Source organism: Oncorhynchus kisutch, linkage group LG17, assembly GCF_002021735.2.
Source record: "Oncorhynchus kisutch isolate 150728-3 linkage group LG17, Okis_V2, whole genome shotgun sequence".
Classification (NCBI taxonomy): domain Eukaryota; kingdom Metazoa; phylum Chordata; class Actinopteri; order Salmoniformes; family Salmonidae; genus Oncorhynchus; species Oncorhynchus kisutch.
In genome coordinates this window covers 88,577,653-88,649,741 of record NC_034190.2, presented here as the reverse complement: position 1 = coordinate 88,649,741, position 72,089 = coordinate 88,577,653, and the positions used below count along the sequence as shown (strand labels likewise).

The window sequence follows — 72,089 nt, the reverse complement described above, 5'->3', positions numbered from 1 at the left end:
AGTGGTGGTTGCGGATAAGGGGCCTCTATACGACTAGGTAGATTCCATAAAAATATATATTTTAAAACAGCCATTTCCAGCTACAATAGTCATTTACAACATGAACAATGTCTACACTGTATTTCTGATCAATTTGATGATATTTCAAATGGAGAAAAAAAGTGATTTTCTTTCAAGAACAAGGACATTTCAAAGTGACCCCAAACTTTTGAACAATAGTGTAGGTCCTGGATGTCAGGAAGCTTGGCCACCATAATCTACTGGGCGGACTACCCTCTGTAGCACCTTATGCCGAGCAGTTGCCATACCAGGCTGTGATACAACCGTTCAGGACGCTCTCGATAGTGCAATTGTATAATTGTTTGTGGATATGAGGACCCATGCCAAATCTTTTCAGTCTCCTGAGGGGGAAAAGGTGTTTTCGTGCCCTCTTCACGACCGTCTTGGTGTGTTTGGACCATGATAGTTTGTTGGTGATGCGGCACCAATGAACTTGAAACTCTCGACCCGCTCCACTTCAGCTCCGTCGATGTTAATGGGGGCCTGTTCGGACGGGGCTGTAGTCCTATAGTCCACGATCAGCTCCTTTGTCTTGATCACATTGAGGGAGAGGTTGTTGTCCTGGCACCACACTGTCAGGTCTCTGACCTACTCCCTATAGGCCGTCTCATCGCTGTCTGATCACTGTTGTGTAATCAGCTAACTTGATGGTGTTGGAGTCGTGCCTAGCTATGCAGTCGTGGGTGAACAGGTAGTACAGAAGGGTACTGAGCACACACCCCTAAGGAGCCCCAGTGATGAAGATCAGCGTGGCAGATGTGTTGATGCCTACCCTCACCACCTGGGGCGGCACATCAGGAAGTCCAGGATCTAGTTGCAGAAGGAGGTGTTTAGTCCCAGGGTCCTTAGCTCAGTGATGGGCTTTGAGGGCACTAAGGTGTTGAACGTTGAGCTATAGTCAATAACTCCCAAGTTGCACAGCGGTCTAAGGCACTGCATCTCCGTGCTATTGGCGTCACTACATACCCCATTTCGATTCCAGGCTGTATCACAACCGGCCATGATTGAGAGTTCCATAGGGCGGCGCACAATTGGCCCAGTGTCGCCCGGGTCAGGCCTGGGTAGGCTGTCAATGTAAATAAGAATTTGTTCTCAACTGACTTGGTTAAATAAAGGTTAAATAAAGGTTAAATAAAGGTTAAATAAAAGTAAAATAACAGCATTCTCACACATCCTTTTGTCCAAGTGGAAAAGGGCTAAACTTGTCGTTGCACATCTCACACATCCTTTTGTCCAAGTGGAAAAGGGCTAAACTTGTCGTTGCACATCTCACACATCCTTTTGTCCAAGTGGAAAAGGGCTAAACTTGTCGTTGCACATCTCACACATCCTTTTGTCCAAGTGGGAAAGGGCTAAACTTGTCGTTGCACATCTCACACATCCTTTTGTCCAAGTGGGAAAGGGCTAAACTTGTCGTTGCACATCTCACACATCCTTTTGTCCAAGTGGGAAAGGGCTAAACTTGTCGTTGCACATCTCACACATCCTTTTGTCCAAGTGGGAAAGGGCTAAACTTGTCGTTGCACATCTCACACATCCTTTTGTCCAAGTGGGAAAGGGCTAAACTTGTCGTTGCACATCTCACACATCCTTTTGTCCAAGTGGGAAAGGGCTAAACTTGTCGTTGCACATCTCACACATCCTTTTGTCCAAGTGGAAAAGGGCTAAACTTGTCGTTGCACATCTCACACATCCTTTTGTCCAAGTGGAAAAGGGCTAAACTTGTCGTTGCACATCTCACACATCCTTTTGTCCAAGTGGAAAAGGGCTAAACTTGTCGTTGCACATCTCACACATCCTTTTGTCCAAGTGGAAAAGGGCTAAACTTGTCGTTGCACATCTCACACATCCTTTTGTCCAAGTGGAAAAGGGCTAAACTTGTCGTTGCACATCTCACACATCCTTTTGTCCAAGTGGGAAAGGGCTAAACTTGTCGTTGCACATCTCACACATCCTTTTGTCCAAGTGGGAAAGGGCTAAACTTGTCGTTGCACATCTCACACATCCTTTTGTCCAAGTGGAAAAGGGCTAAACTTGTCGTTGCACATCTCACACATCCTTTTGTCCAAGTGGGAAAGGGCTAAACTTGTCGTTGCACATCTCACACATCCTTTTGTCCAAGTGGAAAAGGGCTAAACTTGTCGTTGCACATCTCACACATCCTTTTGTCCAAGTGGGAAAGGGCTAAACTTGTCGTTGCACATCTCACACATCCTTTTGTCCAAGTGGAAAAGGGCTAAACTTGTCGTTGCACATCTCACACATCCTTTTGTCCAAGTGGAAAAGGGCTAAACTTGTCGTTGCACATCTCACACATCCTTTTGTCCAAGTGGAAAAGGGCTAAACTTGTCGTTGCACATCTCACACATCCTTTTGTCCAAGTGGAAAAGGGCTAAACTTGTCGTTGCACATCTCACACATCCTTTTGTCCAAGTGGGAAAGGGCTAAACTTGTCGTTGCACATCTCACACATCCTTTTGTCCAAGTGGGAAAGGGCTAAACTTGTCGTTGCACATCTCACACATCCTTTTGTCCAAGTGGAAAAGGGCTAAACTTGTCGTTGCACATCTCACACATCCTTTTGTCCAAGTGGGAAAGGGCTAAACTTGTCGTTGCACATCTCACACATCCTTTTGTCCAAGTGGAAAAGGGCTAAACTTGTCGTTGCACATCTCACACATCCTTTTGTCCAAGTGGGAAAGGACTAAACTTGTCGTTGCACATCTCACACATCCTTTTGTCCAAGTGGGAAAGGGCTAAACTTGTCGTTGCACATCTCACACATCCTTTTGTCCAAGTGGAAAAGGGCTAAACTTGTCGTTGCACATCTCACACATCCTTTTGTCCAAGTGGAAAAGGGCTAAACTTGTCGTTGCACATCTCACACATCCTTTTGTCCAAATGGAAAAGGGCTAAACTTGTCGTTGCACATCTCACACATCCTTTTGTCCAAGTGGAAAAGGGCTAAACTTGTCGTTGCACATCTCACACTACAAGAGCATTGCAGATTGTGCTGATAAAATCTAAAGTTTGGAAATATCTGGACTGCTTAAAGACGAGATCGGTAGCACCCAGATTGCATCTCAGTCCCGCTTACATTAAACAAGCGCCGGAGACGGTTGCGTGCCCCGAGTAAACAGACATTGGGATTTTGTCTCCGATCTCAAACTTGTCTGGGACGGAAACTCTACCAAAATCATATAGTGAAAGTAGATTGTTTTTGTTTTACTACAGAAATGACAGGGTAGCCTACTCAACTGACACTGCCAAACAGATCAATAAAAATGACGTTGTCTGATCCATATAATAGACCTACGAGAAAGGGAGACACAAATAGAAAATGACTTCCATCTAACCTGGAGGAGGAATGTATTGTCCAAAAACAAAAACAAAAAAAATGGCACCGACCCAATGATAAAGACCTTGAATATGCACACCTACTGGGGATATGGCCAATGTTCTCCGCTGGTGCCAATACAACAGGCTACTAGTTTGCTCAATTAAGTTAAGAAATTTGATCACATAAAGACAGATTGGAGTCTTTTCATCATCTCTTTACAGCAAAAGTAATTTGCTTTCCGCCATTGTATTGTAAAGAAACAGCAGGGAGCAGGTCTCGAACCCTCGACCTTCTAGCCCGAGGTCCGGTGCGCTAAAGCATGCTCGTGCGGCAGAGTCGATTTCCGCGAATATAAACCCAGGGTCATTACACTACTCCCCCCTTTCAAAGAGCGCATCCTCGCGCTAGCTTGTGACTCTACGTCTTACAGGAACGCGCTCACCGGCCAAGCACACGCACTGTCGTGGATGGGAGGTCCAATCACTTCTGACACCAATATAATGACCTGACTAGATCATAAAGGAACAATTGTCCAGACAGAGGGTTGAGTTTACGAATTGACGGTTTAGTAACACAGCTATACACAGGCTACTGTTTGGCCGTAGCACAACGTCAAATAAACTAAAGATACCCCACAAGCCAGCCGTGACCTTCTCTTGTGAAACCGAGACGTAAGAGAGAGAACAAAGGCTAAACCTGGTCTTAAAGTTCCAATGCTCCATCCCCCTGCCCAACCCCCTCCACTCCACTCAGCCAACCGCCAGGATGCCCGGCATCAGAACATTCCAGGCATTCCCGTGATTGGCAGATAGCAGGTTTATTGGCATGTCGGACCCCCCGGACACAGGGTACTGGTAAGTACACGGCTCAAAAAAATAAAATGTAACTCCAAGTCAATCACACTTCTGTGAAATCAAACTGTCCACTTAGGAAGCAACACTGATTGACAATAAATTTCACATGATGTTGTGCAAATGGAATAGACAACAGGTGGAAATTATAGGCAATTAGCAAGACACCCCCATTAAAGGAGTGGTTCTGCAGGTGGTGACCACAGACTTCTCAGTTCCTATGCTTTCTGGCTGATGTTTTGGTCACTTTTGAATACTGGCGGTGCTTTCACTCTAGTGGTAGCATGAGACAGAGTCTACAACCCACACAAGTGGCTCAGGTAGTGCAGCTCATCCAGGATGACACATCAATGCGAGCTGTGGCAAGAAGGTTTGCTGTGTCTGTCAGCGTAGTGTCCAGAGCATGGAGGTGCTACCAGGAGGCCAGTACATCAGGAGACGCGGAGGAGGCCGTAGGAGGGCAACAACCCAGCAGCAGGACCGCTACCTCCGCCTTTGTGCAAGGAGGAGCACTGCCAGAGCCCTGCAAAATGACCTCCAGCAGGCCACAAATGTGCCTGTCTGCTCAAACGGTCAGAAACAGACTCCATGAGGGTGGTATGAGGGCCCGACGTCCACAGGTGGGGGTTGTGCTTACAGCCCAACACCGTGCAGGACGTTTGGCATTTGCCAGAGAACACCAAGATTGGCAAATTCGCCACTGGCGCCCTGTGCTCTTCACAGATGAAAGCAGGTTCACACTGAGCACATGTGACAGAGTCTGGAGACGCCGTGGAGAACGTTCTGCTGCCTGCAACATCCTCCAGCATGACCGGTTTGGAGGTGGGTCAGTCATGGTGTGGGGTGGCATTTCTTTGGGGGGCTGCACAGCCGTCCATGTGCTCGCCAGAGGTAGCCTGACTGCCATTAGGTACCGAGATGAGATCCTCAGACCCCTTGTGAGACCATATGCTGGTGCGCTTGGCCCTGGGTTCCTCCTAATGCAAGACAATGCTAGACCTCATGTGGCTGGAGTGTGTCAGCAGTTCCTGCAAGAGGAAGGCATTGATGCTATGGACCACGTTGCACCACAGACTGTCCAGGAGTTGGCGGATGCTTTAGTCCAGGTCTGGGAGGAGATCCCTCAGGAGACCATCCGCCACCTCATCAGGAGCTTGCCCAGGTGTTGTAGGGAGGTCATACAGGCACGTGGAGGCCACACACACTACTGAGCCTCATTTTGACTTGTTTTAAGGACATTACATCAAAGTTGGATCAGCCTGTATGGGTTGATAAATTTGATTTCCATTGATAATTTGTGATTTTGTTGTCAGCACATTCAACTATGTAAAGAAAAAGGATTTAATAAGAATATTTCATTCATTCAGATCTAGGATGTGTTATTTTAGTGTTCCCTTTATTTTTTTGAGCAGTGTACAACACAACCACCTACTAGCCTAACACATAACACACAGCTGTCTGTGTGGGTCGCTACAGTATTTTTAAATATTGCAATATGCTAGGCTGGGTCTCTCTGCTTTTCACTGACAGTCCCAACTCAATTATCTATTTTGGTATTTACTTTCTGGTGTAGTAGCCGATTGAATGATTTTATTTAAGTATAGACTATTTTGGGCAATTTAATTGACTTAATGGACACACCGCCTATGCCTTTTAATGTGGCATAAACACAACCAGTCATCTGCTGGTCAAACAATGCAGCTCCTGTAGACTACCCTCGCACGTTAGTCCACTTACAAAATCATTTCAACATCCAGACCCCAACAGTGCACTATGCACCCGCAATTGGATAAATGGGGGAAAAAACATGATACAAAACACCTACGTGTATTGTAACATTACCCGCCTTGACAAAATGTAAGCGTTCTCCTCAAACCACAACGCAATGTGGGGTTTATACCACCCGGTTTCCAGTCAACTCGCACATTTTTCATGCGGCTGACATGCAGTTGTTAAATAATGGTATGATAGCCTATATATTTTTGTTGTATTAAATTGTGATAGGCTCACGCTTTACCGGAATCGCGTACTCCAACATTTTATTTTTTTGTTGCCGGGACGCCATACCGGACCGCATTACCTCTGTGTCCACTCGGCTTTACTGGCACATCCATTTTAACCGCTAAACCGCTAAACTCATCACCATTCCGACTCCGACAGTGAAAGCTGTCTTGAGTAATTTAATTTTGTATAATTTCTCTGTGTAACGTTAGCCAACTTACTGCGAAGGTAGAGATGAAGACGCTAGCTAAAGCTGATTAGAGAAGCCAAGTTCCTCAAACCTCGATTTCCAATGGGACGAAAGATCTGACAGCAATATGAGATAGATATTCCTACAGGTTCCACTCAGCTACTTTATTCCTACTCCAATCAGGTGGATACATAGAAAATCATTCAGACAGACTTCGGCTCCTCCATTTGTGGATCGGGAATAAGGGGTTAAAAGTAGGCGGACCCTTGTGATAACAATAGCCAATCAAACAGCTAACATTATGTGCCGAAGCCACACACGTGAGATTTTAGAAACTGTCGATTGGTTAGCCGTCTCGGAACATGGATGTTGTCACAAGTCGTCGGCCAATGAAATGTATCACAAACATCACACACGGAAGTGTGACAAGTTACGGTCAACGAATGAATCAAATGAACAAATGAACAAAGCTGATGTGTGAATGTCCTGAAGTACTAAAACCATATTGATAAACTATTTTGCTAAATGCTGTAGTTTCAAAGAATATGATACGGGCGTTTATGAAAAATAAATCTCCAAATCGTGTCAGGGATTATAGAACGGTGGTCTATTCCACAAATTACCACCTGCTAAATCTATTAATTGAAATGCCTATTTACTCTATTCCATCTCACTGCTCAATCCACTGTTTTATCTGCCCAGCTAGAAAAGTTATACACTTCATTTCCACGAAAAAAGCATCTAGACATTGTCTCTTAAAACTATTTCTTTAAGACTCGTAATTGCTTTTCAACAGCGTAATTTTGAATGGTCGTTGCTGTCTGTCTCTCCGACATTTGCAACATTGTTTTAATGTTGAAATTCGATCTCCACCTGCACTATTGTAAGGGATAAATCTATATTTACTGAAGTGTTACCTGGAGGAAAATGGGGGAGGTCATGCTTTTTCAGTTTCTGTCAATTGGAGGTTTTACTATTTTTTTTAAATCTTCTTCCGGGAAAAAAATTGAATAGGCCCTCTCCAAAAAATGCACTATCTTCAGTGTGGACTAGCCTTTAGTACAGCTTATGTTCTGTTCAATTTTAGAAGGAAAGTGCAAAGATAAGAACGAGGACCGTAATGATGGTGCCAGGTTTCCTCCAGACGTGACGCTTGGAATTCAGCCAAAGAGTTCAATATTGGTATCATCAGACCAGAGTATCTTGTTTCGTATGGCCTGAGAGTCATTTTGCTTTGTCATTATGGGGTATTGTGTATAGATTGACATGTAATAATAACAATTTAATCAGTTTTAGAATGAGACTGTAACTTAACAAAATGTGAAAAATGTCAAGGGGTCTGAATACTTTCTGAATGCACTGCATATATATGTTTATATGTGATTTATTTAGAATTCAAGGCACACTTAACCAGCATGGCTCCCACAGCAATCAACAGTGATACGCCATCCGATCTGGTTTGTGCTTAGAGGGACTATCATTTGTTTTTTCAACAGGACAATGACCCAAATCACTTCCAGGCTTTGTAAGGGCTATTTGACCAAGAAGGAGAGTGATGGAGTGCTGCATCAGATGACCTGGCCTCCACAATCACCCAACCTCAACCCAATTGCGATGGTTTGGGATGAGTTGGACCGCAGAGTGAAGGAACAGAAGTGCTCAGCATATGTGCAAACTCCTTCAAGACTGTTGGAAAAGCATTCCAGGTGAAGTTAGTTGAGAGAATGCCAAGAATGTGCAAAGCTGTCATCAAGGCAAAGGGTGGATACTTTGGAGAATCTCAAATATATTTGACTTGTTTAACACTTTATTGGTTACTACATGATTCCATATGTGTTCTTTCATAGTTTTGATGTCTTCATTATTATTCTACAATGTAGAAAATTGAAAAAAAAAAATAAGAAAAACCCTTGATTGAGTTGGTGTGTCCAAACCTTTGACGGGTACTGTTGGACAGAAATTTTTTAACAAACTACCTTTAGATTTTGTGGGGGAACTATCTGTTGTTCAATGTGTATCAAATCAAATTTTATTGGTCACATACACGTGATTAGCAGATGTTATTGCGGGTGTAGCGAAATGCTTGTGCTTCTAGCTCTGACAGTGCAGTAATATCTAACATGTAATATCTAACAAATTACACAACATGTACCCAATACACACACAAATCTAAGAAGGAATGAATTAAGACTATATACATATGGACGAGCGATGTCAGAGCGGAACGGACTAAGATTCAGTAGAATAGTATAGAATACAGTATATACATATGAGATGAGTAATGCGAGATATGTAAACATTATTAAGTGACTAAGATATTGTAGAATAGTATAGAGCGTTTTCAGCTATACCTTTCGTGGCTGTTTATTTACCACCACAGACAGATGTTGGCACTAAGACCGCACTCAGTCAGCTGTATAAGGAAATAAGCAAACAGGAAACCACTCACCCAGAGGCGGCGCTCCTAATGGCCGAGATTTTAATGCAGGGAAACTTAAATCAGTTCTACTAAATTTCCATCAACTCCCTCGCCCTCCATTTGGTAAAACCGACCACAACTCTATCCTCCTGATTCCTGCTTACAAGCAACAATTAAAGCAGGAAGCACCAGTGACTCGGCCTATAAAAAAGTGGTCAGCTGAAGCAGATGCTAAACTACAGGACTGTTTTGCTAGCACAGACTGGAACATGTTCCGGGATTCTTCCAAGCCGTAGTCCACAGCTTTGATGCACATGTACTGACCTCGCCTTCTGGATGATAGCGGGGTGAACAGGCAGTGGCTCGGGTGGTTGATGTCCTTGATGATCTTTTTGGCCTTCCTGTGATGTCGGGTGCTGTCGGTGTCCTGGAGGGCAGATAGTTTGCCCCCGGTAATGCATTGGGCAGACCGCACCACCGTCTGGAGAGCCTTGCGGTTGTGGGCGATACAGTTGCCGTACCAGGCGGTGATACAGCCCGACATGATGCTTTCAATTGTGCATCTGTAAACATTTGGGAGGGTTTTAGGTGACAAACCAAATTTCTTCAGCCTCCTGAGGTTGAAGAGGCACTGCTGCCTCTTCTTCACCACACTGTCTGTGTGGGTGGACCATTTCAGTTTGTTTGTGATGTGTATGCTGAGAAACTTGCTGCTTTCTACCTTCTCCACTGCGGTCCTGTCGATGTGGATAGCGGGGTGCAATATACAGGGACTACCAGTACTGAGTGGATGTGCAGGGGTACGAGATAATTGAGGTAGCTATGTATATATAGGTAGGGGTAAAGTGACTAGGCAACAGCATATATCATAAACAGTAGAAGCAGTGTATGTGGTGAGTGTGAAAGTGTGTGAGTGTGTGTGTGTGTGGCATCAGTATGCATGTGTGCGTGTGTTATGTGTGGGCATGTGTAGTTTGTGTATGTGTACGTTGGGGTTTAAGTATGTGTTAGTGTGTGGGTAGAGTCCAGTGTTTTTGCATAGAGTCAGTGCAAGAGAAGTCCAGGGAGCTTTGCTTAGCCGCAGATTATAAACCATTTCTACTTAGCTAAGGTCTTCTGAGATGAGACAGGTGGAGGACAATGGACCTAAAGACTAGGAGGGTGTGATGTCTCCTGAAGAGAGACAGGTGGAACAACGGACCTAAAGACAAGGAGGGTCTGAAGTCTCCTGAAGAGAGACAGGTGGAGGACAATGGACATAAAGACAAGGAGGGTGTGATGTCTCCTGAAGAGAGACAGGTGGAACAACGGACCTAAAGACAAGGAGGGTCTGAAGTCTCCTGAAGAGAGAAAGGTGGAGGACAACCTCCAGCCGAGCTTCAACGCCATACAACTCTCCTTCCGTGGCCTCCAACTGCTCTTAAACGCAGGGGAAACTCAATGCATGCTATTCAACCGATCACTGCCTGCACCTGCCCGCCCGTCCAGCATCACTACTCTGGACGGTTCTGACTTAGAATATGTGGACAACTACAAATACCTAGGTGTCTGATTAGACTGTAAACTCTCCTTCCAGACTCACATTAAGCATCTCCAATCCAAAATTAAATCTAGAATTGGCTTCCTATATGGCAACAAAGCATCCTTCACTCATGCTGCCAAACATACCCTCGTAAAACTGACCATCCTACCGATCCTCGACTTCGGTGATGTCATCTATAAAATAGCCTCCAACACTCTACTTAACAAATTGGATGCAGTCTATCACAGTGCCATCCGTTATGTCACCAAAGCCCCATACACTACCCACCACTGAGACCCGTACGCTCTCGTTGGTTGGCCCTCGCTTCATACTCGTCGTCAAACCCACTGGCTCCAGGTTATCTACAAGTCTCTGCTAGGTAAAGCCCCGCCTTATCTCAGCTCACTGGTCACCATAGCAGCACCCACTCGTAGCACGCGCTCCAGCAGGTATATCTCACTGGTCACCCCCAAACTCTAGACTATCTGTGCTATGTAAATGTACATTATGGATTTGATTTGTCGTTTCCTGTTTGGACCCCAGGAAGAGTTTCCCCCTAACCCTAAGGCTAGTGCTATGTAATGTACATTATGGATTTGATTTGTCATTTCCTGTTTGGACCCCAGGAAGAGTTTCCCCCTAACCCTAAGGCTAGTGCTATGTAATGTACATTATGGATTTTATTTGTCGTTTCCTGTTTGGACCCCAGGAAGAGTAGCCACTCCCTTGGCAACAGCTATTTGAGGATCCTAATAAACAGGCAATACTGAACCCAATCCCCAGCAGGACCATCTGAAGTAGTTTGGAATCAGACCTTCAAACAGGCCCAGGCCTCATTCTAACAAGGTAGGCTAGTTTTCTCTTTGTCTGTCTGCCAGTCTGCCTGACTGATAGGGTAGATGAAACATTGTAGGGTATCTTTCCTTCTGCTTGCACACACCAGTATGGATGAATGGCTGTAGATGGCTGATCTACAGTCCTGACCACCAGAGAACAGCTGTAGCTCCAGCTGAACAGCAACCAGGACCAGACTGAAAGACAGACTGGCCAGATCATGGTTTAGATCTGATGCAGACTAGACACACTGGCTACATTCTCCAGAAGTGTGCACTCATATTATCCCCCTCATGGATATAAATGAATGGACTGGTGTGAGGAATATGGTGGAAACTCTCTCCAGCCATGCCTGCACCAATCCAATGCTTTTAAATGAATGGACTGGTGAGAAATAAACACACAAGAATGAAGCTATATACAAGAAGTACCAAGTACCAATACCATATCAATATGCAGGGAATGGGGAGATGTGGTAGTTGAGGTAGATACTGTATGTACATGAAGGCAGGGTAAAGTGACTAGGCATCAGGATAGATAATAATAAGGTATTTGAGGTAGATATGTACATGAAGGCAGGGTAAAGTGACTAGGCATCAGGGTAGATAATAATAAGGTATTTGAGGTAGATATGTACATGAAGGCAGGGTAAAGTGACTAGGCATCAGGATAGATAATAATAAATCAAATCAAATGTATTTATATAGCCCTTCGTACATCAGCTGATATCTCAAAGTGCTGTACAGAAACCCAGCCTAAAACACCAAACAGCAAGCAATGCAGGTGTAGAAGCACAGTGGCTAGGAAAAACTCCCTAGAAAGGCCCAAACCTAGGAAGAAACCTAGAGAGGAACCAGGCTATGTGGGGTGGTCAGTCCTCTTCTGGCTGTGCCGGGTGGAGATTACAACAGAACATGGCCAAGATGTTCAAATGTTCATAAATGACCAGCATGGTCGTATAATAATAAGGCAGAACAGTTGAAACTGGAGCAGCAGCACAGTCAGATGGACTGGGGACAGCAAGGAGTCATCGTGTCAGGTAGTCCTGGGGCATGGTCCTAGGGCTCATGTCCTCCGAGAGAGAGAAGAAAAAAAAGAGAGAATTAGAGAGAGCATATGTGGGGTGGCCAGTCCTCTTCTGGCTGTGCCGGGTGGAGATTAAAACAGAACATGGCCAAGATGTTCAAATGTTCATAAATGATCAGCATGTTCGAATAATAAGAAGGCAGAACAGTTGAAACTGGAGCAGCAGCACGGCCAGGTGGACTGGAAGGCAGGGTAAAGTGACAAATATAAGATATTTGAGGTAGATATGCACATGAAGGCAGGGTAAAGTGACTAGGCATCTGGGATAGATAATAATAAGGTATTTGAGGTAGATATGTACATGAAGGCAGGGTAAAGTGACTAGGCATCTGGGATAGATAATAATAAGGTATTTGAGGTAGATGTGTACATGAAGGCAGGGTAAAGTGACTAGGCATCAGGATAGATAATAATAAGGTATTTGGGGTAGATATGTACATGAAGGCAGGGTAAAGTGACTAGGCATCTGGGATAGATAATAATAAGGTATTTGAGGTCGATATGTACATGAAGGCAGGGTAAAGTGACTAGGCATCTGGGATAGATAATAATAAGGTATTTGAGGTAGATGTGTACATGAAGGCCGGGTAAAGTGACTAGGCATCTGGGATAGATCATAATAAGGTATTTGAGGTAGATGTGTACATGAAGGCAGGGTAAAGTGACTAGGCATCTGGGATAGATCATAATAAGGTATTTGAGGTAGATATGTACATGAAGGCAGGGTAAAGTGACTAGGCATCTGGGATAGATCATAATAAGGTATTTGAGGTAGATATGTACATGAAGGCAGGGTAAAGTGACTAGACATCAGGATAGATAATAATAAGGTATTTGGGGTAGATATGTACATGAAGGCAGGGTAAAGTGACTAGGCATCTGGGATAGATCATAATAAGGTATTTGAGGTAGATATGTACATGAAGGCAGGGTAAAGTGACTAGGCATCTGGGATAGATCATAATAAGGTATTTGAGGTAGATATGTACATGAAGGCAGGGTAAAGTGACTAGGCATCTGGGATAGATAATAATAAGGTATTTGAGGTAGATATGTACATGAAGGCAGGGTAAAGTGACTAGGCATCTGGGATAGATAATAATAAGGTATTTGAGGTAGATATGTACATGAAGGCAGGGTAAAGTGACTAGACATCTGGGATAGATCATAATAAGGTATTTGAGGTAGATATGTACATGAAGGCAGGGTAAAGTGACTAGGCATCTGGGATAGATAATAATAAGGTATTTGAGGTAGATGTGTACATGAAGGCAGGGTAAAGTGACTAGGCATCTGGGATAGATCATAATAAGGTATTTGAGGTAGATATGTACATGAAGGCAGGGTGAAGTGACTAGGCATCTGGGATAGATCATAATAAGGTATTTGAGGTAGATATGTACATGAAGGCAGGGTAAAGTGACTAGGCATCTGGGATAGATAATAATAAGGTATTTGAGGTCGATATGTACATGAAGGCAGGGTAAAGTGACTAGACATCTGGGATAGATCATAATAAGGTATTTGAGGTAGATATGTACATGAAGGCAGGGTAAAGTGACTAGGCATCTGGGATAGATCATAATAAGGTATTTGAGGTAGATGTGTACATGAAGGCAGGGTAAAGTGACTAGGCATCAGGATAGATCATAATAAGGTATTTGAGGTAGATATGTACATGAAGGCAGGGTAAAGTGACTAGACATCAGGATAGATCATAAAAGTAAAAAAAGGCAGTGTTTCTGATGTGAAAAGATCTGATTTGATTGGTCATAAAACCAATTAGTGGAATTGGGCTGCCTGTGTATACTAAAAGCAATCAAATTAAAGGAAATTTGACTATAAAATATAGCGTCTACGGTGGGGGAATTATACTGAACGATATATTGAGTTGATCCGGCCGAGCGTTGCCGATAACTGCCGAAGTGTTTCGGAAACGCGTATCTGGTTTACTTCCTGGACCAATGGTGGCCGCCATCCTCTGCTAGCCCGAAAGCCCAGCCTCCTCGAGTAGCTGGTGCAGTTTGATAACACGGACCAGGCAGGACTGGATAGCTACAGGATTTCAGTGTTTGCAGCGATAATAAATACTTTGTTTAATAGCATGATTCGTGTACGAGCATCGTAGCTAGCTGAAACGCGATAGCTCCAAGGCGCTGTTTTGGCAAGTCGCCTGTTTTAACCCATCTATTGTTGCGCGCGTCTGCCAGCGTTTTGATTACAGTGAGTAGGAAGGAAGAAAACGCACACACCCCTCCGCTCTTATGGTAGTGACTAGAGGAAGGCTCGGGAAAAAGAAAGAATAGGTAGAGAGATCTCGATTGTTGTCTTTTGGAAAGTTGAATCTACTTCCGAGGATAAAGGTTGGTCATCCCAATGGCGTCAATTTCGAAGGTGTCCATTCTGGATTACTTCAACATCGTGTTCGAGGGGGAGAACGGCAAGATCGAGTCCAACTGTAAAGCATGCGGCACCAGGATACAGGCGAAGAGGAGCGTCACATCCAACTTCGTCACACATCTCAAGGTACCGTATAGATCTGTTTTAACTAAGCTATAGATCTGTCTGACCGTAGGTGACAGTAGGCTATAGGCAGGGTTGGTCGAGTTATTTTCTAAATGTAATCCGTTACTAGTTACCTGTCAAATTGTAATCAGTAAGGTACTTTTTGGATTATCCAAACCCAGTAATGTAATCTGATTACATGTCGTTTTAAATTACTTTCAACCTTAAGAGGCATTTTGAAGAAGACAAATGTATGTTACCAATTTAATGACTTCTATTGCAGGAGAAGTCCATGTTAAAGATTACATAACTGGCCATATTTGGACGTTACATTTTACTTTATGGGCTGATTATGTAGGCTTCTTCTAACCCATCGCTTTCTACTACATATAATATGATTCAATTGTATCTTTATATTAACAACCAAAGTCCATCAGAATTCCAATCAAACGTATTTATAAAGCCCTTCTTACATCAGCTGTTGTCACAAAGTGCTGTACAGAATTTAAGAGCTGGAGTTACTATACAATTTTACCTTTTATTTAACTAGGCAAGTCAGTTAAGAACAAATTCTTATTTTCAATGACGGCCTGGGAACAGTGGGTTAACTGCCTGTTCAGGGGCAGAACGACAGATTTCTACCTTGTCAGCTCAGGGATTTGAACTTGCAACCTTTTGGTTACTAGTCCAACTCTCTAACCACTAAGCTACCCTGCCCCAATCATTCCAAACATTGTATACCCTGGGATCTTCAAGAACAGGACATGGAAATATGGAAGTATAGATCATCCAAATTGATTTACCTGAGCATAACCCAAAACTATGGATTTATTAGCCAGCCCTACTCTGTTGTTTATGATTTTGTTGTCATAGAGGGCTGATTTGGCTCATTGATTTCAGTTGAAAAATAAATGCTGCGCTCATGGAATGGCTTTGAGCACTACTGAAAAGTGTTATTTACATGTGATAAATGAATGCCATATTCTGCATTTGCTATAGGCCTATTGTTTACCTTTTTCATGGCGACACTTTGATATCTTGGTAATATGCAGCTGTTTAAAGGGCAAATCCACAGAAGCAACAAAGATACAATAACAAAACGGCTTGCCCCGCCTCTGTTTTGGTGAAAAACTGAGGGATGGGCCTGGAGAAATGTAACCACTCTCAGAGTAATAGACAGAGCTGTGGATGTAAGGACTGCCCATCCATGATATCAACACTATTGTTTTAACCATGCGATGAGGCTATACAGTGTTTGTTTACATTTACAGTGTTTACAAACATTGGAGTAAAACAAGCATATATTTTGGGTGCTCATATGGTTTGACAGTTGAACTAAGCTCATGAGGCTAATAATAAGTTATATTCTTCAAGAATCAATGGACATGTATACAGTACCAGTCAAAGGTTTGGACACATCTACTCATTCTAGGATTTTTCTTTAGTTTTAATATTTTCTACATTGTCGAATAATAATGAAGACATCAAAACTATGAAATAACACATGGAATCATGTAGTAACCAAAGATTCACCGTCTTCTAAACGGTGGCTATTCACCGTCTTCTAAACGGGGCTACTTCTTCTAAGTAGCCACCGTTTGCCTTGATGACAGCTTTGCACACTGTTGGCATTCTCTCAACCAGCTTCATGAGGTAGTCACCTGGAATGCATTTCAATTAACAAGTTTGCCTTGTTAATTTGTGGAAATCCTTTCCTTAATGCGTTTGAGCCTTGTGACAAGGTAGGGGTGATATACAGAAGGTAGCCCTATTTAGTCAAATAACAAGTCCATATTATGGCAAGAACAGCTCATATAAACAAAGACAAATGGCAGTCCATCATTACTTTAAAACAGGAAGGTCAGTCCATCATTACTTTAAAACAGGAAGGTCAGTCCATCATTACTTTAAGACAGGAAGGTCAGTCCATCATTACTTTAAGACAGGAAGGTCAGTCCATCATTACTTTAAGACAGGAAGGTCAGTCCATCATTACTTTAAGACAGGAAGGTCAGTCCATCATTACTTTAAGACATGAAGGTCAGTCCATCATTACTTTAAGACAGGAAGGTCAGTCCATCATTACTTTAAGACAGGAAGGTCAGTCCATCATTACTTTAAAACAGGAAGGTCAGTCCATCATTACTTTAAAACAGGAAGGTCAGTCCATCATTACTTTAAGACAGGAAGGTCAGTCCATCATTACTTTAAAACAGGAAGGTCAGTCCATCATTACTTTAAGACAGGAAGGTCAGTCCATCATTACTTTAAGACATGAAGGTCAGTCCATCATTACTTTAAGACAGGAAGGTCAGTCCATCATTACTTTAAGACAGGAAGGTCAGTCCATCATTACTTTAAAACAGGAAGGTCAGTCCATCATTACTTTAAAACAGGAAGGTCAGTCCATCATTACTTTAAGACATGAAGGTCAGTCCATCATTACTTTAAGACAGGAAGGTCAGTCCATCATTACTTTAAGACAGGAAGGTCAGTCCATCATTACTTTAAGACAGGAAGGTCAGTCCATCATTACTTTAAGACATGAAGGTCAGTCCATCATTACTTTAAGACATGAAGGTCAGTCCATCATTACTTTAAGACAGGAAGGTCAGTCCATCATTACTTTAAGACAGGAAGGTCAGTCCATCATTACTTTAAGACATGAAGGTCAGTCCATCATTACTTTAAGACATGAAGGTCAGTTCATCATTACTTTAAGACATGAAGGTCAGTCCATCATTACTTTAAGACAGGAAGGTCAGTCCATCATTACTTTAAGACAGGAAGGTCAGTCCATCATTACTTTAAGACAGGAAGGTCAGTCCATCATTACTTTAAGACATGAAGGTCAGTCCATCATTACTTTAAGACAGGAAGGTCAGTCCATCATTACTTTAAGACAGGAAGGTCAGTCCATCATTACTTTAAGACATGAAGGTCAGTCCATCATTACTTTAAAACAGGAAGGTCAGTCCATCATTACTTTAAGACAGGAAGGTCAGTCCATCATTACTTTAAGACAGGAAGGTCAGTCCATCATTACTTTAAGACAGGAAGGTCAGTCCATCATTACTTTAAGACATGAAGATCAGTCCATCATTACTTTAAGACATGAAGGTCAGTCCATCATTACTTTAAGACAGGAAGGTCAGTCCATCATTACTTTAAAACAGGAAGGTCAGTAAATCATTACTTTAAAACAGGAAGGTCAGTCCATCATTACTTTAAGACAGGAAGGTCAGTCCATCATTACTTTAAGACAGGAAGGTCAGTCCATCATTACTTTAAGACATGAAGGTCAGTCCATCATTACTTTAAGACATGAAGGTCAGTCCATCATTACTTTAAGACATGAAGGTCAGTCCATCATTACTTTAAGACATGAAGATCAGTCCATCATTACTTTAAGACATGAAGGTCAGTCCATCATTACTTTAAGACAGGAAGGTCAGTCCATCATTACTTTAAGACAGGAAGGTCAGTCCATCATTACTTTAAGACAGGAAGGTCAGTCCATCATTACTTTAAGACAGGAAGGTCAGTCCATCATTACTTTAAAACAGGAAGGTCAGTCCATCATTACTTTAAAACAGGAAGGTCAGTCCATCATTACTTTAAGACAGGAAGGTCAGTCCATCATTACTTTAAGACAGGAAGGTCAGTAAATCATTACTTTAAGACAGGAAGGTCAGTCCATCATTACTTTAAGACAGGAAGGTCAGTCCATCATTACTTTAAAACAGGAAGGTCAGTCCATCATTACTTTAAAACAGGAAGGTCAGTCCATCATTACTTTAAGACAGGAAGGTCAGTCCATCATTACTTTAAAACAGGAAGGTCAGTAAATCATTACTTTAAGACAGGAAGGTCAGTCCATCATTACTTTAAGACAGGAAGGTCAGTCCATCATTACTTTAAAACAGGAAGGTCAGTCCATCATTACTTTAAAACAGGAAGGTCAGTCCATCATTACTTTAAGACAGGAAGGTCAGTCCATCATTACTTTAAAACAGGAAGGTCAGTCCATCATTACTTTAAGACAGGAAGGTCAGTCCATCATTACTTTAAAACAGGAAGGTCAGTAAATCTGGAAAATGTCAAGAACTTTGAACATTTCTTCAAGTGCAGTCGCAAAAACCATCAAGCGCAATGATGAAACTGGCTCTCACGAGGACCACCACAGGAATGGAAGACCCAGAATTACCTCTGCTGCAGAGGATACGTTCATTAGAGTTAACTGCATCTCAGATTGCAGCCCAAATAAATGCTTCACAGAATGCAAGTAAGACACATCTCAACATCAACTGTTCAGAGGAGACTGTGTGAATCCCGCTTTCATTGTTGAATTGCTGCAAAGGAACCACTACTAAAGGACATCAATGAGAATAAGAGACTTACTTGGGCCAAGAAACATGAGCAATGGACATTAGACTGGTGGAAGTCTGTCCTTTGGTCTGATGAGTCAAAATTTGAGATTTTGGATTCCAACCACCATGTCTTTGAGACGCAGAGTAGGTAAACGACTGATCTCCGCATGTGTGGTTCCCACTGTGAAGCATGGAGGAGGAGGTGTGATGTTGTGAGAGTGCATTGCTGCCTACACAGTCAGTGATTTTATTTAGAATTCAAGGCACACTTAATCAGCATGCCTACCACAGCATTCTGCAGCGATACTCCATGCCATCTGGTTTGCGCTTAGTGGGACTATCAGTTGTTCTTCTACTGGACAATGACCCAACACACCTCCAGGTTGTGTAAGGACTATTTGACCAAGAAGGAAATATTATGGAGTGCTGCATCAGATGACCTGGCCTCCACAATTATCCCATCTCAACCCAATTGAGATGGTTTGGGATGAGTTGGAACCCAGAGTGAAGGAAAAGCAGCCAACAAGTTCTCAGCATATGTGGGAACTCCTTCAAGACTGTTAAAAAAGCAATCCAGGTGAAGCTGGTTGAGAGAATGCCAAGTGTGCAAAGCTGTCATCAAGCCTAATGGTGGCTACTTTGAAGAATCTAAAATATAAGGCAGATTTTGATTTGTGTAACACCATGGATTACAGGCAACATCCGCATCGAGCTAAAGGCTAGAGCTGCCACTTTCAAGTAGCGGGACACTAATCTGGACGCTGATAAGAAATCCTGCTACACCCTCAGACGAACCATCAAACAGGCAAAGCATGGATACAGGATTAATATTGAATCCTACTACACCGGCTCTGACGCTCGTCGGATGTGGCAGGGCTAGAAGAATATTCCGGACTACAAAGGGAAACCCAGCCGCGAGCTGCTTTGACATGATAATAGATTATATTTATCACATAATGCAAAGGGAGTGAACAGAAAAAAAATCTAAATCAAATCCATATTTGGTGTGACCACCCTTTGCTTTCAAAACAGCATCAATTGTTGTAGGTACACTTGTGCAAAGTCAGGGATTTTGTAGGCATATGTAACAGTATAACTTTAGACCGTCCCCTCGCCCATACCCGGGCGCGAACCAGGGACCCTCTGCACACATCAACAACAGTCACCCACGAAGCATCGTTACCCATCGCTCCACAAAAGCCACAGCCCTTGCAGAGCAAGGGGAACCACTACTTCAAGGTCTCAGAGCAAGTGACGTCATCGATTGAAACACTATTTAGCGCGCACCACCGCTAACTAAGCTAGCCGTTTCACATCCGTTACACATATGGTCAGGTGTATATTTAAACAATTATACCAAACAGGTGCTAATGATCATCAATTCATTATGTAGGTTGAAACAGTCATTAACTGAAACAGCTGTGTAGGAGGAATACACCTGGGTGAGGAACAGCCAAACTCAGCTAACAAGGTGAGGTTGCTGAAGACAGTTTACTGTCAAAGTCAAGACTGAGTACAGCAACAAGACACAGGGTAGTTATACTGCCTCATCAAGGCCTCTCCCAGGCAGACATTAAGGCAGACAGGGGTTTCCAGATGTCAAAGCTCTTTTGAAGAAGCACAAAGAAACGGGCAACGTTGAGGACCGTAGACACAGTGGTCGGCCAAGGAAACGTACTGCAGTAGATGAAAGACACATCATGCTTACTTCCCTTTGCAATCGGAAGATGTCCAGCAGTGCCATCAGCTCAGAATTGGCAGAAAACAGTGAAACTCTGGTACACCCATCTACTGTCCAGAGAAGTCTGGTCAGAAGTGGCCTTCATGGAAGACTTGCGGCCAACGACGGGGCAACAAGGCCAAGCAACTCAACTATGAACCAAAACACAGGAACTGAAAAATGGCAGCAGGTGCTCTGAACTGATGAGTCAACATTTGAAATATTTGTCTGTAGCAGAAGGCAGTTTGTTCGCCGAAGGGCTGGAGAGCGGTACACGAATGAGTGTCTGCAGGCAACAATGAAGCATGGTGGAGGTTCCTTGCATGTTTGGGGCTGCATTTCTGCCAATGGAGTTGGGGATTTGGTCAGAATTAATGGTCTCCTCAATGCTGAGAAGTACAAGCAAATACTTATCCACCATGCAATACCAATAAGGAGGCATCTGATTGGCCCAAAATTTATTCCTGCAGCATGACAACAACCCCAAACACAGTTCTTAATGACTTTCGCTGTATCTTCAGCGTAAAGAAGAACAATGAGTCCTGGATGTGATGGTATGGCCCCCACAGCCGTGACATTGATGAGTCTGTCTGGGATTACATGAGGAGGGAGAAGCACCTGAGGCTGCCTAAATCCACAGAAGAACTGTGGTAGGTTCTCCAAGATGTTTAGGCCAACCTACCAGCCGAGTTCCTTCAAAAACGGTGTGCAAGTGTACCTAGAAGAATTTATGCTGTTTTGAAGGCAAAGGGTGGTCACCCCAAATATTGATTAGATGTAGATTTTTCTTCTGTTCACTCACTTTGCATTTTGTTAATTGAAAAATGTAAACCATTAACATGTCTAGTTTTGAAAGCATTCTTACTTTACAGCATTTTTTTCACTCCTGACTGAAACTTTTACACAATACTGTACATGTTTCAAGCAGACCACCAAAGTCCAAGGAAGCGAAGGTAACCTCCCTAAATGATTACCGTCCTGTAGCACTCACGTCGGTAGCCGTGAAGTGCTTTGAAAGGCTGGTCATGGCTCACATCAACAGCATCATCCTAGATACCCTAGACCCACTCCAATTCGCATACCGCCCTAACAGATCCACAGGTGATGCAATCTCAATTGTACTACACACTGCCATTTTCCACCCCTGAAAAGTGAGACTGCTGTTCATTTACTCAGCGTTCAACACCATTGTCTTGCTCACATTGAAGGAGAGGTTGTTGTCCTGGTACCATACTGCCAGATCTCTCTGACCGCCTCTCTTTAGGCTGTCTCATCGTTGTCGGTGATCAGACCTACTGACGTGGTGTCGTCAGCAAACTTAATAATGGTGTTGGAGTCGTGCCTGGCCGTGCAGTCATGAGTGAACAGGGAGTACAGGAGGGGACTGAGCACGCACCCCTGAGGGGCTTCAGTGTTGATGACCAGCGTGGAAGATGTGTTGCTACCGACCCTCACCACCTGGGGGCGGCCCGTCAGGAAGTCCAGGATCCAGTTGCAGAGGGAGGTGTTGATTCCCAGGGTTCATAGCTTAGTAATGAGCATTTAGAGCACTATGGTGTTGAACGCTGAGCTGTAGTTAATGAATAGCATTGCAGAATTTCTTATAAGCTTCCAGGTTAGAGTCCCGCACCTTGAAAGCGGCAGCTCTACCCTTTAGCTCATTGCGAATGTTGCCTGTAATCCATGGCTTCTATTTGGGGTATGTACGTACGGTCACTGTGGGGACAACGTCCTCGATGCACTTATTGATAAAGCCAGTGACTGATGTGGTGTACTCCTCAATGCCATCAGAATAATCCCGGGAACATATTCCAGTCTGTGATCGCAAAACATTCCTGTAGTTTAGCATCTGCTTCATCTGACCGTTTGTTATAAACCAAGTCACTGGTGCTTCCTGCTTTCATTTTTGTTTGTAAGCAGGAATCAGGAGGATAGAGTTGTGGTCAGTTTTACCACCTGGAGGGTGAGGGAGAGCTTTGTTTCAATGAAACATGAGATATTACAGTTTTTGATGTCCTGTTGGTAGGATATTCGTGATCGTACCTCGTCTAATTTGTTGTTTAATGATTGTACGTTGGCAAGTAATACCGATGGTAAGGGCAGATTTCCCACTCGCCGTCGGCGGATCCTCACAAGGCAACCAGGCCTGTGTCCTCTATACCTCCATCTCTTTCTCCTGCCAATGACGGAGATTTCGGCGTTGTCGGGTGTCTGATGTACGTCCTGCGCATCCTGTTTTGTTGAATAAAAAAAATCTGTCTAATCAGAGTTGAGTGATCTCTGTCCTGATATCCAGAAGCTCTTTGTCTAATTCGAGGTGAGTGATCTCTGTCCTGATATCCAGAAGCTCTTTGTCTAATCCGAGGTGAGTGATCTCTGTCCTGATATCCAGAAGCTCTTTGTCTAATCCGAGGTGAGTGATCGCTGTCCTGATATCCAGAAGCTCTTTGTCTAATCTGAGGTGAGTGATCACTGTCCTGATATCCAGAAGCTCTTTGTCTAATCTGAGGTGAGTGATCACTGTCCTGATATCCAGAAGCTCTTTGTCTAATCTGAGGTGAGTGATCACTGTCCTGATATCCAGAAGCTCTTTGTCTAATCCGAGGTGAGTGATCTCTGTCCTGATATCCAGAAGCTCTTTGTCTAATCCGAGGTGAGTGATCTCTGTCCTGATATCCAGAAGCTCTTTGTCTAATCCGAGGTGAGTGATCTCTGTCCTGATATCCAGAAGCTCTTTGTCTAATCCGAGGTGAGTGATCTCTGTCCTGATATCCAGAAGCTCTTTGTCTAATCCGAGGTGAGTGATCTCTGTCCTGATATCCAGAAGCTCTTTGTCTAATCCGAGGTGAGTGATCTCTGTCCTGATATCCAGAAGCTCTTTGTCTAATCTGAGGTGAGTGATCACTGTCCTGATATCCAGAAGCTATTTTTTGCCGTAAGATACGGTGGCAGAAACATAATGTACAAAATAAATGACAAATAACGCTCAAAACCCCACATAATAGCACCATTGTTTAGACGGACGTGAAACTGCTGCCATTTCTTCCACCACCATCCATTAGGGATGATTTCTTTTATCAGAGTGTAATAGATTGAGCAATAAAAGCTCCACTTTTATTCCATAGGCTGGGATCTGCACTGTGCAGCTGTTATTCCATAGGCTGGGATCTGCACTGTGCAGCTGTTATTCCATCGGCTGGGATCTGCACTGTGCAGCTGTTATTCCATAGGCTGGGATCTGCACTATGCAGCTGTTATTCCATAGGCTGGGATCTGCACTATGCAGCTGTTATTCTATAGGCTGGGATCTGCACTATGCAGCTGTTATTCTATAGGCTGGGATCTGCACTGTGCAGCTGTTATTCCATAGGCTGGGATCTGCACTATGCAGCTGTTATTCCATAGGCTGGGATCTGCACTGTGCAGCTGTTATTCTATAGGCTGGGATCTGCACTATGCAGCTGTTATTCCATAGGCTGGGATCTGCACTATGCAGCTGTTATTCTATAGGCTGGGATCTGCACTGTGCAGCTGTTATTCCATAGGCTGGGATCTGCACTATGCAGCTGTTATTCTATAGGCTGGGATCTGCACTATGCAGCTGTTATTCCATAGGCTGGGATCTGCACTGTGCAGCTGTTATTCTATAGGCTGGGATCTGCACTGTGCAGCTGTTGCAAGAGCGCATTTTTCACTGGCTGTCCACTGGTTTCAAAAACAATGATTGATGGGCATCATAAACGTATTGAATTCAACCATTATTGGGTTCAAATACATATTTGCATTTGTGAACAGCCATCCACAACAACCACAATGCGCAAATAGCTAAATGAGACAGCGCATTGATGTGAATTATACTGCTGCTATGTAGAAATCAATAATAAGTGATATCCGTATTTCCGGTACACCACACTGCTGTCATCCTTTACCTCTAAACGTTTATTAAAGTTGGATAATCTTTGGATGCCAATAGCAGTCGCATCATTGGAAGACATAGCTTGCACTGTAGCCTTCAAAAGCCTTCTTACCCCACCATCCATCAAACAAAAAGTAATCCTCAAAGTAATCAAGTTTTGGAAAAGTATCTTAACTAAGGTATAGCTGGGTGTCTGACAGTAGGAGACAACAGGTACAGCAGGTTATAGGTCTGTCTTAACTAAGGTATACATCTGTCTGTCTGGGTGGCTGACAGAAGTTGACAACAGGTACAGTAGGCTACTGGCTGTGATAGATACAGTATTGTCTGTGTATGAAACTGATTGCAAAGTTAAGAATGCACATTGTATTCCATAGGGATAGGTAGAAGCAGGCTGCGGCTGAATTATACAGTTCTTGTTTGTCTCTGTGTGAAATTCGATTTTATTAATCAATATCAAATGTAAAAACATTGCAATAGGTAGTCTGTCTGACATTTGATCATCAGAAATACACACTCTCTCTCGTTTCTACAGAGGAAGCACCAGGCGATGTATGATGAGTTTGTAAAGAAGAAGGATATGAAGCGAGAAGCCTACTCCTCATCTTCCTCCTCCCTCCATCCCTACTCCTCATCCTCCCTTCACAGCCTGGCCAACGGAGGAGGCCATCGCTGCAATCACTCCATCACCGCTGGAGGGGTGGGAGTAGGGGGAGGGGGAGGAAGAGAGGGAGCAGGAGAAGGGGTGACGAAGTTCCACAGACACGACCCTCGCCAGGTGTGTGTGTGTGTGTGCGTCCATGGTAACGGAATTACATTTTGACTCATTTTTTTACTTAAACAGTTTTGCCAAACAAAAACTATTGATATAAAAGTTTAACAAATTAAAGTCTATGAACAAGGACTACTTTTAACAATTTCCACTGATAAATTAGTTTTAGTAAATTTTAGTGTCAGAACTGTGCAAACTTATAGTAAAATCAGTTTTTTTGTGCAACCACATTTTCCAAAAAAGTATCTGCTCTGAATTAATATTCAAAGATGTCTAAAGAAATAATGGGGTGTCAGCTATTACATGGCAACGTGAGTTTTCTCTTTTGGTTATTGAACTACAATTAGTGAAGTGGATCGACACCCGCTAACAGAATGACGTCATGGGTCCCTGATCTGTACAATACAGAAATGCATCATTATGGCTTCAATGTTGTTCTCCTCATGTTCCATAAGTTTGGACATCACAGTTTTGGTCAGTACAGTAGGGTAGAGGTCAGTAGAGTTCAGTACGGCAGGCTAGGATTCAGTTCAGTACGGTAGAGTTCAGTATGGTAGGCTAGGATTCAGTACGGTAGGCTAGGATTCAGTACAGTAGGCTAGGATTCAGTACAATAGGGTAGTGTTCAGTACGGTGGAGTTCGGTAGAGTTCAGTACGGTAGTGTAGAGTTTAGTACAGTAGACTAAGATTCAGTACGGTAGGGTAGAGGTCAGTACGGTAGGGTAGAGGTCAGTACTAGGGTTCAGTACGGTAGGCTAGGATTCGGTAGGGTAGAGTTTAGTACAGTAGACTAGGATTCAGTACGGTAGGGTAGAGTTTAGTACAGTAGACTAGGATTCCGTTCAGTAGAGTTTAGTACAGTAGACTAGGATTCAGTATGGTAGGGTTCAGTACAGTAGGGTAGGGTTCAGTGCGGTAGGGTAGAGTTTAGTAGAGTAGACTAGGATTCAGTACGGTAGGGTTCAGTATGGTAGGGTTCAGTACGGTAGGGTAGAGTTCAGTACGGTAGGGTAGAGTTCAGTACGGTAGGGTAGGGTTCAGTAGGGTAGAGTTCAGTACGAGGGTTCAGGATGGTAGGGTAGAGTTCAGTACGGTAGGGTAGAGTTCAGTACGAGGGTTCAGTAGGGTAGAGTTCAGTACGGTAGGGTAGGGTTCAGTACGGTAGGGTAGAGTTCAGTACGAGGGTTCAGTACGGTAGGGTAGAGTTCAGTACGGTAGGGTAGAGTTCATTACAGTAGGGTAGAGTTCAGTACGAGGGTTCAGTAGGGTAGAGTTCAGTATGGTAGGGTTCAGTACGGTAGGGTAGAGTTCAGTACGAGGGTTCAGTACGGTAGGGTAGAGTTCAGTAGGGTAGGGGTCAGTACGCTAGGGTAGAGGTCAGTACGGTAGGGTAGAGTTCAGTACGGTAGGGTAGAGTTCAGTAGGGTAGGGGTCAGTACGGTAGGGTAGGGGTCAGTACGCTAGGGTAGAGGTCAGTACGCTAGGGTAGAGGTCAGTACGAGGGTTCAGTACGGTAGGGTAGAGTTCAGTACGGTAGGGTAGAGTTCATTACAGTAGGGTAGAGTTCAGTACGAGGGTTCAGTAGGGTAGAGTTCAGTACGGTAGGGTAGAGTTCAGTACGAGGGTTCAGTAGGGTAGAGTTCAGTAGGGTAAGGGTCAGCACGGTAGAGGTCTGAACAATAGGGGTCAGTACTGTAGGGGTCAGTACGTTGGGGTAGGGGTCACTAAGGTAGGGTACAGTTCGGTAGGGGTCAGTGCGGTAGGGGTCGGTAGGGTAGGGGTCAGTACGGTAGGTTAGGGGTCAGTATGGTAGGGTAGAGGGCAGTACGGGCGGGTAGGGGTCAGTAGGGTAGGGGTCATTAGGGTAGGGGTCAGTCCGGGAGGGTAGGGGTCATTAGGGTAGGGGTCATTAGGGTAGGTTAGGGGTCATTAAGGTAGGGGTCAGTCCGTTAGGGTGGTGGTCAGTACAGTAGGGGTAAGGGTCAGTACGGTAGAGGTCTGAACAGTAGGTGTCAGTACGGTAGGGGTCAGTACGTTAGGGTAGGGGTCACTACGGTAAGGTAGGGGTCAGTATGTACAGTAGGGGTCAGTAGGGTAGGGGTCAGTACGGTAGGCTAGGGGTCAGTACGGTAGGGTAGGGGTCAGTAGGGTAAGGGTCAGTACAGTAGGGTAGGGGTCAGTAGGGTAGGGGTCAGTACAGGAGGGTAAGGGTCAGTAGGGTAAGGGTCAGTACGGGAGGGTAGGGGTCAGTACGGTAGGGTAGAGGTCAATAGGGTAGAGGTCAGTACAGTAGGAGTCAGTACGCTAGGGTAGAGGTCAGTACGGTAAGGTAGGGGTCTGTACGGTAGGGTAAGGATCAGTACAGTAGGGGTCAGTACTTGGAGGTCGGTAGGGTAGGGGTCAGTAGGGTAGGGGTCAGTCCGGTAGGGTAGGGGTCAGTACAGTAGGGGTAAGGGTCAGCACGGTAGAGGTCTGAACAATAGGGGTCAGTACGGTAGGGGTCAGTACGTTAGGGTAGGGGTCACTAAGGTAGGGTACAGTTCGGTAGGGGTCAGTGCGGTAGGGGTCGGTAGGGTAGGGGTCAGTACGGTAGAGTAGGGGTCGGTAGGTTAGGGGTCAGTACGGTAGGTTAGGGGTCAGTATGGTAGGGTAGGGGTCAGTAGGGTAGGGGTCAGTAGGGTAGGGGTCAGTACGGGAGGGTAGGGGTCAGTAGGGTAGGGGTCAGTACGGGAGGGTAGGGGTCATTAGGGTAGGGGTCAGTCCGGGAGGGTAGGGGTCATTAGGGTAGGGGTCATTAGGGTAGGGGTCATTAGGGTAGGTTAGGGGTCATTAAGGTAGGGGTCAGTCCGTTAGGGTAGGGGTCAGTACGGTAGGGGTAAGGGTCAGTACGGTAGAGGTCTGAACAGTAGGTGTCAGTACGGTAGGGGTCACTACGGTAAGGTAGGGGTCAGTATGTACAGTAGGGGTCAGTAGGGTAGGGGTCAGTATGGTAGGGTAGGGGTCAGTAGGGTAAGGGTCAGTACAGTAGGGTAGGGGTCAGTAGGGTAAGGGTCAGTACGGGAGGGTAAGGGTCAGTAGGTAAGGGTCAGTACGGGAGGGTAGGGGTCAGTACGGGAGGGTAGGGGTCAGTACGGTAGGGTAGGGGTCAGTACAGTAGGGTAGGGGTCAGTAGGGTAAGGATATATTTCAGGTTAACATTAAGTGTTGATGTTATTTGGCAGGGGTCTTAGCGTCGACGTTATTGTGTTGATGTTAGTTGGCGGAGGTCTTAACGTCGACGTTAATTGTGTTGATGTTAGTTGGCGGAGGTCTTAACGTCGACGTTATTGTGTTGATGTTAGTTGACGGAGGTCTTAACGTCGACGTTATTGTGTTGATGTTAGTTGGCGGAGGTCTTAACGTCGACGTTATTGTGTTGATGTTAGTTGGCGGAGGTCTTAACGTCGACGTTATTGTGTTGATGTTAGTTGGCGGAGGTCTTAACGTCGACGTTATTGTGTTGATGTTAGTTGGCGGAGGTCTTAACGTCGACGTTATTGTGTTGATGTTAGTTGGAGGAGGTCTTAGCGTCGACGTTATTGTGTTGATGTTAGTTGGCGGAGGTCTTAGCGTCGACGTTATTGTGTTGATGTTGGTTGGCGGAGGTCTTAACGTCGACGTTATTGTGTTGGTTGGCGGAGGTCTTAACGTCGACGTTATTGTGTTGATGTTAGTTGGCGGAGGTCTTAGCGTCGACGTTATTGTGTTGATGTTAGTTGGCGGAGGTCTTAGCGTCGACGTTATTGTGTTGATGTTGGTTGGCGGAGGTCTTAACGTCGACATTATTGTGTTGGTTGATGGAGGTTTTAACGTCGACGTTATTGTGTTGATGTTAGTTGGCGGAGGTCTTAGCGTCGACGTTATTGTGTTGATGTTGGTTGGCGGAGGTCTTAACGTCGACGTTATTGTGTTGGTTGGCGGAGGTCTTAACGTCGACGTTATTGTGTTGATGTTAGTTGGCGGAGGTCTTAGCGTCGACGTTATTGTGTTGATGTTAGTTGGCGGAGGTCTTAGCGTCGACGTTATTGTGTTGATGTTAGTTGGCGGAGGTCTTAACGTCGACGTTATTGTTTTGATGTTAGTTGGCGGAGGTCTTAGCGTCGACGTTATTGTGTTGATGTTGGCGGAGGTCATTAAGCAATGAGATCAGAGAGGGTGTGGTATATGGCCAATATACCACGGCTAAGGGCTGTTCTTAGGCACGACTCATCGAGGTGCCTTGTTGCTATTATAAACTGGTTACCGATGTAATTATGGGGCAGCAGGTAGCCTAGTGGTAAGAGCGTTGGGCTAGTAACCGGAAGGTTGCAAGATTGAATCCAGAGCTGACAAGGTAGAAATCTGTCGTTCTGCCCCTGAACAAGGCACTGTTCCTAGGCCGTCATTGAAAATAAGAATTTGTTCTTAACCGACTTTCCTAGTTAAATAAAATTAGAGCAGTAAAAATACATGTTTTGTCATAACCGTGATAAATATTCTGATATACCATGACTGTCAGCCAATCAGCATTCAGGACTGGAACCACACAGTTTATAAATAATAATAAACCTGTTACATACTTGTTGGAGACAATAATGACCGTAACATGTTTTATCCTCCCCACTGCTGATCTCTGAAGCTAAGATGTTGGTCCGTTGTCAATCAATCAATCAAATATATTTGTATCAGCTGATATCTCAAAGTTCTGTACAGAAACCCAGCCTAAAACCCCAAACAGCAAGCAATGCAGGTGTAGAAGCACAGTGGCAAGGACAATCTCTGTATGTGTATGTGTGTTGTAGTTTGTGTGTAATGGACAGTATTATGTTTGACCAGGTGCTGATCTCGGAGGCGATAGCGAAGATGCTGGTCCAGGACCTCCAGCCTGCCTCCCTGGTGGATCTCAGAGGATTCAGAGAGTTACTGCAGCTGTTAGAGCCTCGCTATACCCCCGAGCCCCCCAGATACCTCCACACCCAGCTCCTCCCAGCCTACGCCTACCAGGCCCAGCTGGCCACCAGACAGGCCCTGGCCTCAGCCCTCTCTCTCAGCCTCTCTGTCTCCCTCTGGAGGGGTTTCCTTGGGACCGCAGCAGGGGTTAACACTGGGTATGTACTCGAAGCCTAACTCTAGGGTACGGGCAGGTCTCAGGTTTCACTAAATTGATCACTAACATTTTGAAGCTGAGCCCTTTCCTCGTCCTCTGCTGCACAGTACAGTCATATCTGATCGTAACATGTTGTCAGAAGTGCTTCAACCTCATTAAATATCAGACAGGAGAGATTATTTCACAGGAAATGTTGCTGGACTGTTAGTTTAGAGTGATATACAGTAACTAACAGCTCTCATCATTGAGCAGCCCGAGCAGAGCTGTTGCTATGGATACTCAGACTCAGAGCCTCCATGAGCAGAATGCATGCAGAGTGAGCTCCCTGAGCACAGGGAGCGAGTGACAGACCGAGAGGAGCAGCTAATGGATTTACTAACAGGACGTTATTTCGGTATTCGGGCAGGGCCGGGCCTTAAATTTGGCTGAAACAATCGGGCCATTTGGAACCCATACCTAATATTTTCCTATATAGTGCACTAGTTTATAACACCTTATTTCCTATGTAGTGCACTAGTTTGACACCCTATTTCCTATATAGTGCACTAGTTAATGACACCCTATTTCTTATATAGTGCACTAGTTAATGACACCCTATTTCCTATATAGTGCACTAGTTTGACACCCTATTTCCTATGTAGTGCACTAGTTAATGACACCCTATTTCCTATGTAGTGCACTAGTTAATGACACCCTATTTCCTATGTAGTGCACTAGTTAATGACACCCTATTTCCTATGTAGTGCACTAGTTAATGACACCCTATTTCCTATATAGTGCACTAGTTAATGACACCCTATTTCCTATGTAGTGCACTAGTTAATGACACCCTATTTCCTATGTAGTGCACTAGTTAATGACACCCTATTTCCTATGTAGTGCACTAGTTAATGGGAATAGCATGCCGTCATCTAGGGTTGTTCATTATGACATCGCTGTGTCCTCCTACCCGTCCTGCAGGTACCTGGGGGTGACCTGCCACTTCCTGTCGTCTGATTGGCAGATGCGTTCCGCCCTGCTGGCCTGCCTGCCTCTGGTTGGTGGGCTCTCGGCCAATCGCGTGCTAGCAGAGTTCGAGGAGGTGTGTGTGGCGCACGGCGTTTCGGGCCGAGCGTTCCGTGTCGTGGCTGACCCATTTCCCGCTGAAACTCACCCCTCATGCCGCCTACCAGGGTTCTGTATCCACGGCAACCCGGGAGATGATGCCGACGAGGAAGAGGAGGAGAGTGGGGATGAAGGAGGAGAGAGGGAAGGAGAGGTAGAACAGGAGGACTGGTGGGAGGGAGGTCTGGGGTCTGGCAGGATAGACTGTTTCTGTTGTTCTCTGGGTCAGTGTGTGAGAGATGGACTGCTCTCCTCCTCTCCTCTCCTCTCCTCCACCCTGGCTAAAGCCTCATCCTTCTATAACTATGTCACCTCCGCCGTGCCACACGACAAACTGGTGGGCCTGTTGGGAGGGGGGTTGGGGGGGGCGGGGAGCAGCAGGGCTGGAGAGCGAGACTGGGCCGTACAACTCAAGGTAAGAAGGACTTAATATAGTCTAGTTACAACATAGAACAGCCTGCTGGTTTAAAAGTGTAAATTATAACATTGCTCTTTTGATTCCATTCTCCTCTCCTCCAGGTGTTGCGTGGTCTTCTGGACTCAGCAGAATTCTTGGAGGATGTGTCTGACCGGGCTGACCTGGTGCTGAGTGGCCAGGAGGTGGCGCTGCTCAGAGAACTGACAGACACACTGGAACCATTTACTGAGGCCTGGGACATGGTGCACACGCACAGACAGGTGAGAGACAGACAGACACATGCACAGACAGGTGAGAGACAGACAGACACATGCACAGACAGGTGAGAGACAGACAGACACATGCACAGACAGGTGAGAGACAGACTGACACACGCACAGACAGGTGAGAGACAGACAGACACACGCACGCACAGACAGGTGAGAGACAGACACGCGCACGCACGCACAGACAGGTGAGAGACAGACACGCGAACGCACGCACAGACAGGTGAGAGACAGACACGCGAACGCACGCACAGACAGGTGAGAGACAGACAGACGCACGCACAGACAGGTGAGAGACAGACAGACAGACGCACGCACAGACAGGTGAGAGACAGACAGACAGACGCACGCACAGACAGGTGAGAGACAGACAGACAGACACACGCACGCACAGACAGGTGAGAGACAGACAGACACACTCACGCACAGACAGGTGAGAGACAGACAGACAGACGCACGCACAGACAGGTGAGAGACAGACAGACAGACAGACGCACGCACAGACAGGTGAGAGACAGACAGACAGACACACGCACAGACAGGTGAGAGACGCACAGACAGACACGCACAGACAGGTGAGAGACAGACTGACACACGCACAGACAGGTGAGAGACAGACAGACAGACACACGCACAGACAGGTGAGAGACAGACAGACAGACGCACGCACAGACAGGTGAGAGACACAGACGCACGCACAGACAGGTGAGAGACAGACAGACACACGCACGCACAGACAGGTGAGAGACAGACAGACAGACACACGCACAGACCGGTGAGAAACAGACAGACAGACAGACGCACGCACAGACAGGTGAGAGACAGACAGACAGACGCACGCACAGACAGGTGAGAGACACAGACGCACGCACAGACAGGTGAGAGACAGACAGACACACGCACGCACAGACAGGTGAGAGACAGACAGACAGACACACGCACAGACCGGTGAGAGACAGACAGACAGACAGACACACGCACAGACAGGTGAGAGACAGACAGACAGACGCACGCACAGACAGGTGAGAGACAGACAGACACACGCACGCACAGACAGGTGAGAGACAGACAGACACCCGCACGCACAGACAGGTGAGAGACAGACAGACAGACACACGCACAGACAGGTGAGAGACAGACAGACAGACAGACACACGCACAGACAGGTGAGAGACGCACAGACAGACCCGCACAGACAGGTGAGAGAAAGTGAAAGACAGACAGACAGGTGAGGGACACAGACAGACAGACAGACACACGCACAGACAGGTGAGAGACAGACAGACAGACACACGCACAGACAGGTGAGAGACAGACAGACAGACAGACACACGCACAGACAGGTGAGAGACGCACAGACAGACACGCACAGACAGGTGAGAGACAGACAGACAGACACACGCTCAGACAGGTGAGATACAGACACACACACACAGACAGACAGGTGAGAGACACACACACAGACCGGTGAGAGAGACACACGCACAGACAGGTGAGAGACAGACAGACACACACACAGACAGGTGAGAGACACACAGACAGGTGAGAGACACACAGACAGGTGAGAGACGCACAGACAGGTGAGAGACGCACAGACAGGTGAGAGACGCACAGACAGGTGAGAGACGCACAGACAGGTGAGAGACGCACAGACAGGTGAGAGACGCACAGACAGGTGAGAGACGCACAGACAGGTGAGAGACGCACAGACGGACATACGCACAGACAGGTGAGAGACGCACAGACAGACAGACATACGCACAGACAGGTGAGAGACGCACAGACAGACATACGCACAGACAGGTGAGAGACGCACAGACAGACAGACATACGCACAGACAGGTGAGAGACAGACACACACACACACACAGACAGGTTAGAGATAGACACACACACAGACAGGTGAGAGACACACAGACAGACAGGTGAGAGACACACAGACAGACAGGTGAGAGACACACAGACAGACAGGTGAGAGACACACAGACAGACAGGTGAGAGACACACAGACAGACAGGTGAGAGACACACAGCCAGACAGGTGAGAGACACAGCCAGACAGGTGACAGACACAGACACACAGGTGACAGAAAGTGAAAGACAGACAGACAGGTGAGGGACACACACAGACAGGTGAGAGACACACAGACAGACAGGTGACAGACAGGTGACAGGCAGGTGAGAGAAAGTGAAAGAGACAGACAGACAGGTGAGAGACACACAGACAGACAGGTGAGAGACACACAGACAGACAGGTGAGAGACACACAGACAGACAGGTGAGAGACACACAGACAGACAGGTGAGAGACACACAGACAGACAGGTGAGAGACACACAGACAGACAGGTGAGAGACACACAGACAGACAGGTGAGAGACACACAGACAGACAGGTGACAGACACAGACAGACAGGTGACAGACACACACAGACAGGTGAGAGACACACAGACAGACACAGACAGACAGGTGAGAGACACACAGACAGACAGGTGAGAGACGCACAGACAGACAGGTGAAAGACGCACAGACAGACAGGTGAGAGACAGACAGACAGACAGACAGACAGGTGAGAGACAGACAGACAGACAGACAGACAGGTGAGAGACAGACAGACAGACAGGTGAGAGACAGACAGACAGACAGGTGAGAGACAGACAGACAGACAGGTGAGAGACAGACAGACAGACAGGTGAGAGACACACAGACAGACAGGTGAAAGACAGACAGATAGACAGGTGAGCGACAGACAGACAGGTGAGAGACACACAGACAGGTGAGAGAAAGTGAAAGAGACAGACAGACAGGTGAGAGACAGACAGACAGACAGGTGAGAGACACACAAAGACAGGTGAGAGACACACACAGACAGACAGACACGTGAGAGACGCACAGACAGACACGTGAGAGACACACAGACAGACAGGTGAGAGACACACAGACAGACAGGTGAGAGACAGACAGACAGGTTAATGGTTGTGTTCTTGTCTCCTGACAGGGTGACAGACACGTCTCCATCAGTCTGGCTCTGCCCTGTGTCCTGGGGCTCCGTAAGCACCTGTCAGAGTGCGTCTCCCCCCAGCTACCCTGTCTGCTGCTGGGCTTGTCTCAAGCCGTAGAGCGCCGCCTGGCTCCCATCCTGGAGGACCCTCTGTACGTCACCGCTACCACCCTGGACCCACAGTTCAAACTCACCTGGAGCTCAGACCCTGACTGGCACAGACAGGTCCTCCTGGACGAGGTCACCAAACACACACAAACACAGGGCCCCAGCATGGAGCTCACCCCCCAGGCCCAGTCCCCTGACGCAGCTTTGTCCCCAGCCTCGTCCCCTCTTCCCTCCTCCACTTCGCTCAGCAGGCCCTGCAAGCTGTTCTCCTTCATCAAGCAAAGGCCCACGGCGCAGGCAAAGAGCGTGGAGCAGGAGCTGGCAGGGTACCTGCGTGAGGAGCCCACTGAGGAGGAGCCTCTCCACTACTGGAGACGAAAGACTATAGACTTCCCTCAGCTCAGCCAGGTGGCCAAGCGGGCGTTTACTGTGCCGGCTGGGACCTCCACCGTGGAGACCATCTTTACCTCGGCCAGACACTGGCTTCAACCCGGCAGAGGCAGGGCTCTCCCCAAAAACCTTGAGACACTCATCTATCTCAAAACCAACTATAGGTTACTGTGGACTTAATGGATCAGCCCTACACCCGAGGCACTAACACAGCTACAGAGGCACTAACACAGCTACAGAGGCACTAACACAGCTACAGGCTGGTAATGTTGTCCTTGTAGTAACCCGATGGAGACTCAAAAACTTGAAGACCAATTACAGACTACTGTGGACTTCGACACAGACCACTATGGACCTAAACACTATAGTCCAATTAGCCTACAGGTTTCAGACCTAAACACTATAGTCCAATTAGCCTACAGGTTTCAGACCTAAACACTATAGTCCAATTAGCCTACAGGTTTCAGACCTAAACACTATAGTCCAATTAGCCTACAGGTTTCAGACCTACAGTGCCTTGCAAAAGTATTCACCCCCCTTGGTGATTTGCCTACTTTGTTGCATTACAACCTGTAATTTAAACAGATTTTTATTTGGATTTCATGTAATAGACACACAATAGTACAAATTGGTGAAGTGAAATGAAGAAAATTACTTGTTTAAAAGAATTCAATAAAATTACAAACTGAAAAGTGGTGCGTGCATATGTTTTCACCCCCTTTGCTATGAAGACCCTAAATAAGTACTGGTGCAACCAATTACCTTCAGAAGTCACATAATTAGTTAGATTGTACACAGGTGGACTTTATTTAAGTCACATGATCTCAGTATATATACACCTGTTCTGAAAGGCCCCAGAGTCTGCAACACCACCAAGCAAGCGGTACCATGAAGACCAAGGAGTTCTCCAAACAGGTCAGGGACAAAGTTGTGGAGAAGGTCAGATCAGCGTTGGGTTATAAAAAATTATCTGATACTTTGAACATCCCACGGAGCACCATTAAATCCATTATTAGAAAATGGAAAGAATATGGCACCAAAACTCACAGACCAGGCAAGGAGGGCATTAATCAGAGAGGCAACAAAGAGACCAAAGATAACCCTGAAGGAGCTGCAAAGCTCCACAGCAGAGATTGGAGTATCTGTCCATAGGACCACTTTAAGCTGTACACTCCACAGAGCTAGACTTTACGGAAGAGTGGCCAGAAGAAAGCCATTGCTTAAAGAAAACACGTTTGGTGTTCACCAAAAGGCATGTGGGAGACTCCCCAAACATATGGAAGAAGGTACTCTGATCAGATGAGACTAAAATTGAGCTTTTTGGCCATCAAGGAAAACGCTATGACTGGCACAAACCCAACACCTCTCATCACCCCGAGAACACCATCCCCACAGTGACTGGTGGTGGCAGCATCATGCTGTGGGGATGTTTTCCATCGGCAGGGACTTTGAAATTGGTCAGAATTGAAGGAATGATGGATGGCGCTAAATACAGGGAAGTTCTTGAGGGAAACCTGTTTTAAGTCTTCCAGATATTTGAGACTGGGACGGAGGTTCACCTTCCAGCAGAACAATGATCCTAAGTACACTGCTAAAGCAACACTCGAGTGGTTTAAGGGGAAACATTTAAATATCTTGGAATAGCCTAGTCAAAACCCAGACCTCAATCCAATTGAGAATCTGTGGTACGACTTAAAGATTGCTGTACACCAGCAGAACCCCTCCAACTTGAAGGAGCTGGAGCAGTTTTGCCTTGATGAATGGACAAAAATTACAGTGGCTAGATGTGCCAAGCTTATAGAGACATATTCCAAGAGACTTGCAGCTGTAATTTGCTGTTAAAGGTGGCTCTACAAAGTATTGACTTGGTGGGGGGTGAATAGTTATGCACGCTCAAGTTTTCTGTCTTATTTCTTGTTTGATAAATATGTTGCATCTTCAAAGTGATTGGCAGGTGTGTAAATCAAATGATACAAACCCCTTGAAAATCAATTTTCATTCCAGGTTGTATGGCAACAAAATAGGAGAAATGCCAAGGGGGGTGAATACTTTCGCAAGCCACTGTAAACACTATAGTTCATGAAGCCTACAGGTTTCAGACTGCTATGGACGTAAACACTATAATCCATGTTCCCTACAGGTTTCAGACCTGAACACTATAGTCAATGTTCCCTACAGTTTTCAGACCTGAACACTATAGTCCATGTAGCCTACAGGTTTCAGACTGCTTTGTACCTAAACACTGTACCCAGCTGACAACGAACATTCCCACAACTTTAGAAAACGAGTCTCATTAGGTCATTAAATTATGTTTTTCATACGAATGTTCCTGTGATGTGCAAGGAATGTTTTCAAAAGACAATACATTTGAATGTCCAATAGAACGTGGTTACCATGTTCTCAGAACTCAATATTTCCCCAATTGTTTTATTTATTACACATCAAGGCCCTGCTTGGTGAACCACTGATCCACTCATAGCTATTTGTCTGTTGTCAAGGAGACTCACACACACGCTTTTAACATACTGTTTTCAACAAACATATTTGATACATTTTGACAAACGTGATTACATAGTGCATGTTCATTTTTTACATAATTATTCTCACCTGGGATTTGATCTCACAACCTCTTGGTTCATCGTACTCTGATCTTCCTGCTTTGCCTCCATGTTGGGTCTCAGTTAATCTGACTATTCTCCCATAATTTATTTGATATACTTATTTCAACTATTTAATGGCTTTCTGTATAATTGTCTAACTTTGGGTCATTTTAACCTGTATTAAATGAAACACTAGTATGATTATTAAAATATTTTCTCGAGTGTATTTTCAACAGAGCTGAGATTCCACCTATCAGGTTGTTTCAGATCAAATGCCTAGGGAGGAGGGGTTAAGGTTTCTTCAGGACAGGGCTATACTGGCCCAATAAGTACATGTCCTAGAGATGTCCCTTACTGGGGTAGTGGTTAGGACTTTCATCATTGGTGCTGGTGGCCTGGGTTTGAGACCCTCTAATAGCAGTTATATATTGGTACAACACACCTCTCTGATCTAAGGAGTTTCTCATTGAAAAGGGAGTCTGTAAGTTGAGCACCAACTATGACTGCTTTTCCTTCACCTCCTGTTCAGTATTCATTCTATAAAGATGAGCATCATGGTTTTCTGGAAATCTACTATATCATTCAAGTTCTAAAATGGATGCAGCAACTGCAGATGTCTCCTTTAACAAAGTATTTCTGTGACTGGTCCCAAGTTATTCTGTTGCAGAGTGTATTTATCCACATTAAAACTTGGAGACGGAACTCTGTTGTTTTGGTTTAACTGACATCATCGTTGCTTAAATGGTCAATTTGAGAAAGTAAAGACATGCGGCTGTAAATATAGAATATGAAAATGACATTAACGTATATTGCTAAGAATGTGACAGTACCCTACCCCCTCCTCACTAGATCTGAAACAACTTGATAGGTGGAAGCAATAGGGTGAATGCACTGAAGTAAATCTCAGCTGTGTTAAAACTACACTCAATAAATGCTTTTATTGATCAAAGTGATTCAGGAGTATTATTAAAACAGGTTAATATGCCTCACCAACATTGGACAACTATACACAAAAGCCCTTCAGTAAATCAAATCAAGGATGAGAGCTATATGGTTAAGAGGAATCTGAGATAAGTGTCTTTTAAAGTTTCTAACCCTCATTGGTGTCAGCCAGTTTTATCTTGTATTCTTTTGAATTTAGCAACATGAATTCGAGTACTATATGCACTGACCTAAAATATAAACGCAACATGTAAAGTATTGGTCCCATGTTACATGAGATTAAATAAAAGATCCCAGAAATCTTCCATTCGCACAAAAAGATTATTTCTCTCAAATTTTGTTTACATCCCTGTTAGTGAGCATTTCTGCTTGGTCAACATAATTCATCCACCTGACAGGTCTGGCATATCAAGAAGCTGATTAAATGGCATTAAAATGTGCAGTTTTGTCATACAACACAATGCCACACGTCTGAAGTTTTGAAGAAGCATGCAATTGGCATGTTGTCTGGAGGAATCTCCACTAGTGCTGTTGCCAGATAATTTCATGTTAACTTCTATACCATAAACCGGCACCAACATAATTTTAAGGAATTTGGCAGTACGTCCAACTGGCCTCAACTGCAGACCATTTGTATGGTGTCGTGTGGGTGAGCAGTTTGCTGATGTGAACGTTGTGAACAGAGTGCCCCATGGTTGCAATGGGGTTATGGTATGGGCAGGTACAAGCTATGGACAAAGAACGCAATTGCATTTTATCGATGGCAATTTGAATACACTGTGACGAGATCCTCTGGCACCATTGTCATGCCATTCATCAGTCTCTATCATCCCATGTTTCAGCATGATAATGCACGGCCTCATTGTCACAAAGATCACAATTGTACACAATTGCTGGAAGCTGAAAATGTCCATAGCCTGCATACTCACATTGAGCATGTTTGGGATGCTCTGGATCTGTGCGTATGACAGCGTGTTCCAGTTCCCGCCAATATTCAGCAATTTCGCACAGCCATTGAAGAGGACTGGGACAACATTCCACAATCAACAGCCTGATCAACTCTGCAAAGGAGATGTGCCCCGCTGCATGAGGGAAATGGTGGTCATACCAGATACTGACTCTGTGACTAGAGGTCGGCCAATTATGATTTTTCAACACTGATACCGATTATTGGTGGCAAAACGTATATTCTTTCAGTGAAATACGGAACCGTTCCATATTTTATCTAACGGGTGGCATCCCTAAGTCTAAATATTGCTGTTACATTGCACAACCTTCGATGTTATGTCATAATTATGTACGATTCTGGCAAATTAATTACGGTCTTTGTTAGGAAGAAATTGTCTTCACACAGTTCGCAACGAGCCAGGCAGCCCAAACTGCTGCATTTACCCTGACTCTGCTTGCAAGGAACGCAAGAGAAGTGATACAATTTCCCCAGTTAAAATAAATTAATGTTAGCAGGCAATATTAACTAATTATGCAGGTTTAAAAATATGTACTTGTGTATTGATTTTAATGAAAGGCATTGATGTTTATGGTTAGGTACACATTGGTGCAACAACAGTGCTTTTTTGCGAATGCGCTTGTTAAATCATCACCCTGTGATTCAATGATAAATGAACAGGCACCATATCGATTATATGCAACGCAGGACAAACTAGATAAACTAGTAATATCATCAACCATGTGTAGTTATAACTAGTGATAATGTTAAGATTGATTGTTTTTTATAAGATAAAGTTTAATGCTAGCTAGCAACTTACCTTGGCTTCTTGCTGCCCTCGCGTAACAGGTAGTCAGCCTGCCACGCAGTCTCCTCGTGGAATATAATCGGCGACAATTGGTGTCCAGAAATGCTGATTACCGATTTGTTATGAAAACTTGAAATCGGCCCTAATTAATCGGCCATTCAGATTAATCAGTCGACCTCTATCTGTGACCAACAGATGCATATCTGCATTTGTATTTGTATTTATTATGGATCCCCATTAGTTCCTGCCAAGGCAGCAGATACTCTTCCTGGGGTTTATTATGGATCCCCATTAGTTCCTGCCAAGGCAGCAGCTACTCTTCCTGGGGTTTATTATGGATCCCATTAGTTCCTGCCAAGGCAGCAGCTACTCTTCCTGGGGTTTATTATGGATCCCCATTAGTTCCTGCCAAGGCAGCAGCTACTCTTCCTGGGGTTTATTATGGATCCCCATTAGTTCCTGCCAAGGCAGCAGCTACTCTTCCTGGGGTTTATTATGGATCCCCATTAGTTCCTGCCAAGGCAGCAGCTACTCTTCCTGGGGTTTATTATGGATCCCCATTAGTTCCTGCCAAGGCAGCAGCTACTCTTCCTGGGGTTTATTATGGATCCCCATTAGTTCCTGCCAAGGCAGCAGCTACTCTTCCTGGGGTTTGTTATGGATCCCCATTAGTTCCTGCCAAGGCAGCAGCTACTCTTCCTGGGGTTTATTATGGATCCCCATTAGTTCCTGCCAAGGCATCAGCTACTCTTCCTGGGGTTTATTATGGATCCCCATTAGTTCCTGCCAAGGCAGCAGCTACTCTTCCTGGGGTTTATTATGGATCCCCATCAGTTCCTGCCAAGGCAGCAGCTACTCTTCCTGGGGTTTATTATGGATCCCCATTAGTTCCTGCCAAGGCAGCAGCTACTCTTCCTGGGGTTTATTATGGATCCCCATTAGTTCCTGCCAAGGCAGCAGCTACTCTTCCTGGGGTTTATTATGGATCCCCATTAGTTCCTGCCAAGGCAGCAGCTACTCTTCCTGGGGTTTATTATGGATCCCTATTAGTTCCTGCCAAGGCAGCAGCTACTCTTCCTGGGGTTTATTATGGATCCCCATTAGTTCCTGCCAAGGCAGCAGCTACTCTTCCTGGGGTTTATTATGGATCCCCATTAGTTCCTGCCAAGGCAGCAGCTACTCTTCCTGGGGTTTATTATGGATCCCCATTAGTTCCTGTCAAGGCAGCAGCTACTCTTCCTGGGGTTTATTATGGATCCCCATTAGTTCCTGCCAAGGCAGCAGCTACTCTTCCTGGGGTTTATTATGGATCCCCATTAGTTCCTGCCAAGGCAGCAGCTACTCTTCCTGGGGTTTATTATGGATCCCTATTAGTTCCTGCCAAGGCAGCAGCTACTCTTCCTGGGGTTTATTATGGATCCCCATTAGTTCCTGCCAAGGCAGCAGCTACTCTTCCTGGGGTTTATTATGGATCCCCATTAGTTCCTGCCAAGGCAGCAGCTACTCTTCCTGGGGTTTATTATGGATCCCCATTAGTTCCTGTCAAGGCAGCAGCTACTCTTCCTGGGGTTTATTATGGATCCCCATTAGTTCCTGCCAAGGCAGCAGCTACTCTTCCTGGGGTTTATTATGGATCCCCATTAGTTCCTGCCAAAGCAGCAGCTACTCTTCCTGGGGTTTATTATGGATCCCCATTAGTTCCTGCCAAGGCAGCAGCTACTCTTCCTGGGGTTTATTATGGATCCCCATTAGTTCCTGCCAAGGCAGCAGCTACTCTTCCTGGGGTTTATTATGGATCCCCATTAGTTCCTGCCAAGGCAGCAGCTACTCTTCCTGGGGTTTATTATGGATCCCCATTAGTTCCTGCCAAGGCAGCAGCTACTCTTCCTGGGGTTTATTATGGATCCCCATTAGTTCCTGCCAAGGCAGCAGCTACTCTTCCTGGGGTTTATTATGGATCCCCATTAGTTCCTGCCAAGGCAGCAGCTACTCTTCCTGGGGTTTATTATGGATCCCCATTAGTTCCTGCCAAGGCAGCAGCTACTCTTCCTGGGGTTTATTATGGATCCCCATTAGTTCCTGCCAAGGCAGCAGCTACTCTTCCTGGGGTTTATTATGGATCCCCATTAGTTCCTGCCAAGGCAGCAGCTACTCTTCCTGGGGTTTATTATGGATCCCCATTAGTTCCTGCCAAGGCATCAGCTACTCTTCCTGGGGTTTATTATGGATCCCCATTAGTTCCTGCCAAGGCAGCAGCTACTCTTCCTGGGGTTTATTATGGATCCCCATTAGTTCCTGCCAAGGCAGCAGCTACTCTTCCTGGGGTTTATTATGGATCCCCATTAGTTCCTGCCAAGGCAGCAGCTACTCTTCCTGGGGTTTATTATGGATCCCCATTAGTTCCTGCCAAGGCAGCAGCTACTCTTCCTGGGGTTTATTATGGATCCCATTAGTTCCTGCCAAGGCAGCAGTTACTCTTCCTGGGGTCCAAACACATTAAGGCACTTACATTACATATAAAACTAAAGATAAAACTATACATCATATAACATTATTACACCACTATATATTGTTGTGTCTTTGGTATCATTAAACTGAAGATGAATCTTTATCAAATAACTCTCTGTAATTATTATTACGCGATTAAACTGATTAATCATGTAACTGTAATTAACTAGGAAGTCGGGGCACCAAGGAAAATATTCAGATTACAAAGTTATAATTTTCCTAATATAACTTTACAGATATTTTCATATCTGATCAATTAGTCTTCTGATTAATGACTTATTCTTTATTTTACCTCACGTTAGTCTCCTTCCAAACATCGTAAAGTCTTGGTTATCTGCACGAACCCAGTCTTCACTATGAGTCATCCAACACAGTTGATAATTATAACAATTGAAATGCTAATCCTTTGCACATGAACGCTCACTCATTCAGGAACAATTGCAATCAATATATATATTTACGCTCAGTGTGTCGTCAGGATCTCTGTTGAAAAGTTAGACTCTCCAACAGAAACTGTCTGCCTTCTCGCTCTCTCTCTCTCTCTCTGCTGTGGTTAGAATGGATAGGTCAGAGTGACATTTATTCATGTCATTATAGAATAGATGTTTCGGCGGTTGTCGTTCTTCACATTCAATGATACTGAATTCCTAGCTGCAGACTAGTGATTAATATCAGACTTGTTCTTATTCTGTCGGTATCGATAGTCTAAGAGTTTAACCATGTGGTATGGTTAAAAGATTCAGCCATCTACTCAAACCTTGGCCCTCTCGTTATCGAGGTAAGCTGGCCTGCAACCTTTGTCCTCTCGTAACTGAGAGAAACATGGTCTGGTGATAGAAAACCCAGGTGGGGGTTTTATTCGGGACATCGAAAAGGGCTGTCTCACGACGCCGGTCCTGTCTGTGCTCCTAGGGGCGTGCCAAGGACTTAGTGAAACTTTTGGAGTTTCCTTCATTAAACAGTCCAAAATCACATTACACAATTTCACAAACAGTTCCATCCTCACTCATTCATTTTATACAACAATTAGATGTAAGCCTCATTACTGAGGATATTGTATAAACAGAGTTATGGTAATGTGGCTGTATTGTCTCCCATGAGCTTCCCCAAACGGACCAGTTCGTAGCTGGATTCTTCACTGATCTTTTATACCTTCTCCAGAACATAAATGTTGTTCGGTTCTCCAGTTCTGTGAGGTGGAAGAAATTCCTTTGTTCTCTCTATGAAACTCACTCTTTCTCTATACTGTGGCCATGAGGAGATAATCTCCTCCAGGAATTTACGACCTCTCTCTGACCACAGCAGCCTGGGTGTAGGAGACAGGGGGGTAGGGGGATGGTGCATAGAAAAGGGCTGGTGCAGAGGGAGGGGTGCTCGCTGTACCCAAAGAGGGCAACGCCATGACAATATCTACAATACAAAATGTATAATACCACTGTACAACAATATTACAATGTACGTGTGTGGAGAGTGCGTGTGCTAGCGCTTGTGTGCGTATGTGTGTGTCTGTACCTGTGTGTGTATCTCTTCACAGTCCCCGCTGTTCCATAAGGTGTATTTTTAATCTAATTTTACTGCTGCATCAGTTACCTGATGTGGATTCGAGTTCCATGTAGTCATGGCTCTATGTAGTACTGTGCACCTCCCCTAGTCTGTTCTGGACTTGGGGACTGTGAAGAGACCTCTGGTGGCATGTCTTGTGGGGTATGCATGGTTGTCTGAGCTGTGTGCTAGTAGTTTAGACAGACACCTCTGTGCATTCAGCTTGTCAACACTTCTTACAAAAACAAGTAGTGATGAAGTCAATCTCTCCTCCACTTTGAGACATGAGATTTTGACATGTCATTAATGTTAGCTCTCCGTGTACTTTTAAGAGCCAGCCGTGCTGCCCTGTTCTGAGACCATTGTGATTTTCCTAAGTCTCTCTTTGTGTCACCTGACCACACTACTGAACAGTAGTCCAGGTGCCACAAAACTAAGGCCTGTAGGACCTGCCGTGTTGATAGTGTTGTTAAGGTAGAAACTAGGGCCTGTAGGACCTGCCTTGTTGATAGTGTTGTTAAGAAGGTAGAAACTAGGGCCTGTAGGACCTGCCTTGTTGATAGTGTTGTTAAGAAGGCAGGGCACCACTTTATTACGGACAGACTTCTAGCCATCTTAGCTACTGTTGTATCAATATGTTTTGACCATGACAGTTTAAGCAATTTTTTTCAGAATGTTTCTTTGGAACCATAAGGTGATGGACAAATGATACACAGAAATGGTCTTGTCTAGAACATTAGTCTTACATTCCGAGGACATGGTAACCGTGTTCTGTGTTCTGATTGGTGGGACGTTGATGGAATATCAACCCTCAGAACTGGACACGTCACATAAAACACATCTCGAACGTTGTTGTTTATTCTGAGAACATTCTAGATTTCGTATATATGTACAGATTTCGTGCATTCAGAAAGTATTCAGACCCCTTGACTTTTTCCACATTTTGTTACGTTACAGTCTTATTCTAAAATTGACTAAATTGTTTTTTTCCTCTCCTCAATCTACACACAATGACAAAGCAAAAACAGGTTTAGACATTTTTGCAAATATATATATTTTTTTTACTGAAATTTCACATTTACATAAGTATTCAGACCCTTTACTCAGTACTTTGCAGACGCACCATTGGCAGCAATTACAGCCTTGAGTCTTTTTGGGTATGACGCTATAAGCTTGGCACGCCTGTATTTGGGGAGTTTCTCTGTTCGATCTGGTCCAAGTCCGGGCTCTGGTATGGACACTCAAGAACATTCAGAGACTTGTCCAGAAGCCACTCCTGCGTTTTCTTGACTGTGTGCTTAGGGTTGTTATGCTGTTGGTAGATGAACCTTCGCCTCAGTCTGAGGTCCTGAGGGCTCTGGAGCAGGTTTTCATCAAGGATCTCTGTACTTTGCTCAGTTCCTGCCGCTGAAAAACATCCTCACAGCATGATGCTGCCACCACCATGCTTCACTGTAGCGATTGTGCCAGGTTTCTTCCAGTCGTGACTCTTGGCATTCAGGCCACAGAAATCTTGGTTTCATCAGACCAGAGAATCTTGTTTCTCATGGTCTGAGAGTCTTTTAGGTGCCTTTTGGCAAATTCCAAGTGGGTTGTCATGTGCCTTCTACTGAGGAGTGGCTTCCATCTGGCCACTACCATCAAGGCCTGATTGGTGGAGTGCTGCAGAGATGGTTGTCCTTCTGGAAGGTTATCCCATCTCCACAGAGGAACTCTGGAGCACTGTCAGTGACCATCGGGTTCATGCTCACTTCCCTGACCAGGGACTTTCTCCCCGATTGCTCAGTTTGGCCGGGTAGCCAGCTCTAGGAAGAGTCTTGGTGGTTCCAAACTTCTTCCATTTAAGAATAATGGCCACTGTGTTCTTGACGACCTTCAATGCTGAAGAATTGTTTTTGCTACATTTCCCCAGTTCTTTGCCTCGACACAAATCAAATCAAATTTTATTGGTCACACACACATGGTTAGCAGATACTAATGCGAGAGTAGCAAAATGCTTGTGCTTCTAGTTCCAACAGTGCAGTAATATCTAACAAGTAATCTAACAATTACCCAACAACTACCTAATACACACACATCTAACAAGTAATCTAACAATTACCCAAGAGCTACCTTATACACACAAATCTAACAAGTAATCTAACAATTCCCCAACAACTACCTAATACACACACATCTAACAAGTAATCTAACAATTACCCAACCTAATACACACACATCTAACAAGTAATCTAACAATTCCCCAACAACTACCTAATACACACACATCTAAAGGGGTTAATGAGAATATGTACATACAAGTATGTGGATGAGCGATGGCCGAGCGGCATTGGCAAGGTGCAGTAGATGGTATAAAAGACAGTATATACATGTGATATGAGTAATGTAAGATATGCAAACATGATTAAAGTGCCATTATTTAAAGTGCCATTTAAAAAATAAAAAATAAAATGTATCTGTTATTTTACCAGGTAAGTTGACTGAGAACATGTTCTCATTTACACATAACGACCTGGGGAATAGTTACAGAGGAGATGTAGGGGGATGAAAGAGCCAATTGTAAACTAGGGATTATTAGGTGACCGTGATGGTTTGAGGGCCAGATTGGGAATTTAGCCAGGGCATTGCTTAAAGTGTCCAGTGATTGGGTCTCAGTGTAGGCAGCAGCTTCTCGGAGTTAGTGGCTGCTATTTAACAGTCTGATGGCCTTGAGATAGAAGCTGTTTTTCAGTCTCTCGGCCCCAGCTTTGATGCACATGTACTGACCTCGTCTTCTGGGTGGCTCGGGTAGTTGTTGTCATTGATGATATTTTTGGCCTTCCTGTGACATCGGTGGTGTAGGTGCCCTGGAGGGCAGGTAGTTTGCCCCCAGTGATGCGTTGTGCAGACCTCACCCTCTGGAGAGCCTTACAGTTGTGGGCGGAGCAGTTGCCGTACCAGGAGGTGATACAGCCCGACAGGATGCTCTCGATTGTGCATCTGTAAAGGTGCTGCTGCACCTTCTTCACCACTCTGTCTGTGTGGGGGGACCATTTCAGTTTGTCCGTGATGTGTACGCCGAGGAACTTAAAACTTTCCACCTTCTCCACTACTGTCCCTTCAATGTGGATAGGGGGGTGCTCCCTCTGCTGTTTCCTGAAGTCCACGATCATCTCCTTTGTTTTGTTGACATTGAGTGTGAGGTTATTTTCCTGACTCCACACTCCGAAGGCCCTCACCTCCTCCCTGTAGGCCGTCTCGTTGTTGTTGGTAATCAGTCCTACCACTGTAGTGTTATCTGAAAACTTGATGATTGAGTTGGAGGCGTGCGTGGCCACGCAGTCGTGGGTGAACAGGGAGTACAGGAGAGGGCTCAGAACGCACCCTTGTGGGGCCCCAGTGTTGAGGATCAGCGGGGTGGAGTTGTTGTTACCTACCCTCACCACCTGGGGGGGCCCCCGTCAGAAAGTCCTGTTCCCAGTTGCACAGGGCAAGGTCGAGACCCAGGGTCTCGAGCTTGATGATGAGTTTGGAGGGTACTATGGTGTTAAATGCTGAGCTGTAGTCGATGAACAGCATTCTTACATAGGTATTCCTTTTGTCCAGATGGGTTAGGGCAGTGTGCAGTGTGGTTACGATTGCATCGTCTGTGGACCTATTGGGGCGGTAAGCAAATTGGAGTGGGCCTAGGGTGTCAGGTAGGGTGGAGGTGATATGGTCCTTGACTAGTCTCTCAAAGCACTTCATGATGACGGAAGTGAGTGCTCCGGGTTGATAGTCATTTAGTTCAGTTGCCTTAGCTTTCTAGGGAACAGGAACAATGGTGGCCCTCTTGAAGCATGTGGGAACAGCAGATTGTGGGAACAGGATTGATTGAATATGTCCGTAAACACACCAGCCAGCTGGTCTTCACATGCTCTGAGGATGCGGGTGGGGATGCCGTTTGGGCCGGCAGCCGTTTGGGCCGGCAGCCTTGCGAGGGTTCAGGTCCATAGCAGTCTGTAGGCTACATGGACTTTAGTGGTTTTATTCCTTAATTGTCTTGTTTTATGTTGTATTTGTTTGTTTGTTCGTTTTTTGTTTGTTTGTCTGTGTGTTTTTTTACAGGCTCTAGGTGTGTCTGGCAGTGGGGAGGCAGAGAGGAGCCTGGGTAATAGGGAGTAATTACATTCCAGTTGAATCAGTCATCAGACAAACAAGCCTCTACTAAAAAGGATGTGTGATATGTGTTTTAGGAATATGTTTTCACAAACAGCAGATAGCAGCACACCCACCGGCTGCCCGTACATTCTAGTTAGGCTAAAGCAGAGCATTCTGGGTAGTCTGGTAACTGTCTCTGAAATGAATTACTGGGCAGAGAGAGAGAGTAAAATTGTAACTTCCCCCTCCACCTCCCCCTCTCTCTCTCTCTCTCTCTCGCCACAAGTTGTTACATCTGCAGTGCAGAAACCCATTACACACACACACCATTCCTCTCCTCCCCCAACGTCTGTCCCCAGATTGCTGTACAGATTGATTATTTGTCTACACACACCATTCCTCCCCTCCCCCAGATTCTGTCCCCAGATTGCTGTACAGATTTGATTGTTTGTCCACAGATGCACACTCTACACCTTCTGTGTGTGTGTCTGTTTGTGTGACCTTGATGTAGTGATAAGGGTTTTAAATCTGGAAAGAAAAGATCCCTGGTCACAACGCACACGCACAGACAGACACAGGCAAGTTATTAATAACTTGCCTGTTGCTGGCCTGCTGACAGTCCTAAAAGCCTGACATAGAATATCACTGTGTGTCTGACAGTTCCTAAATGAATTCCACTACTGACATCCCCCTTTAGATTCTTCTGTTAATAGCCAGGCATGGAAAAAGTGGGTGTCACCTAACTGTCTCATCCAAAATGCACACACACACAAACAACAAGTCAGACAGCGCACGTCTCCCTCTAACTGACATTCACTTGATTACAGACGCTGAAACACAGAGTCATGGCTGACAACCACCCAGGCTGGCTTTCAGTGAAGAAGAGGGAGAAGAAAGGAGAGAGCAAACCACTGGAGAAGGAGGAGGAGCAGGAGAAGGAGCAGAAGAAGGAGAAAGTGTTGAAGACAGGATACCAAGTTGTGAAGACGGGATACCAACACCAACCAGGGGAGGTGAGGAAGAAGGAGGGAGGCGGAGAGAAGACAGGTGGAACGGAGGAGATAACAGAGGTAGCAGAAGGAGGAGTGGAAAATGGAGAGTTTGAAACCATTGAGCTGCCACCATGGGAGATCGTCACTGGGTAAACACACCAACCACACACAAATCTTTTTTGCACACTCTTTCTCTCTAACACACATAGGCAGGTATACTTTCTCTGGGGGTTTGTGTCATGTCTCTCTCATCATTTTATACACATTTACATAAGTATTCAGATGCTTTACTCAGTACTTCATTGAAGCACATTTGTCAGTGATTACAGCCACAGTTCTTCTTGGGTATGACGCTTCAAGCTTGGCACACTTGTATTTGGGGAGTTTCTCACGTTCTTCTCTGTAGATCCTCTTAAGCTCAGGTTGGATGGGGCATCGCTGCACAGATATTTTCAGGTCTCTCCAAAGATGGCGCCAGAGGAGATGGTTGTCGTTTCTGATCCACTAACCAATTGTGCTATTGTGTGTGTTTTTTCGCGTTATTTGTAACTTATTTTGTACATAATGTTTTTGCCACCGTGTCTTCTAACCGAAAAGAGCTTCTGGATGTCAGGACAGCAGTTATTCACGCCGTACTGGAGGAATACTTTTTCTTCAATGAGTCGTACGGGAAAGATTTACTTCAGACGTCCGACAAGGCCCTCAACCCCGTCATTCGTAGGAGGAAGGGAACACCCCCCTGAAATGGACAAAAATGAATGGGAACATATTGGCACCGTACAAAACATATACACAATGTCCAATACCACTCAATTGGACTTCGTTTCATTCAAAGTTGATTGCAAATGCCATATGGCAAATTCCAAGGGTAACACTGTAAAAATCCAATAGATGGCGAGTGCGCTCCACCGTAATATTTCATATTGCAAATGTAACACAAGTCAAGACCCAAGAGTAAAATTCAGAAAATTTTACTGACTTATCACCCCCTTAAAAAAGTGGTTTCTGGACCGTTTATTTTTTTTTACTCTTTCAATTTTTTTTGTCAATTCCACACGTATAAGAACTGTATCAACATACTTTAGTCATATTTTATTATCATTTAAAAATGATAATAATACTTGTCCATAAGGCATAAGTTTTGTCCATTTGCAAGATGATTTCATAGGAAGTCAAAAGTCAGTCACAAGTCACTTTTTTTTATTTGCCAAATGCCATAAGAAATGTCCAAATGCATTCTGAAAGATTTGAAAGTGCCAAATCAGGATGTTATGTCCATTTGCCATGTACGATCAATGGAAGTCAGTTTACAAACCCAAAGTCAGTGAACCATGTCCAAAAAGCAAACCTGTTTTCATACTGCCCAAATGATATATAGCACTATGTTAAGCAATGAATCAACCTAGATGGTCTATTTGTCATGTATGATGAGGGAGAAGTGGGACCGTTGTTTTTTAACGATTTTTTGAAAAATGTCTAAAATGACAAGGGGCGCCCCCTGTTGGATGGGCACGGGTGGGGGGTTATCCCTACCCAACCGTGGACCCCTTGCTACCCCATAATGCATTAAAAACAGTTTTAAAAATGTGCTCATGGTAACCCGTTCAATCATCAGGTGCACGGCTGTCCATTTGCAATATGTTTCAATGTGCATTCTGATTTCAGAATGTCACTTTGGTTATGGTACCTCACTGTTTAAACATATTGCAAATGGACAAAAGTCAGCCAGCAAGGCACCGTCCATCAGTCAGTTAGATATCATTCGAACACCAAACTGTTTTGAAGCCAGCTATCACATATTTCAGAACTGGCCCAAAATTCACAGCGCCTTCTGTTCAAACCATAATAAAAACATAAAACACGTAGTTACGTTCTAGCTGCGGGTCCAGTTCTGACATTATATGTAGGCCGAGCTGAGGCGACCCCGAATCCCACGTTTCGGCCTGATAGTTCATTTGGAGCCTGAGTGGCGACCTTAATTAGTGTTGAAAATCCACATTTTCCGGGCATTGCTACGGGGTCCTTGAATGAGCTATCAGACAGAAACGTTGGGGTCTGTCTCTATTTATTTTATATATTTTTATTTATTTTACCTTTATTTAACCAGGTAGGCAAGTTGAGAACAAGTTCTCATTTACAATTGCGACCTGGCCAAGATAAAGCAAAGCAGTTCGACAGATACAACGACACAGAGTTACACATGGAGTAAAACAAACATACAGTCAATAATACAGTATAAACAAGTCTATATACAATGTGAGCAAATGAGGTGAGAAGGGAGGTAAAGGCAAAAAAGGCCATGGTGGCAAAGTAAATACAATATAGCAAGTAAAACACTGGAATGGTAGTTTTGCAATGGAAGAATGTGCAAAGTAGAAATAAAAATAATGGGGTGCAAAGGAGCAAAATAAATAAATAAAAATTAAATACAGTTGGGAAAGAGGTAGTTGTTTGGGCTAAATTATATGGGCCGAGGCAGTTTAAATGCACCTAGTCTTGCGACTCTGGGACATTTCTAAATGTCGTCATTTTCGTGATGTCAAAATTAATTGAAGTTATTGCATTGTTATGTACGAGGCTGTTTCTCGGTCTGAGAACCTTCTAGAGCCACATAACTCACTGTGCACTATATAATTGAGCTCTAGAATAGGTTTCTAAAGTTTCAGAACTCTAGGTCTAACGGTTCTTGGATAGTTCGAACAAAGGTCACTATTGCAGTCTCTTTCTGTCTCTAAGCCCCACACTGTGTCACTCCATCCTTGCTGTGTGGGTGTGTGAGTTTTTCTTGGAAATTTGATGGGATGAATGACTGATTTACAGTTCATGGGGGTTGCCTAATCACACATATGAAGTTTTGGAAAGATCTGACTTTATTAACCCTTCGAAACAGCCGCTATGTCACCAATGATGGCACTTCCGGTTGGCACAGGAAGCTAAAAGTAAACACATATCCTCATTGGGGTAGGCTTTTACAGAATCCTGAGTTTTAAGTCTTTACGTTAAGAACTGACTAATTTACACAGGGTTGAATGCACTATTTCTATCAAAAAGCAGGTTGGGTATGGAAAAACCCTTTTAGGGTGATTTTGACCACTTCCGGTTGCTTCAGGAAGCTTAGAACCGACACAGATAGACCTCATAGTAGACTGATGTATTGTCATCGAAGACAGGTTCACATATCTTGATTGGGGTATGCTCTTACAGAATCCTGAGTTTTACGTATTTATGTTGAGAATTGATTGATCTACACCGGGTTGAATGCAGTGATTTTCACAATTGCAGGTTATGTATATCAAAACACTTTTAGGGTGAATTTAATCACTTCCAGGTGCTTCAGGAAGCTTAGAATCAACACAAGTAGACCTCATAGTGGCCTGATGGATTGTCATCGAAGACAGGTTCGTACGCCATTCATAATCAACATAGGTTTCAGGTTGAATTTAGGGGAGCAGGCAATGTATTCCTATGGGGAGAGAAGTCAATGCAAACTGTTTGATGTAAACACCTTCTTTTAACTGTTATGGGTTGAGATTATGGTAATGCCATTGTGTGTGTGTCTCTGTGTGTCTTTAAGCCATGCACTGTGTCACTTCATCCTTTATGTGTGTGTGTGCGTGTGAGAGGTTTTTCTTTGACATCTGTTGGGAGAAATGACTGATTTACAGTTCATGAGGGTTGCTTAAGTTTTGAAAAGATCTGACCTTTTTAACCCTCCGAAACAGCACCTATGACATCATTTTAAGGCACTTCCGGTTGGTACAGGAAGCTAAACGAGAACACATATCTTCCTTGGGGTAGGCTCTTACAGAATCCTCACAACATCTTTATGTTAACAAAAGGCTAAGCTTGTGTTTGAATATATTTCATTTGCGATTTTCATGAATAGGAAAAGTTTCTAGGGGTATTTATGTCCGCTGCGTTATGCTAATTAGTTTGAGGCTATGATTACGCCCCCGGATCCGGGATTGCTAGTCGCAAGAAGTACATCAAAACACCTTTTGGGTGAATTTAATCACTTCCGGTTGCTCCAGGAAGCTTAGAATCAACACAGGTAGACCTCATAGTGGCCTGATGGATTGTCATAGAAGACAGGTTCATACGCCATTCATAATCAACATAGGCTCTAGGTTGAATTTAGGGGAGCAGGCAATGTATTCCTATGGGGAGAGATGTCATTGTAATCTGTGAGATCAAAAACCCCTGTTTTACTGTTAAAGCTTAATACCACACGGTCAAGATTAGGCTTGCACAGATCGGGAGGACCTTAGGAACATTCCTGTGGTTGAATTGTCCTTCTAAACCCAACGATTCCGCCGCTGTCCCCCAAAAGCACCTGATTTCCAGGCCTCATTTTGGGCCTTCTTTTTTTCACGGTCGCTGCACTCAGACCGAGCGAGCTACGGTCAAGCGGGACATCTCGTTGAACTCGGCACAGCCTTGAGAATATGGTAATGCCATTGCAGGCTCTGAGTGTCTTTAAGCACCGCACTTTGTCACTCCATCCTTGCTGTGTGTGTGTGTGTGTGTGTGTGTGTGTGTGTGTGTCAAATCAAATCAAAATCAAATCAAATTTTATTTGTCACATACACATGGTTAGCAGATGTTAATGCGAGTGTAGCGAAATGCTTGTGCTTCTAGTTCCGACAATGCAGTAATAACCAACAAGTAATCTAACTAACAATTCCAAAACTACTGTCTTATACACAGTGTAAGGGGATAAAGAATATGTACATAAGGATATATGAATGAGTGATGGTACAGAGCAGCATAGGCAAGATACAGTAGATGGTATCGAGTACAGTATATACATATGAGATGAGTATGTAAACAAAGTGGCATAGTTAAAGTGGCTAGTGATACATGTATTACATAAGGATGCAGTCGATGATATAGAGTACAGTATATACGTATGCATATGAGATGAATAATGTAGGGTAAGTAACATTATATAAGGTAGCATTGTTTAAAGTGGCTAGTGATATATTTACATAATTTCCCATCAATTCCCATTATTAAAGTGGCTGGAGTTGAGTCAGTGTCATTGACAGTGTGTTGGCAGCAGCCACTCAATGTTAGTGGTGGCTGTTTAACAGTCTGATGGCCTTGAGATAGAAGCTGTTTTTCAGTCTCTCGGTCCCAGCTTTGATGCACCTGTACTGACCTCGCCTTCTGGATGATAGCGGGGTGAACAGGCAGTGGCCCGGGTGGTTGATGTCCTTGATGATCTTTATGGCCTTCCTGTAAAATCGGGTGGTGTAGGTGTCCTGGAGGGCAGGTAGTTTACCCCCGGTGATGCGTTGTGCAGACCTCACTACCCTCTGGAGAGCCTTACGGTTGAGGGCGGAGCAGTTGCCGTACCAGGCGGTGATACAGCCCGACAGGATGCTCTCGATTGTGCATCTGTAGAAGTTTGTGAGTGTTTGTGAGAATTTCTTCAGCCTCCTGAAGTTGAAGAGGCGCTGCTGCGCCTTCTTCACGATGCTGTCTGTGTGAGTGGACCAATTCAGTTTGTCTGTGATGTGTATGCCGAGGAACTTAAAACTTGCTACCCTCTCCACTACTGTTCCATCGATGTGGATAGAGGGGTGTTCCCTCTGCTGTTTCCTGAAGTCCACAATCATCTCCTTAGTTTTGTTGACGTTGGGTGTGAGGTTATTTTCCTGACACCACACTCCGAGGGCCCTCACCTCCTCCCTGTAGGCCGTCTCATCGTTGTTGGTGTGTGTGTGTGTGTGTGTGTGTGTGTGTGTGTGTGTGTGTGTGTGTGTGTGTGTGTGTGTGTGTGTGTGTGTGAGAGAGCTTGTCATGTGTGGAGTTGTCATGACAGCACTGTGGTACAGGTGTGGAGTTGTCATGACAGCACTGTGGTACAGGTGTGGAGTTGTCATGACAGCACTGTGGTACAGGAGGTTTCATGACAGCACTGTTGTACAGGAGGTGTCATGACAGTGCTGTAGAACAGGAGGTGTCATGACAGTGCTGTAGAACAGGAGGTGTCATGACAGTGCTGTAGAACAGGAGGTGTCATGACAGTGCTGTAGAACAGGAGGTGTCATGACAGTGCTGTAGAACAGGAGGTGGCATGACAGTGCTGTAGAACAGGAGGTGTCATGACAGTGCTGTAGAACAGGAGGTGTCATGACAGTGCTGTGGTACAGGAGGTTTCATGGCAGTGCTGTGGTACAGGAGGTTTCATGGCAGTGCTGTAGAACAGGAGGTGTCATGGCAGTGCTGTAGAACAGGAGGTTTCATGGCAGTGCTGTGGTACAGGAGGTTTCATGGCAGTGCTGTGGTACAGGAGGTTTCATGGCAGTGCTGTAGAACAGGAGGTGTCATGGCAGTGCTGTAGAACAGGAGGTGTCATGACAATGCTGTAGAACAGGAGGTGTCATGACAGTGCTGTGGTACAGGTGTGGAGTTGTAATGGCAGCGATGTGGTACAGGTGTGGAGTTGTCATGACAGTGCTGTGGTACAGGTGTGGAGTTGTAATGGCAGCGATGTGGTACAGGTGTGGAGTTGTCATGGCAGTGCTCTGGTACAGGTGTGGAGTTGTAATGGCAGCGATGTGGTACAGGTGTGGAGGTGACATGGCAGCGATGTGGTACAGGTGTGGAGTTGTCATGGCAGCGATGTGGTACAGGTGTGGCGTTGTCATGGCAGCGATGTGGTACAGGTGTGGAGTTGTCATGGCAGCGATGTGGTACAGGTGTGGAGTTGTCATGGCAGCACTGTGCTACAGGTGTGGAGTTGTCATGGCAGCACTGTGCTACAGGTGTGGAGTTGTCACGGCAGCGATGTGGTACAGGTGTGGAGTTGTCACGGCAGCGATGTGGTACAGGTGTGGAGTTGTCATGGCAGCGATATGGTACAGGTGTGGAGGTGACATGGCAGCGATGTGGTACAGGTGTGGAGTTGTCATGGCAGCCCTGATGATGTTGAATCATGCAAGCCACCTCTTTATTGCACCTCAGCCGTTGCCCCTTCATTGAAACCATTCAATACCAGGCTTCAGGGCTTTACTTTATGATGCTAAGATCATTTCACAATGAGTGAATAATGCCCATAGAGTCTTGCGGTTTCCCAAACAGGGAAATGGTTCCAATCATTTTTCTCGTAGGGAATTTCAGGAACCCTTCAATAAGAGCTGTGTTTAATGCAGGCGTACCCTTGCGTGACGTTTTGATTACCATGTAAATCTCTCTAGTACAAGGCGTTTATCAATATGTTGGGCTCTATTTACTCTCAGATTCGAAAATGCTAATCAGCATCAAAGCAAGGCTACAATCCCTGCCAGCTCCTACACGTCATCTCTAGCTGACACCTTTGCTAACAGTTATTGTGTCAATGTAAAACTTACACAAGACAGTTGACAGAATTTGCTCACAGATGGTTAATCCAGAGATGTTTACCTCGATTCTCCTCCAGATCATTATGACCTTTGTAGATCTTTATGATCGCCACATATACAGGTGAATATACTGATAGAAGTCAACTTCTCCAAGAGAAATGTACACAGTTATCAAAACATCATGCCAGGGCAAGCCTCCATGAATCACAGCCCTTACTGTAAGTGTTTCTAAAATTCCCTGTGGGAAAACTATTGGAACCATTACCGTCTTGAAACACTGCTTGTCCAATCAGCATCCAGGATCCCAAAAAACAGTTTTATAATGATTATTATGTCATGATCAAAGCAGCCAAATCCCACCATAACAGAGGGTTGTAGTCACTTTACAAATGACCTCGATTAACCTCTAACCCTGCACATTGCCTCGGTACCGGTACATCCTGTATAGAGCCTCCACATTGCCTCGGTACCGGTACATCCTGTATAGAGCCTCCACATTGCCTCGGTACCGGTACATCCTGTATAGAGCCTCGTTATTGCCTCGGTACTGGTACATCCTGTATAGAGCCTCCACATTGCCTCGGTACCGGTACATCCTGTATAGAGCCTCCACATTGCCTCGGTACTGGTACATCCTGTATAGAGCCTCCACATTGCCTCGGTACCGGTACATCCTGTATAGAGCCTCCACATTGCCTCGGTACCGGTACATCCTGTATAGAGCCTCGTTATTGCCTCGGTACCGGTACATCCTGTATAGAGCCTCGTTATTGCCTCGGTACCGGTACATCCTGTATAGAGCCTCGTTATTGCCTCGGTACTGGTACATCCTGTATAGAGCCTCCACATTGCCTCGGTACTGGTACATCCTGTATAGAGCCTCCACATTGCCTCGGTACCGGTACATCCTGTATAGAGCCTCCACATTGCCTCGGTACCGGTACATCCTGTATAGAACCTCCACATTGCCACGGTACTGGTACATCCTGTATAGAGCCTCCACATTGCCTCGGTACCGGTACATCCTGTATAGAGCCTCCACAATGCCTCGGTACCGGTACATCCTGTATAGAGCCTCCACATTGCCTAGGTACCGGTACATCCTGTATAGAGCCTCCACATTGCCTCGGTACCGGTACATCCTGTATAGAGCCTCCACATTGCCTCGGTACTGGTACATCCTGTATAGAGCCTCCACATTGCCTCGGTACCGGTACATCCTGTATAGAGCCTCGTTATTGCCTCGGTACCGGTACATCCTGTATAGAGCCTCCACATTGCCTCGGTACCGGTACATCCTGTATAGAGCCTCCACATTGCCTCGGTACCGGTACATCCTGTATAGAGCCTCCACATTGCCTCGGTACCGGTACATCCTGTATAGAGCCTCGTTATTGCCTCGGTACCGGTACATCCTGTATAGAGCCTCGTTATTGCCTCGGTACCGGTACATCCTGTATAGAGCCTCCACATTGCCTCGGTACCGGTACATCCTGTATAGAGCCTCCACATTGCCTCGGTACCGGTACATCCTGTATAGAGCCTCCACATTGCCTCGGTACCGGTACATCCTGTATAGAGCCTCGTTATTGCCTCGGTACCGGTACATCCTGTATAGAGCCTCGTTATTGCCTCGGTACCGGTACATCCTGTATAGAGCCTCGTTATTGCCTCGGTACCGGTACATCCTGTATAGAGCCTCGTTATTGCCTCGGTACCGGTACATCCTGTATAGAGCCTCGTTATTGCCTCGGTACCGGTACATCCTGTATAGAGCCTCGTTATTGCCTCGGTACCGGTACATCCTGTATAGAGCCTCGTTATTGCCTCGGTACCGGTACATCCTGTATAGAGCCTCGTTATTGCCTCGGTACTGGTACATCCTGTATAGAGCCTCCACATTGCCTCGGTACTGGTACATCCTGTATAGAGCCTCCACATTGCCTCGGTACCGGTATATCCTGTATAGAGCCTCCACATTGCCTCGGTACCGGTACATCCTGTATAGAACCTCCACATTGCCTCGGTACCGGTACATCCTGTATAGAGCCTCCACATTGCCTCGGTACCGGTACATCCTGTATAGAGCCTCCACATTGCCTCGGTACTGGTACATCCTGTATAGAGCCTCCACATTGCTTCGGTACCGGTACATCCTGTATAGAGCCTCGTTATTGCCTCGGTACCGGTACATCCTGTATAGAGCCTCGTTATTGCCTCGGTACCGGTACATCCTGTATAGAGCCTCCACATTGCCTCGGTACTGGTACATCCTGTATAGAGCCTCCACATTGCCTCGGTACCGGTACATCCTGTATAGAGCCTCGTTATTGCCTCGGTACCGGTACATCCTGTATAGAGCCTCGTTATTGCCTCGGTACTGGTACATCCTGTATAGAGCCTCCACATTGCCTCGGTACTGGTACATCCTGTATAGAGCCTCCACATTGCCTCGGTACCGGTACATCCTGTATAGAACCTCCACATTGCCTCGGTACCGGTACATCCTGTATAGAGCCTCCACATTGCCTCGGTACTGGTACATCCTGTATAGAGCCTCGTTATTGCCTCGGTACCGGTACATCCTGTATAGAGCCTCCACATTGCCTCGGTACCAGTACATCCTGTATAGAGCCTCCACATTGTTTCGGTACTGGTACATCCTGTATAGAGCCTCCACATTGCCTCGGTACTGGTACATCCTGTATAGAGCCTCCACATTGCCTCGGTACTGGTACATCCTGTATAGAGCCTCCACATTGCCTCGGTACTGGTACATCCTGTATATAGCCTCCACATTGCCTCGGTACCGGTACATCCTGTATAGAGCCTCCACAATGCCTCGGTACCGGTACATCCTGTATAGAGCCTCCACATTGCCTCGGTACTGGTACATCCTGTATAGAGCCTCCACATTGCCTCGGTACCGGTACATCCTGTATAGAGCCTCCACATTGCCTCGGTACCGGTACATCCTGTATAGAGCCTCCACATTGCCTCGGTACCGGTACATCCTGTATAGAGCCTCCACATTGCCTCGGTACTGGTACATCCTGTATAGAGCCTCGTTATTGCCTCGGTACCGGTACATCCTGTATAGTGCCTCGTTATTGCCTCGGTACCGGTACATCCTGTATAGAGCCTCCACATTGCCTCGGTACCAGTACATCCTGTATAGAGCCTCCACATTGCCTCGGTACCGGTACATCCTGTATAGAGCCTCCACATTGCCTCGGTACCGGTACATCATGTATAGAGCCTCCACATTGCCTCGGTACCGGTACATCCTGTATAGAGCCTCCACAATGCCTCGGTACCGGTACATCCTGTATAGAGCCTCCACATTGCCTCGGTACTGGTACATCCTGTATAGAGCCTCCATATTGACTCGGTACCGGTACATCCTGTATAGAGCCTCCACATTGCCTCGGTACCGGTACATCCTGTATAGAGCCTCCACATTGCCTAGGTACCGGTACATCCTGTATAGAGCCTCCACATTGCCTCGGTACCGGTACATCCTGTATAGAGCCTCCACATTGCCTCGGTACCGGTACATCCTGTATAGAGCCTCCACATTGCCTCGGTACCGGTACATCCTGTATAGAGCCTCCACATTGCCTCGGTACTGGTACATCCTGTATAGAGCCTCCACATTGCCTCGGTACCGGTACATCCTGTATAGAGCCTCGTTATTTCCTCGGTACTGGTATATCCTGTATAGAGCCTCGTTATTGCCTCGGTACCGGTACATCCTGTATAGAGCCTCCACATTGCCTCGGTACCGGTACATCCTGTATAGAGCCTCCACAATGCCTCGGTACCGGTACATCCTGTATAGAGCCTCCACATTGCCTCTGTACTGGTACATCCTGTATAGAGCCTCCACATTGCCTCGGTACCGGTACATCCTGTATAGAGCCTCCACATTGCCTCGGTACCGGTACATCCTGTATAGAGCCTCCACATTGCCTAGGTACCGGTACATCCTGTATAGAGCCTCCACATTGCCTCGGTACCGGTACATCCTGTATAGAGCCTCCACATTGCCTCGGTACCGGTACATCCTGTATAGAGCCTCCACATTGCCTCGGTACTGGTACATCCTGTATAGAGCCTCCACATTGCCTCGGTACCGGTACATCCTGTATAGAGCCTCGTTATTGCCTCGGTACCGGTACATCCTGTATAGAGCCTCGTTATTGCCTCGGTACCGGTACATCCTGTATAGAGCCTCGTTATTGCCTCGGTACCGGTACATCCTGTATAGAGCCTCGTTATTGCCTCGGTACCGGTACATCCTGTATAGAGCCTCCACATTGCCTCGGTACCAGTACTTCCTGTATAGAGCCTCCACATTGCCTCGGTACTGGTACATCCTGTATAGAGCCTCCACATTGCCTCGGTACCGGTACATCCTGTATAGAGCCTCCACATTGCCTCGGTACCGGTACATCCTGTATAGAGCCTCCACATTGCCTCGGTACCGGTACATCCTGTATAGAGCCTCCACATTTCCTCGGTACCGGTACATCCTGTATAGAGCCTCCACATTGCCTCGGTACCGGTACATCCTGTATAGAGCCTCCACATTGCCTCGGTACTGGTACATCCTGTATAGAGCCTCCACATTGCCTCGGTACCGGTACATCCTGTATAGAGCCTCGTTATTGCCTCGGTACCGGTACATCCTGTATAGAGCCTCGTTATTGCCTCGGTACCGGTACATCCTGTATAGAGCCTCCACATTGCCTCGGTACCGCTACATCCTGTATAGAGCCTCCACATTGCCTCGGTACCGCTACATCCTGTATAGAGCCTCGTTATTGCCTCGGTACCGGTACATCCTGTATAGAGCCTCGTTATTGCCTCGGTACCGGTACATCCTGTATAGAGCCTCGTTATTGCCTCGGTACTGGTACATCCTGTATAGAGCCTCCACATTGCCTCGGTACTGGTACATCCTGTATAGAGCCTCCACATTGCCTCGGTACCGGTACATCCTGTATAGAGCCTCCACATTGCCTCGGTACCGGTACATCCTGTATAGAGCCTTGTTATTGCCTCGGTACCGGTACATCCTGTATAGAGCCTCGTTATTGCCTCGGTACCGGTACATCCTGTATAGAGCCTCCACATTGTTCGGTACCGCTACATCCTGTATAGAGCCTCCACATTGCCTCGGTACCGGTACATCCTGTATAGAGCCTCCACATTGCTTCGGTACCGGTACATCCTGTATAGAGCCTCCACAATGCCTCGGTACCGGTACATCCTGTATAGAGCCTCCACATTGCCTCGGTACTGGTACATCCTGTATAGAGCCTCCACATTGCCTCGTACCGGTACATCCTGTATAGAGCCTCCACATTGCCTCGGTACCGGTACATCCTGTATAGAGCCTCCACATTGCCTCGGTACCGGTACATCCTGTATAGAGCCTCCACATTGCCTCGGTACTGGTACATCCTGTATAGAGCCTCCACATTGCCTCGGTACCGGTACATCCTGTATAGAGCCTCCACATTGCCTCGGTACCGGTACATCCTGTATAGAGCCTCCACATTGCCTCGGTACCGGTACATCCTGTATAGAGCCTCCACATTGCCTCGGTACCGGTACATCCTGTATAGAGCCTCCACATTGCCTCGGTACCGGTACATCCTGTATAGAGCCTCCACATTGCCTCGGTACTGGTACATCCTGTATAGAGCCTCCACATTGCCTCGGTACCGGTACATCCTGTATAGAGCCTCCACATTGCCTAGGTACCGGTACATCCTGTATAGAGCCTCCACATTGCCTCGGGACCGGTACATCCTGTATAGAGCCTCCACATTGCCTCGGTACCGGTACATCCTGTATAGAGCCTCCACATTGCCTCGGTACCGGTACATCCTGTATAGAGCCTCCACATTGCCTCGGTACTGGTACATCCTGTATAGAGCCTCCACATTGCCTCGGTACCGGTACATCCTGTATAGAGCCTCCACATTGCCTCGGTACCGGTACATCCTGTATAGAGCCTCCACATTGCCTCGGTACCGGTACATCCTGTATAGAGCCTCGTTATTGCCTCGGTACCGGTACATCCTGTATAGAGCCTCCACATTGCCTCGGTACCGGTACATCCTGTATAGAGCCTCGTTATTGCCTCGGTACCGGTACATCCTGTATAGAGCCTCCACATTGCCTCGGTACCGGTACATCCTGTATAGAGCCTCGTTATTGCCTCGGTACCGGTACATCCTGTATAGAGCCTCCACATTGCCTCGGTACCGGTACATCCTGTATAGAGCCTCGTTATTGCCTCGGTACCGGTACATCCTGTATAGAGCCTCCACATTGCCTCGGTACCGGTACATCCTGTATAGAGCCTCCACATTGCCTCGGTACCGGTACATCCTGTATAGAGCCTCGTTATTGCCTCGGTACCGGTACATCCTGTATAGAGCCTCGTTATTGCCTCGGTACCGGTACATCCTGTATAGAGCCTCGTTATTGCCTCGGTACCAGTACATCCTGTATAGAGCCTCGTTATTGCCTCGGTACCAGTACATCCTGTATAGAGCCTCGTTATTGCCTCGGTACCGGTACATCCTGTATAGAGCCTCCACATTGCCTCGGTACCGGTACATCCTGTATAGAACCTCCACATTGCCTCGGTACCAGTACATCCTGTATAGAGCCTCGTTATTGCCTCGGTACCGGTACATCCTGTATAGAGCCTCGTTATTGCCTCGGTACCGGTACATCCTGTATAGAGCCTCGTTATTGCCTCGGTACTGGTACATCCTGTATAGAGCCTCGTTATTGCCTCGGTACCGGTACATCCTGTATAGAGCCTCGTTATTGCCTCGGTACTGGTACATCCTGTATAGAGCCTCCACATTGCCTCGGTACCAGTACATCCTGTATAGAGCCTCGTTATTGCCTCGGTACCGGTACATCCTGTATAGAGCCTCGTTATTGCCTCGGTACCGGTACATCCTGTATAGAGCCTCGTTATTGCCTCGGTACTGGTACATCCTGTATAGAGCCTCCACATTGCCTCGGTACCAGTACATCCTGTATAGAGCCTCCACATTGTTATGTACATTTCTTGTGTTACTTTTTGATTGACTTGTTTTTTTCACATTAGTTTATTTAGTAAATATTTTCTTAACTCTATTTCTTGAACTGCATTGTTGGTTAAGGGCTTGTAAGGAAGCATGTCACAAATAACATTTCATTTCATTTCATTCATTAGTAGTGACTGTTACCATGACAGCCGGTCCCAATACACCCCCTACCTCTCTCCCTGGGCACTACCACTAACTCTGAGGTCCCTAGGGCTTCATTTATAACATTTATATTTTCAGGGTTTAATCAAAAGAGGGTAAGGGATACTGTTCGGATTTGGAATAGCCTCTGTCTTGTGTTAGCCATGTTCTCCAGTAGAGTGCTGTGATCCTATAGTAGTTACCAAATCAAATCAAATCCAAATCAAATTTTATTTGTCACAAACACATGGTTAGTAGATGTTAATGTGAGTGTAGCGAAATGCTTGTGCTTCTAGTTCCGACAATGCAGTAATATCTAACAAGTAATCTAACAATTCCCCAACAACTACCTAATACACACAAATCTAAAGGGGTGAATGAGAATATGTACATATAAGTATATGGATGAGCGATGGCCGACCGGCACAGGCAAGGTGCAGTAGATGGTATAAAAGACAGTATATACATGCGATATGAGTAATGTAAGATATGCAAACATGATTAAAGTGGCATTGTATAAAGTGACTAGTGATCCATTTATTAAAGTGGCCAGTGATTGGGTCTCAATGTAGGCAGCAGCCTCTCTGAGTTAGTGATTTCTGTTTAGCAGTCTGACGGCCTTGAGATAAAGGCTGTTTTTCAGTCGCTCGGTCCCAGCTTCAATGCACCTGTACTGACCTCGCCTTCTGGATGGTAGCGGTATGAACAGGCAGTGGCCCGGGTGGTTGATGTCCTTGATGATCTTTTTGGCCTTCCTGTGACATCGGGTGCTGTGGGTGTCCTGGAGGGCAGGTAGTTTGCCCCCGGTGATGCGTTGGCCAGACCGCACCACCCTCTGGAGAGCCTTACTGTTGTGGGTGGAGCAGTTGCCGTACCAGGCGGTGATACAGCCCGACAGGATGCTCTCGATTGTGCACCTGTAAAAGTTTGTGAGTGTTTTTGGTGTATAGCCGAATTTCTTCAGCCTCCGGAGGTTGAAGAGGCACTGTTGCGCCTTCTTCACCACGCTGTCTATGTGGGTGGACCATTTCAGTTTGTACGTGATGTGTATGCCGAGGAACTTAAAACTTACTACCTTCTCCAACACTGTCCCGTCGATGTGGATAGGGGGCTGCTCCTTCTGCTGTTTCCTGAAGTCCACGATCATCTCCTCTGTTTGCACCAGTTAGTACTCTGTGTTGTGGCTCCAGCAGCCCTGTTTCGAATCCGGGTCATGGCAGGAAATATTCAGCTTGGAAGCTTATTTGACCTCAACCAGCAGGTTGCCACCTTTCAGCTTATCCTCTCTCTCTTTATCTCATTCTTTTTCTCTCCCTCCCTCTCCCCTTCTCCCCACAGGGAGCAGATGAGTCCGTTCTACTTTAAGTTCCAATTCCGGAATGTTGAGTATTCATCTGGTCGTAATAAGACGTTGCTATGTTACCGCGTGGAGACTCCGGAGGGCACCACTGATCCACTACAGGGATACATGGAGGACGAACACGCCACCACACACGTAGAGGAGGCCTTCTTCACACGGGTAACAACATAAAGTTGGAGGGAGGGCTCACTTGGCCCAATGGCTGTTTTATCGTGGGATGCACCATGAAGCCAGTTTTAGTGTGGGATGCACCATGAAGCCAGTTTTAGTGTGGGATCCATCATGAAGCCAGTTTTAGTGTGGGATGCACCATGAAGCCAGTTTTAGTGTGGGACGCACCATGAAGCCAGTTTTAGTGTGGGATGCACCATGAAGCCAGTTTTACCGTGGGATGCACCATGAAGCCAGTTTTAGTGTGGGATGCATCATGAAGCCAGTTTTAGTGTGGGATGCACCATGAAGCCAGTTTTAGTGTGGGATGCACCATGAAGCCAGTTTTAGTGTGGGATGCACCATGAAGCCAGTTTTAGAGTGGGATGCATCATGAAGCCAGTTTTAGTGTGGGATGCACCATGAAGCCAGTTTTAGTGTGGGATGCATCATGAAGCCAGTTTTAGTGTGGGATGCATCATGAAGCCAGTTTTAGTGTGGGATGCATCATGAAGCCAGTTTTAGTGTGGGATGCATCATGAAGCCAGTTTTAGTGTGGGATGCACCATGAAGCCAGTTTTAGTGTGGGATGCACCATGAAGCCAGTTTTAGTGTGGGATGCACCATGAAGCCAGTTTTAGTGTTGGATGCATCATGAAGCCAGTTTTAGTGTGGGATGCACCGTGAAGCCAGTTTTAGTGTGGGATGCATCATGAAGCCAGTTTTAGTATGGGATGCATCATGAAGCCAGTTTTAGTGTGGGATGCATCATGAAGCCAGTTGAGGGCTTTCTCCATATTGAAGTAGTCAACTGGGTTCACAGATATCACAGAATTCCATCCAGGTCAGCAGGAGGGGTCATCCAATGAATAATACTCCTGAGCAAACAGGAGATAGCCATATATCAACAACCTTGGCTTGGTACCTGTTCAGACTAAACACACTCCATCATGGCGGTATGGACCTTGACTACTTTACAATGGTATGGTCCTTGACTACTTTACAATGGTATGGACCCTCCTACCAACTCTGACACATATTCCCCCTCTAGGTGTACCCTCCTACCAACTCTGACACATATTCCCCCTCTAGGTGTACCCTCCTACCAACTATGACACATATTCCCCCTCTAGGTGTACCCTCCTACCAACTCTGACACATATTCCCCCTCTAGGTGTACCCTCCTACCAACTCTGACACATATTCCCCCTCTAGGTGTACCCTCCTACCAACTCTGACACATGTTCCCCCTCTAGGTGTACCCTCCTACCAACTCTGACACATATTCCCCCTCTAGGTGTACCCTCCTACCAACTCTGACACATATTCCCCCTCTAGTTGTACCCTCCTACCAACTCTGACACATATTCCCCCTCTAGGTGTACCCTCCTACAAACTCTGACACATATTCCCCCTCTAGGTGTACCCTCCTACCAACTCTGACACATATTCCCCCTCTAGGTGTACCCTCCTACCAACTCTGACACATATTCCCCCTCTAGGTGTACCCTCCTACCAACTCTGACACATATTCCCCCTCTAGGTGTACCCTCCTACCAACTATGACACATATTCCCCCTCTAGGTGTACCCTCCTACCAACTATGACACATATTCCCCCTCTAGGTGTACCCTCCTACCAACTCTGACACATATTCCCCCTCTAGGTGTACCCTCCTACCAACTCTGACACATATTCCCCCTCTAGGTGTACCCTCCTACCAACTCTGACACATATTCTCCCTCTAGGTGTACCCTCGTACCAACTCTGTGACTCAGATTCTCCCTCTAGGTGTACCCTCGTACCAACTCTTTGACTCAGATTCTCCCCTTCTCACCCACAGGTCCTCCCCCACTATGACTCCTCCCAGGAATACGAGGTCCGGTGGTACGTATCTTCCAGTCCCTGTGCAGCCTGCTTCACCAAGATGGCCGATGTCCTCAGACTGAGAAAGAATCTCCGCCTCTACCTCCTCATGTCCCGCCTCTTCCTGTGGGAGGAGCCTGAGATAAAGGTGCCAATCCCTCTCCCACACACAGAGATGGGCAGCAAAGCGGCAGGTCTTGCTCTTCATTGTAATCAGAGGGCTGATATAAATACTATGCATGCCAGTCTCTCTTAGCTAAGCGTTTAGGAGAGACTGACTACATCACTTCTTCTTTTCATAAGAAACATTAATGTGTTGAAAATTCCAATAGTTTGCATAGTCAACTTACACAAAGCTCTGACACACACCCCAGTCATGCCACCAGGGGTCTTTTCACAGTCCCCAAATCCAGAACAAATTCAAGAAAGCGTACAGTATTATATAGAGCCCTTATTGCATGGAACTTCCTTCCAACTCATATTGCTTAAATAAACAGCAAACCTGGTTTCAAAAACAGATAATGCAACACCTCACGGCACAACGCCTCTCCTCTATTGGACCTAGTTTGTGTGTATGTATTGATATGTAGGTTACGTGTGCCATTTCAAAAATGTATCTAGTTCTGTCTTTGAGTTGTTCTTGTTTATTAATGTTCTGTATTATGTCATGTTTCATGTTCTGTGTGGACCCCAGGAAGAGTAGCTGCTGCTTTTGCAACAGCTAATGGGGATCCTAATAAAATACTAAATTAGACTCCCTCTCTCATACAGTACATGTGCGTGCTGTGTGTGTGTGTTTGTGTCTCTGTGTGCTAGGTGGGCCTGCAGTGCCTGGCATCACTGGGTGTGAGGATAAGGATGATGAAGCCGTCTGACTTCTTGTCTGTCTGGGAAACATTTGTAGAGAAGGAGGAGGACATGACCTTTAACCCCTGGGAGGACTGTCAGGACAACTACCAATACTACCAGTACAGACTCAACACCATCCTCAAGTAAAGGTACATACATGCACGCACACGCACACACACAGAGAGATAAGTAAAGGTACATACATGCACGCACACGCACACGCACACACACAGAGAGATAGTATTAACTTTTCCTTTTTCTATTTGTTTTCTGTGTGTTTCTGTTTCAGGTGCAGTCAAAACCATTTCACACCCCCACACCCTGACTACAACCCCATCTACACGTCCTCCAACCCATCTACACGTTCTCCAACCCATCTACACATCTACACGTCCTCCAACCCATCTACACGTCCTCCAACCCATCTACACGTTCTCCAACCCCATCTACACGTCCTCCAACCCCATCTACACGTCTACACGTCCTCCAACCCCATCTACACGTCCTCCAACCCCATCTACACGTCTACACGTCCTCCAACCCCATCTACACGTCCTCCAACCCCATCTACACGTCCTCCAACCCCATCTACACGTCTACACGTCCTCCAACCCCATCTACACATCCTCCAACCCCATCTACACGTCCTCCAACCCCATCTACACGTCCTCCAACCCCATCTACACGTCCTCCAACCCATCTACACATCCTCCAACCCCATCTACACATCCTCCAACCCCATCTACACGTCCTCCAACCCCATCTACACATCCTCCAACCCCATCTACACATCCTCCAACCCCATCTACACATCCTCCAACCCCATCTACACATCCTCCAACCCCATCTACACGTCCTCCAACCCATCTACACATCCTCCAACCCCATCTACACATCCTCCAACCCCATCTACACGTCCTCCAACCCCATCTACACATCCTCCAACCCCATCTAACACATCCTCCAACCCCATCTACACGTTCTCCAACCCCATCTACACATCCTCCAACCCCATCTACACGTTCTCCAACCCCATCTACACATCCTCCAACCCCATCTACACATCCTCCAACCCCATCTACACATCCTCCAACCCCATCTACACGTCCTCCAACCCATCTACAACATCCTCCAACCCCATCTACACATCCTCCAACCCCATCTACACATCCTCCAACCCCATCTACACATCCTCCAACCCCATCTACACGCCTCCAACCCATCTACACATCCTCCAACCCCATCTACACATCCTCCAACCCCATCTACACGTCCTCCAACCCCATCTACACATCCTCCAACCCCATCTACACATCCTCCAACCCCATCTACACGTTCTCCAACCCCATCTACACATCCTCCAACCCCATCTACAACGTCCTCCAACCCCATCTACACGTCTACACGTCCTCCAACCCCATCTACACGTCCTCCAACCCCATCTACACGTCTACATGTCCTCCAACCCCATCTACACATCCTCCAACCCCATCTACACGTCCTCCAACCCCAGCTACACGTCCTCCAACCCATCTACACGTCTACACGTCCTCCAACCCATCTACAACGTCCTCCAACCCATCTACAACGTCTACACGTCCTCCAACCCCATCTACACATCCTCCAACCCCATCTACACGTCCTCCAACCCATCTACACGCTTACACGTCCTCCAACCCCATCTACACGTCTCTAACACGTCCTCCAACCCCATCTACACATCCTCCAACCCCATCTACACGTCCTCCAACCCCATCTACACGTCCTCCAACCCCACTACATTACACGTCTCCAACCATCTACACATCCTCCAACCCCATCTACCATCCTCCAACCCCATCTACACGTCCTCCAACCCCATCTACACATCCTCCAACCCCATCTACACGTTCTCCAACACCATCTACACATCCTCCAACCCATCTACACATCCTCCAACCCCATCTACACGTCCTCCAACCCCATCTACACATCCTCCAACCCCATCTACACGTTCTCCAACCCCATCTACACATCCTCAACCCCATCTACACGTCCTCCAACCCCATCTACACGTCTACACGTCCTCCAACCCCATCTACACGTCCTCCAACCCCATATACACGTCTACATGTCCTCCAACCCCATCTACACATCCTCCAACCCCATCTACACGTCCTCCAACCCCATCTACACGTCCTCCAACCCCAGCTACACGTCCTCCAACCCATCTACACGTCTACACGTCCTCCAACCCATCTACACGTCCTCCAACCCATCTACACGTCTACACGTCCTCCAACCCCATCTACACATCCTCCAACCCCATCTACACGTCCTCCAACCCATCTACACGTCTACACGTCCTCCAACCCCATCTACACGTCTACACGTCCTCCAACCCCATCTACACATCCTCCAACCCCATCTACACGTCCTCCAACCCCATCTACACATCCTCCAACCCCATCTACACGTCCTCCAACCCCATCTACACGTCCTCCAACCCCATCTACACGTTCTCCAACCCCATCTACACGTCCTCCAACCCCATCTACACGTCCTCCAACCCATCTAAACGTTCTCCAACCCCATCTACACGTTCTCCAACCCCATCTACACGTTCTCCAACCCCATCTACACGTTCTCCAACCCCATCTACACACGTTCTCCAACCCCATCTACACGTCTACACGTTCTCCATCCCATCTACATGTTCTCCAACCCCATCTACAAACGTTCTCCAACCCCATCTACACGTTCTCCAACCCCATCTACACGTCTACACATTTCCAACCCCATCTAACACGTTCTCCAACC

At 45.9% G+C, this 72,089-nt stretch overlaps 3 protein-coding genes across 6 annotated transcripts in view; 2 read left to right on the top strand and 1 right to left on the bottom strand.

Annotated features, from left to right (window-relative positions):
* ebp (EBP cholestenol delta-isomerase) overlaps positions 1-6,695 on the bottom strand; it is a 13,495-nt gene extending 6,800 nt beyond the window's left edge. Inside the window, exon 1 of one of the 2 annotated variants that reach the window (XM_020468685.2) lies at positions 6,474-6,695. Coding sequence is in view for 1 of the 2 variants with exons in the window: in XM_031794923.1 (XP_031650783.1) it covers positions 6,606-6,635 (30 nt within the window). In the remaining variant the exon portion in view is untranslated. The remainder of the gene's footprint in view (positions 1-6,473) is intronic. The other variant, XM_031794923.1, reaches the window with a different exon arrangement.
* A 7,568-nt stretch (positions 6,696-14,263) lies between these two features.
* On the top strand, positions 14,264-36,689 carry si:dkey-109j17.5 (uncharacterized). 3 transcript variants are annotated; one of them, XR_004203778.1, is made up of 7 exons: positions 14,264-14,829; positions 25,350-25,592; positions 30,442-30,713; positions 31,673-32,231; positions 32,336-32,494; positions 35,497-36,419; positions 36,496-36,557. XR_004203778.1 is itself a non-coding variant. In XM_031794922.1 (6 exons), the coding sequence occupies exons 1-6, from the start codon at positions 14,680-14,682 to the stop codon at positions 36,175-36,177; spliced, it is 2,064 nt and encodes a 687-aa protein (XP_031650782.1). In that variant the 5' UTR covers positions 14,264-14,679; the 3' UTR covers positions 36,178-36,689. The 3 variants fall into 3 exon arrangements, 1 of the variants encoding a protein (XP_031650782.1); XR_004203777.1 differs by having other exon boundaries at positions 35,497-36,457; positions 36,496-36,549; XM_031794922.1 differs by having other exon boundaries at positions 35,497-36,689.
* Positions 36,690-50,230: 13,541 nt separating this feature from the next.
* LOC109876224 (probable C->U-editing enzyme APOBEC-2) lies at positions 50,231-69,775 on the top strand. The gene is made up of 5 exons (XM_020468686.2): positions 50,231-50,603; positions 66,404-66,584; positions 68,419-68,589; positions 69,258-69,439; positions 69,580-69,775. Exons 1-4 carry the CDS (start codon positions 50,308-50,310, stop codon positions 69,435-69,437), a joined length of 828 nt encoding a protein of 275 aa, XP_020324275.1. The 5' UTR covers positions 50,231-50,307; the 3' UTR covers positions 69,438-69,439; positions 69,580-69,775.
* Positions 69,776-72,089: the final 2,314 nt, after the last annotated feature.

Bases quoted from the DNA above. Each gene is read 5' to 3' on its own strand.
- si:dkey-109j17.5 (XM_031794922.1), top strand. From the start codon at position 14,680: ATGGCGTCAATTTCGAAGGTGTCCATTCTGGATTACTTCAACATCGTG. The intron at 32,232-32,335 runs GTAAGAAGGACT...CCTCTCCTCCAG, and splicing joins ACTGGGCCGTACAACTCAAG to GTGTTGCGTGGTCTTCTGGA. The intron at 32,495-35,496 runs GTGAGAGACAGA...GTCTCCTGACAG, and splicing joins TGGTGCACACGCACAGACAG to GGTGACAGACACGTCTCCAT.
- LOC109876224 (XM_020468686.2), top strand. From the start codon at position 50,308: ATGGCTGACAACCACCCAGGCTGGCTTTCAGTGAAGAAGAGGGAGAAG. The intron at 66,585-68,418 runs GTAACAACATAA...TCTCACCCACAG, and splicing joins AGGAGGCCTTCTTCACACGG to GTCCTCCCCCACTATGACTC. The intron at 68,590-69,257 runs GTGCCAATCCCT...TCTGTGTGCTAG, and splicing joins GGGAGGAGCCTGAGATAAAG to GTGGGCCTGCAGTGCCTGGC.